This window comes from Tubulanus polymorphus, chromosome 3 (assembly GCF_964204645.1).
Source record: "Tubulanus polymorphus chromosome 3, tnTubPoly1.2, whole genome shotgun sequence".
Taxonomy (NCBI): domain Eukaryota; kingdom Metazoa; phylum Nemertea; class Palaeonemertea; order Tubulaniformes; family Tubulanidae; genus Tubulanus; species Tubulanus polymorphus.
In genome coordinates, this window is record NC_134027.1 from 20807445 (window position 1) to 20879533 (window position 72089).

The window sequence follows — 72089 nt, forward strand, 5'->3', positions numbered from 1 at the left end:
CATTGGAACACTCAAGCGCGTTGTCGGGACAAAATTCGTAAGGTGCTTTCAACAACGCTTTTCCTTCCATTCGAATTACATCTTCTAGTTTCTGTTGCCCTAAATTACAATTAAAGAAAATAATTTTCGGAATTCTTTCAAAGATTGTTTATTAATTACAATAACGACATAACTTAGACGGCAGATAACATCGTTTGATTCTTATACAAAAGACGAATAGATCAAAAATCGATATAACATACGTAGGCCTATACATAATATCAACATGACATATCAACATGCTGACCAGCATGTTGATACGTACCACCAGGCAATCAGAATGTACCAGTAAACAAAATCTGTTTTGTTTGCAAAATGAAAATAAACAAGACGATAACAATGAAATGAAACAAGTTTAGGCCATTCTAGTACGTAAGATATCAATCAAAATAGATAGTAATATCAACATTCGAAATAAAATCTCAGAATGACGGATCGCCGAATGAAAAGAAATGAATTCTTAAAGTTAATCGAATTTGTTTCTTACCTTCATGGGTATAATTTCCAGTTACTAGTTTAAAGCCATCGTCTGCTGAAAGGGTCGAGCCAAAGATTTTGATATGAAAAAATACCACTAAAATCCCAATTAACTCCATAATTCAAAGATGAATCAGTCTCTTATCATAGAACTCAAACGGCGGTTTGAGCGAAAATACTTCTGCTCAAGTATTTACTACAGTTTTTTTCTTATTAAGGAAATCGTATTCGTATATAAATCCGCAAAGCACGGTCATTGCTTTTATAAGGGGTGCCGAAGTTCAAAAGCACGCATTGAAATAGTATTTAACTCTTTAGATCGTATAATTCAGCATCGAAGCGGCAGCAAAATAGAAAGAATATCTCGATTGCTGTGTAAATTTTGTTTTATCGGAAAGCCTCATACTTCAGCGCACCCAACGACATAGCTGTCTGGAGTGACGACTTGTCCCAGAGCGGTTGCGGCAAACAGATTCATTGAATTCGCAGTCGAGTTTTAGTAATAGGTTATTTGTCATCCATCAGAAAACTATCGTTTTATTTGCACACGGCACATCAAAGAATTCATTAAAAAATTGATTACGTATGTAGTCGGGCTACGGTTTGTAAATTTGCGTGTAAATATTGAGATTTGCTTCGGATGGAAGCGCTTTTATCGCTATTTTTAGTAACAAAATCATTATTTCAGTAACAATTATGCCAAATGATACCAAATATTGTTCGCAGTGTTTATCTATATTGACACGAGTTGTGTTATAGATTTTGAAGGGATACGATAATCATCCCATCCCACGGCGTTTGCTAATGCGGTATATTCTAGTCGGCAATATTGCCACGACTGTCGGATTTGATAGAAATTGAAAACATAAACTGTAGAAATTGACCGTAAAGGGAATGTATCTAATGAAACGACAAAAGTGCGATGAATATTCCTAGCGAAAACAATGTTCATGGTTTACTGACTAATATTAGTTAGGAAATTGATATAAACAAGTTAGTATTTGCCATATAGCTTTTCTAGTAAGGATGTACTCTCAAAATGAAACATCAAATCTATTCATCAAAATTTCATATTTTGCCCCAAACTTTCACTTTTTACGCACTCTGCATTTTCTCATGTAGGTAGACGATAGACCCGTGTTCAATGCAGCGTTCCGGCGCAACAATTGACCCTGAACTTTCATTAAAGATGTTGGTTTTTACACGTATGGTGGCTGATTCGGGCCACGTAAAAAAGACCACTCGCTTTCCTTCATTTTTTTACATATTACATTTTTGGTACAGTTTTTCGTTTTAACGCATCGATAAAACCAACTTTTCGTTTTAACGTGGTCTTTTTCGTTTTTTAACACCACGTTAGAACCAACTTGAGATGCGATAAAAAGAAAAGAACCACGTTAAAAAGAGAAACGTAGCGTTAAAACAAAAAGTTGGTTTTAATGTAGCATTAGAACGAAAAACTGGTTTTAGCGTGGCGTTAAAACGAAAAATGTAGAATGAGAAAAAACTTGGTGTAAACCGACTACAATGTTTCATTTTAATTCCTTTTTTCAATGTGGCCCGAATCAGCCACCATAGAAACGGCTACGCGGGTTTTCACGGGTCATTCGCGGAATTCGTATAAAACCACGACTTATGAGCGGAGACGATTTGGCCCGGGCCAAATTTGGCCTGTGCCTAATTAGAGAGTGCGTTCACACGCAAGCCATTCACTCGATACTTAACAATGGTCAAACAAAGCGAAGTGGATCATTTCCGGTGATCATTTTCGTTTGGCACACGTGTGAACAGTTGTTCCGGGCCAAATTTGGCACGGGCCAAAAATGCTCGTGTGATAGCGGCTATAGATAACTCGTAAAAATACGACTTACACGTAACTCATACATCACGTAAGTCGTAGTAAAATCGTCAGTCCCGAGGACTACGACTTATTCGGGGTTGACTGTACATTTATACGTATAGTTTCGATAGTGGCTATACACGACCACTGGCTTTCACCACGGGTTCAGGTGGGATGATTTAGCCACCGACTATGTAAAAATATTTTCACCATATCACACATTTAGATAATTTTATTCCCGCGAAAAAGAAGAAATATTGGTTTCACTCCATGTCACTTCGGGGATCCGTACTACCTTGACCATCTACAGTCGGCTACGCGCCAGTGACCGTAGCCGCGACTAGTGGAGAGAGGGATTTCATCACATCCGCTCGTTGCTAGCAATGAAGCGCAGTTTCTTTTCAGCTTCGTCTGTATCTGGCGGTATCCATCGCGCCGCAGCCTGACAAGCTATTCTTTAAATCCAATTTTCCATCGAGTCCTCGCCAGCTTATCGATAAATGTTGCAAATATTAAACAAAACCTCACATGCAAATTAAAATGCAACATCTCCGTAGTTATCGCAATAGATTCAGGATTTTATTTACACAAATTAACAAAAAAAACAAACAAAACTTCTGGTAGGTATATTAATTTTCAACCATCTTATATGATATATAATCGAAATACACAGTCCGATAAAACATGAATTGATCATAATATATAGAAATCTATACATGTGTTTATAAATAAATATTCTTAATAAACGATTTCTTCTAAATTATCACAATTAGCAGTGAATAATCGAAGCATTGTAGTAACCTTCCACAGAGTTTATGTCAAATTACGGTATGGGACCGATGGCAGTCAAATCTTGGGCCCCGTTGCAAGAAAAGTGTTAACCGCTTAATCGATACAAACCGATTGTGTTAACCGCTCAATCGATTCAAATCCTACGTGGACGAATAATTTTTCTCATGAATCTTAAAGAACATAGGTGTCATTGCGTAGACATTGTGTACGACCCCATGTGCTGGACCTATATATAGGTTTCAGCCCTACAGGATGAGATTGTGTCCAAATTTTAGGCCCAGTTTCAGAAGAGTTTAGACTCCAGAATCAAGTTTCGCTTTTCTTAGATGAAAAATTAGTTTATATTTACATTCGTAATATTGCTGATTTGAGTAAATCCCCCTGTACCCCGAACTGATTTCCACATGTCTATATGGATAAAATTCAATATCGCGAGAGAAGCAATATTGTTTTTAATGAAGAGAAGTCACTCTTACCATAACTGGGTACGTGATTTGTTTAAATAACTACTAGAAATGATATTTCGAAAAATATAACTTTGATGATGGCATGGATTGAGACAAATCGAGGCGATATACACTACTCAAATGGAATCTCGAAATTTTGTCTAGTCAATTTGGGATCAGGGTCGTGTTTCAGTAAGTAGGTTCAGTTCATTCAAATGTCGATGTTATTTAGAAAGGGTTACTAATGTAACAGGTACGTAGCATCATTAGCTAAGATACATGTTTTCTAATGTTTATCAGTGGACAAGACTCGAAAACAAAACCGGGTTTATATTTCAATTGGTTTAGGGATGGGTTTTCGAATGTGTCTCATAGTTGAACCGGCTTCAGCGGGTTTGAACGGCGCATGCGATCCGTAAGGTCGTGGTATTGGAAGCTCGCTTTCATCATCAGGTATATAAGCATTCGGGCGTGGTTCAGCAGTAGTGATGTTTCCACCAGCCAGTCTATACTGTTCTTCTTCCTCATCTGCCTGAAAAATTAATCGTTTTATGATATGTAGTATTCGATCTTGACACCACTTCAACGGGAAAATGATGAGTATGATGTTCCAAAACGAAGTTCAAGAGATCAAGACATCAGAAGTATGAGATATCTCATAGTAGGAATGATGCTGGATTCAGAAGTATGATATATTTCAGTGAAAATGGTAGCACATTCAGAAGTATGAGATATCTCATCAAAGTGGCAATGGTAGCAGATTCAGAAGTATGAAATATCTCATAGTGGCAATGGTAGCAGATTCAGAAGTATGAGATATATCATAGTGGTAATGGTAGCAGATTCAGAAATATGAGATATCTCATAGTGGCAATGGTAGCAGATTCAGAAGTATCAGATAACTCATAGTGGAAATGGTAGCAGATTCAGAAGTATGAGATGTCGCAAAGTGGCAAGAGTAGCAGATATCTCTTGCTTTACTGATAACTTACAATTTGTTGTATTTCTCGTTCTCTTTGTTTCATTTCATCGTTTCGTTGCATCTTCATCCATTCTCGCAATATTTCATCGCTAGGTGGCTCTCCTTTCTCCATGCGAATGTACGATTGTTCAAGTTCGTTTTCGCGTTCTTTCACCTCTTGTTGTAGATGTAATGCCTCAGCTTGTTGCATCGATAATTCCGAAACGCACGCCATCATTTTACGAGTCGCGTCTTTAATCTTAGCTTGCAATTCATTCACCTGAAATCAATGTCATATGAATGTACAAGTTAAAGTAAACTTTGCCAATGAATTCAAGTAGGGGCTAGTTTTATAGATACAGGGACTGATATTAATCACAGGTCTAGAGATAATTTCAATCACAGATGCTGGTTCAAGAAATAAATTTGAATTGAAGAATTTGAGAACCGAAATTCAAACAGTTCTATTGATAAATTTAGTTATTCTTCATCCCCTAACCCAGGTGCACATAAAAATCCATGGTTATTTCAACCACATATAAAATCTACCATTATCTTATTCCCAGAGCACCGGAAAACATAATTCATTTCAAAGGCAGTTTTGCACATAATGTCACAGACAATCATAATTCTAGGAATGGTTTCACAGAGAAAATGAAAACCATTACAATCAAACTCGATTAAATCCTCATAGTTAGAAGCATCATTATGATGGCGACTTATTCAAGCATGAAACTATAAAATTGAATTAGAAAAACACAATTCTGGACTAAAAATCAAGAGAAGACTAAGGTATTGTGACGACTTATCCGATGGCAACTAAAGTTTTGTTGTATCTTGATGGGCAAATTCTTGGTTTTTCATTGTAAGCCTAATTTCTAAGGCAATGTGGTCAGAATCATTTCTGATCTCGGATTGTTGAATACTTTACCTTTTTAGCGAGGTTCAACGTGTCCTTTTTGCCGCTGTTTGTTTTATTTTTCACACGTTCGGCAAGTCGCGTCGTTTGCTCGAATATCAAATCTTTCTCGAGGAGTTGTTCCTCCTTTTCAGCCAAACGAACTTCCAACTGCAAACACCAAACTTCCATACATTAGGGAAAGAAGTGAGAGGAAAACAGGCATGAGGTGATGCAATGGAGGGAGGAGAAAAAGGAGAGGAGGAATGGAGAAAATGGAAGAGGGCAGTGCAGATGGTGAGAATGACGCCATCAAGGAATGTGTGTGCTTCAGCATAGGCACCGTTCATAATAGTATGGAGGTAAGGGAGGTCTGAAAAATTGGCACATATCACACATATCATATGCAAAACCCAATGACCTTGAAACTCACAACAATCATAGAACATGTCATAAACTACAACTTTGCAATTGATCATGGTAACAAAATATGCCTAGGTACCAATCTAATAAGGAAATACTAAGTTATTCTACTATTCAACGCCCCCTGGTGACCATATAGAATAACTAATATCCTTAAAACTCACCTCATAGACAATGTCATGAGCTACAACTTTGCAATTGATTGTGGTAACAAAATATGCTTAGGTATCAATATAATGTGGAAAAACTTTTTCCCACCTACGAATGAGTACTGATGATACCAAGATGGCCGCAAATTGCTTCATAATTGGCCGATTAAAAATATCTCGCTCAGGTATAAAACGCCCCTTTCCAAAGAATACCCTTCACAAATCGCGATGAGAAATGGCAAACCAGTAGGAAGCTACAGGACTCAGAATTTGGGCCAAAATTGACATTTTGGGCACTAAAAAGGTCATAGGACGACCATCTTGAGTCCGATCGACCCAATTTTTCTTATGGTGATGGGCCCTTGGGGGATTCAAATGTGTACGAAAGATCAAGGTAATTGATTTAAGCGTCTTCAAAATTTCCCTCAAAAAGTGGAAAAAGTGCTGATTTTGACGAACAACAATGGCTGCCAGTTGGCCATCTTGATTCTGACAGGGCAAGTTTTTGGGCTGAAGATGTGTCTAGGGTAGATACATGTATAAACCAAATATCAAGACATTTCCTTGAAGCGTCTTCAAAACTTCCCAAAATAACTGGATTCCGTCTACGCACGGACGGACGGACGCTCGCTGGGACTAAAGTCCCAAGTGGGCTAAAAATAAGCTGCACCGAAGAACGCGCAGTACAGACGAACCCGCTTAATCAGGATCAAGTAGTTTGGATTTTTGTTTCACATCCAATGGGGTACCGGCAATGCTATTGTTGTGGCAAGCAAGGATTCTGTGATGATCAACCTGGTTTGCAGGTGGTTACTGAATAACCGCGCTTCAATGTCTTCTTCATTTCAATTGAATTCAAATCAACATTTCTCATTTATAATAAATTTATCAATGAAGCTTTCTTTTTTTACTAAATATCCTCAATCCACTGAGTGGCACGCAGGGCATTATTAGCAGGTTTGGTTAAATTAGCGGTATCAGTGAGACTTATACGATATACAGATTGAGAAAGTGTATCTATCTGATGAATCTTTTTTTAAATTCTCAGTTTTGGAAGGCTTAAAACAAAAATTCATACTTCATTGCATTGATTTTTACAATGAGTAATGCAGTGAATTGTTGCGCCGTCTGGTGAGTACTGGTAACCTGTTATTACGTAAAATATGACGTTAAATCCACATGTCTCAAACTGGATGAACTTTGATGGTCCTAAGCGATCCCAATTCAGCGGGTTCTAATTTAAAAGCACGCATTTACCTGTTCAATTTTTTTCTGTAACTCCGCAGGTGTTAAATCTTTACCCTCGAGGAATCGCACTCGTGACTCGTCGTACGGATTTTCCAATTCACGTTCTAGGTCTAACATTCGGTCCTGACACTGACATAACTGCAAAACAAACAAAACGTTTTTCTCAGGAAATGTTATCTGGGGGTAGAAGTGGCTTCACAGCATGTCATACTTCCCATCAAACGCAAGCGGTCATCTGATTAAGTATTAAGTCATAAGGCAAATTTATCAAATATACTCAATTCTGAGTAACCCTTCCCATCAAACGCAAGTGGTCATCTGATTAAGTATTAAGTCATAAGGCAAATTTATCGAATATACTCAATTCTGAGTAACCCTTCAAGTATAAGAGTAGTACTAAACACATTCATCCAAAGGTATCTCAACTTTTGGTACTCTACTTGCCTTATCACACTCAAGAACACGGTAACCCTGAGTATAGCCAAGAAAAAATGGCTGACACTAATATGAACTTCGGGCATATTTTTGCAATGAAAACCAACAAAACTCGTTAATAAGGATAATCGAAATTGGGTACCCTATACTTGTTAAGTACCAAACCTAGAAATAGGTACCTAGCGGTAAATTCAACAACAATTGACTGACTGCCAAAATTATGCATGTGCACAATAAAACGTGTCACACCTGTGCATAAGTCTATAAGATCATAAAATTTGTGAATTGAAGAAACCTACAACTTGAAAGAAAAAAATTGGTAGTGACATTTTGACTTCATTCTGAGAAAGATTTCGAACTCACATAGTTACTCTATAGAAATGATCATAGATTTGTGTTCACAAAATCTATCCAACCCTCAACCTGCCGAATGCTACTCAATGAATCAATAGTCAGTTTTTTTTTCATTTCGATACCAATTTAACACAACCCACGATATATAAGCCAGATTTTGAAGTTGGTGTTTGGACGAAGAGACTCTCCTGCTACCAGGATTCAAATTCGAGATGGCTTAAAGCCTGTCAAATTACCTGTATCTGCAACGTCGTCAGTTCTTGTTCTAAATTACGTTTATTCGGAAGGTTTTTACGCAATAAATCAATCGATCGTTTCTCTTCGGCTTCTTGTATTTTCAAGAATCGGATTTCTTCCTCACGAGATTGCAACTCGACGTCGCCATTTCGAATCATCTGATCTGTAATTGAAAATAAATCCCTGTGAATATTAAGAGCAGCTTTGGAGACAACGCTAGACCGTGTTCACACCTCTGTCAATTAATCCGCTGTAATTTGGCCCATATCTGCAACAGACCAATTTAGAAGCGGACCAAATCTGCACTGTGCATTCATAAATGCTTTTATATTACATTATCACTGGTCCAGCTAGGCAAAATTTTCTTATCACACACACAGTATCAGCCAGTTCTAAAATCTAGAACGGACCCCGTGTCCAAAAAGAAATATTTTGATTCATTTCTTCAGTTGTGAGTTATTCTCGAGTCACAACTGCAGCACTGAGTACTAGTGCTGGTTTCAGAAAATCCTACCTTGAATATTGACTTTCTCATAGAATATACAAACTTCTTCATTCCTTTCAATCAGTTGAACACCTCTGAAAATAAAAAATATGTTTCAAGTAATTGAATTAACAGTAGGGGTTTGGAAAGATCTTAATTACATATATACATGATTGTTTAAACTTAGAATGAACAAATTTGTGTGGGTGGCCACTTCCCCCATATATGAAATTTCTGAGTATTGCCTTTTATTATGAAATACATGTCAACCATGATGCAAGTTGATACGAGACAAGAGGATCTTGATTGGAAGTCTCATCACCAAAATAAATTTTCTAGACGTATCGGCCCCACTCCGCGCGGTTCCGCCACCGTGCGGGATTTACGCGAAGCAGCAAACACAAACATGGCCACTCTCTCAATTTTCAATGATAGAAATCGTGTGTGCATTTCAATTATTTCGGCTGTTAGGGTTTTAAGGCACAATATAAGTTGATGATGTGATATGGCGATGTTAATTAATGATAATTCCGCAGTGAAGCTAGTCACGAACGGTGCCGATTGAGTGTACAGCTGCCAAAAACACTGAAATGTGCGTAGTTGCGTAACTATATGCAGTGAATTGCAGACGAAACATGAAGCCTTAACGGCCGTTAAAAAAAAAATTATACCAAACGCAATTGTAAAATAAAAATGAGATAGAACCTAAGTTAAAATTCTGGCCATTTCTAAAATGTTATTACTAATTTTTAGTCAGTGCCGAACGTTTAGTTTTCCAACAATAATGAGGGGTGGTAGGTAGTCATGCAATTCAAGTCATCATTTATTACACGTTACTTCCGTGTTGTTGAAAATCTGGCGAGTCCTGGACCAAACCCCATTGAACAATGTGATCTGTGTGCTGGCCACAAATGCACACAGATCACACTACACTACCCATTACAAACTCCAGTACCCACAGCTTTCATATATCCATCCAAATATTTAGAGTGTCTTTCTTCCTGGATTCTTCATTCGATTCATTCAAAACTATCTATTTTTGACGTGATTTTTTCGATGATCGAATCTACTTTCAATTCCAGATTCAAGTGATTTCAATTCTGAGGCAATCTTCAAGGCATTTCAACACAAGGTTTTGTTATGGGGTTTCATTCTTGGCGATTATGCTATGATAATCTAATATAATTCAGAGTAAATTGATCAATTGATTATAATGACAATTATTATCATAGAGCATAACATGGTTTTCAACTTTTCAATACAAACCTGTCGTTTCTATGTTGTACTGCCGATTCGTAACGTTTTCGCAACTGAACCATTTGCTCTTCGGCCTGATTGATCATAGCGTTTAATTTTGATATATCCATTCTCAATTGTTCCCTCTTCTCTTTCATGTCCTCTTCAACTCGTTGCTGTTTCGCCATTTCGTTTCTCAAACTGTCTCTGATCACGATGCTATTCACATGTTTCAATCGATGTTTCTGTAATTGTCTGCAAATGAAAACTGGGTTGTCAGGGGAAAGGCTAAGGCAAAGGTAAACACTTTTTCCACTAATAAGTTAGCAAATTTCAAGCTAATTACGTAGAAAATCAGTGTAATGACAATCTGAATTGCAATAAATAGGATCACCCAAAAATATCAAGACTTTCTGGTTGATGATCCAAGCTACTACTTAACTACCCAAAAGGGCCTGTTTCAATTGAATGAACCTTGAAAAATTCTGAAGACACTTTTTTCAGAAATTTAAAAGCACCTCTTGTGAAAAGTAGTAATTTGTTCACTTTTCGCATGCTTTTCCCAAATTTTTCAAAAGTAAGCACTTTTATGACATGCCGCAAACTTGGATACCTATTTTCAGCATTTCTAAAACTTTTCCTCAGCCGTACTAATTTTCCCCCAATTCTATCTTGAACGGAGTAATTTTACCTAACCTTTACAGACCGGTACCTTTATGAACAACTTGACATTTCACAGTGATGGATGGCAAAATGCTCACCTTTCTTTCGTTGTAACAGCCGTTCTGAGAATTTCGATTTCATTTTGCAAAATCTTTATTTTCTCTCTCATTTCCGCAGCTTTTTGCGTACTAGTCTGTATGAGGTTGACGCATTTATTTCGTTCATTTTTTATCACGTCGTACATCTTTGCAAACTCTTTCAATCTATAAGAATTACCCGAAAACAAATTACGCACTAATAAGAAACTACAGTCATATACCTAACACATAAATGTAGATGAAAAAAAAACAAGCAAAATGAAGTCAACCCAGTGGCGGATCCTATCTCTAGGGCTTTCTTTTTGAAGGGCACTAACGTAATTGTATAGTAATCTGTGTCAGGTGAGGCATAAGGCACAACAGGTGGCCTGCCTTAGAACATTTTTGAAATCCAAGACCAATTTGAGCCATTGTGGTGGGTTTTGGGCAAAAAAGATTCGAAAAACTAGATCATCTTTTGCATTGGATAGTGATTTTTTCTTAAGGTAAATTAGTTACCGCAGTTGCATCTCTTGGAATTTTTTCTGATTATCCTGAATTTGTAGTTTTTTCGTTTTCAGATCTTCCACCGCGCGGTGATACCTCATTTCCGCTCGCATGAAGTCTCTAGCTTTCTGTTCCCTTTCATCAGCCTACATTGATGATAGAAACAAAAACAAACCATTATATTGTTGAAACAGACATACGTTGGAATATTTAGCAAGTAGTGTGTAAACTAGTGGTCCAGGGACACCATGCCTGTCCATTCCGTGAAATGCTTGACAATTTGACAATTTCAATAAAGAAAGCTCCATATAGTGAACAAATACAGAAACGTATGACATTGAAACTCTCCACAATAATAGAACGTGGTATTCGCTACAACTTTGCTTTTGTGGTTACAAAAAAATGCGCATAGGTGTCAACGTAGATAGGAATTTTGGCTGCAGATGAGTCTAGGGTAAGCATGTCAACTGAACATTGAAACAGTACAATAATGCGTATTGAAAACTTCCAAAAATAACTTAATTCCATTATTAACGGACAAAAGTATTCACATCCGCATTAGCCATAGGGACTATGCCCCAAATCAGTGTTCTCTATGTGCTAAGGTTTTAGTGGGAATGCATTCATTCTATTTCTTTAGCGTATAACATTCTGGGTGCTGAAGTAGCGAGACTTTCGATATGGAAAATAAAGCTTAATTTCAGCGCAATCTTCTTTTTTGACCTTATTAGCTCACTTCTTTACTAAGCAATTATCAGTAATATATGTTGATAGAACATTGACATCAACTCATTATGAGGGGCAGCCGATATACAGCATATCAAGGGTGTTTGATTTTTCAGAGGGGTGGATATGAAAATAAAGGTGTGCCCATCCCGCGAAAACCTCCGGTGGAGAAAGAACACTGCAAGTGGGTTAAAAGTCCACAATTTACTAATTTACAAATTCACGGTACGCAGATTCTTATTGAATATGGAAACCAGTGAGTCAAAATAGGATGGGAATAATGGATTTAATAGCTTAGAACTAAAAGTCAAAATTCAATAGAAGTTACTTATGTTCTATATCATTGGAAACCAACATGGCAGAATTCATTGTAATTACAATCTTAAAATGTTCTGATTGGCACCTAATTGAGTTAAAGGATTGCAAGCAAAAATTCAAATACACCACTGAATTTTTATTATGTTTTACATACCTTAATCGCGGCAAGACGAGTCAATTCTACAACTTCTATTCTGAGATCGCTTTGTTCATACAGCAAGCGTTCCTCTTCAGCTATACTCTGTTCCACTTTCACTTGTTCGACAGCTGTGAGAGAGTTCTGTAAAATTTTCGAAAAAACCACAATAGCAGTGCGGTGTACTAGCAAAATCTATCACTGATTTATACACCGCACTGCGGTGTAGACGCACTGAAAGGGTTAAGCTAAAACATTACGACTTTTTCATTTGATGCTATTTTGATGCAATCTTTGTCAAAAACTAACTCGAAAAGAGCATTATCTGTAAAGCTAAATTACAATTCTGTCAAGAATTTTTGAGAAGGGTTTTTGTCCTGCCAGGAGGTAACTGCCAGGATGTCTTTTTCTAACTGATTTGCCCTTAGAAAATTCGTAGGACTCTCTGATCTTGACGCTACAATCATCCTTGTAACCATCATAATTGAAAATACTATAGAACATTGGTTATTCTGCATTACTCCTCGCGACTACAGTGCAGAACAATTAGGTAACCAGTCATAGTGCAGGGCACTTAACCATAGTCAAAAATTTTTGTCCCTACATATGCTATGCCCTAAATTCTTGAAAAAGAACTCCTTGACACATGGCTACGGCCAATACAGTCTTTATGATGAAGTAAACAAATAACAAGTTTTCTTAGAAATCACGAACCTGTTGAGCGAGCGCTCGTTTAGTTTGATCAACTTCTTTCTGTAATTCTTTTCTTTTTTCCAACAGAGTTCCATCATCTTTTGGTTGCGCATCAACCTTTGAAACGAAACAAAAAATTAATGACAGTTCCAATTCAAACAGTGATGATTATACCATAGAAAGTAAAACAAGTTAATCACAAATCTAAAACTCAAGCATCAAATTTAATTTACACTCGTCGAACTTAAGCCCAACGCAGACGGGTGACTATTGCTGGAGAAATTTATAGACCAGAAGAAACCCATGATTGTGATTCCCCATTCGTCAATGAAGACTTTTATTGCTTTAATTACCTGTCCTTTGACTTTATCATATACAGAATTAGTGTGCTGCAATGCTTCTGTAGCGACCTTCAGTTGTAATTCGGCTTTTTTCAGATTGCGTAGATCGCGATCCTTTTCTCGAACTTTACGCGAATAAATTTCGTGTAGATTTTTCTTCTCCAGATAGATATGTCGCAGGCTCAGATCTAACGTCGCCCTAGCATGATACATATTCCAATATAGGCTAATGAACTTTTAAGTGATAAACATGATTCTCTTCATTCAAATTTCGAGGCCATCAGATTTGAATCCCAGCAAGGGAGGAATGTCATTGGGTTCAAATCCAGGTGGAGAAGGAATGTGACCATGCCAATTCTCATGACGTAATCAGCAGGTTCAAATCGATGCGAGGGAGGAATGAAACTGTGAGTATCTCTAACAATGCAATTAGAATATTGCAACGGTCCCAAAAAATTAGGTTCTAATCACTGCTAGGGGGCTGGTTTTAAATGACCTAGGGAAGGTTTGTAGCCTACATAGGGAAAGAGTCGAACCTAGATGGCTGACATACCTATCACCCATTAGAACTGCCTCCCTTTCTTTAGCGTATTCGTAAGTTTTCATCAAATCATCGAACTCAGTTTCTTTATCGTCCAAACGACCTTTCTGTTTATCTTGATCTCCATCGCTAGTGAATTTCTCCTCCTCCAGGTGGCGTCGACGGGATTCGAGATGCTGCATTTGACTGACTAGTTCTTTGTGCTGCGAATCTTGCCCTTTCAACTGACGATCGACATCACTAGAAAGATATAACATTTTTAGTGTTGGTGTTTGTAGTCTATTTGTAAGTTCATTTTCAATTCAAAAGCAGGTGAAGCCTTAAAGAGGGTCATAGGTCCAGGCTGCAGATTTATACCAGTTTCAATCAAGTAAGAAGGCTAGGCAAAATGTGCGTAAGATGAGAGGAAAAATCTTTCCTAAAAGTATATGACGAAGAAATATTGATATATACAGAACAAGGTTTAGCTGCATCAGAACATAGCTACTAACAATTAGCTAACTGTTAGACCGCATCCGACTCACTAAGTGATGTATAATCTACCCATCCACCTGTGTCTACTCCACAGTGTGGTATATCCAAATAACTTTTAATCAGCAAAAATCTCTATTGAAAGATAGCGGGAACTGCAAAACATTGCGAAATCTAATTGACTAAAGCCTAGCGCAGTTTTTTGGGTAGACCATGTTTCTCGCTTAGGAACAATGAACACAGTCCTGAAAACGAAGCAATATAAGCATTTCTATTTCATGTTGTGAATTTATATATTGCTGCGTGCGCTACAGCTTCAATTGATTAACTGGTGGATGCACAGCAGTCACATCTATTGTATACCGTAACGCAGTGGAATTTTCAAAAATATTTGAATTTACTCAAGCAGTACTTGTGGGAAACTGTGAGTACAACGGAAGGGCAACTGGCCAGTACGCATCGATTTACTGAACTTACGTTTTATTTCTGAGCAATTTATCGGTTTCTTTCGAGATCTGATTCGGCAGCGTGTTGACGCTTACTAATTCACCCTTCAATTTCTCCAACTCTTCGATCGTCGTTTCCAGTTCTTTCGAGCTCAGTTGATTCTGTCGTGATTTCTGGTCGAGATCCTCTCGTAGATTCTTCGATTCGATTTGTCTCTGCGCGATTTCTTTGCGCAGTTCGTCGTGCGACGCCTGCAACTCTTTGATTTTCTTTTCCACTTCCTGAAAAAATTATTCCAAGTGAAAAAGCATAATCCTAATATGTTTCCTTTATTCATTATAAAATAGACTGCATTGGCGAGGATTTGGGATTTTTAGGCTCACTGTAGTAACAGATTCCCGATTACATCTGCATCGAGTCTGCACCCACGGACAGATACTATGAAGCCAATTCATGATGAAAAACAACGACATTGAAACTTACCCCTGCTTTAGGCATTCTTGAATACTCTCGTTCCACCATTTTCTTTTCTTCTTTCAAACTGTGAAAGAATCAAATCAAATGGGAGGTCATGGTATGTGGTTGGAAAGGGTACAGGTTACGTCCTCCTACCTCAGCAGGGAATCAAACCTAGCATGGAGACCACCACCGTATGACACCCTGCCTGATAAGCTCGTGTTTGCAGCTACAACATGAGCAGCTTAGATGATGTCATTATCAGCCAACCAGAAATCCTGTTTTATTCTAGCCTGGGTTTTTCCATTTTTGGTTTATCAACGAAATGTGGTCATAGAGCGGTTATAGAACAGGCAAGACTATTGGTGCCGAATGTTTTCGTGTGGCAAACCGGCACATGTACCTGCGCATTTGGGCTAGTGTGTCAGGATTTCGTAGCATGCCCGAGTCTCTCAATGCTATCAGAATCGAGTCCCTGCCGACGGAGGATGAGGTTAGGTTGAGTGCCAGGAATTTGCTGGTTTTTCATGATAACTGAATAGACCTATGGTAAAGTTTAATATATTTTTGATGCTATTAAGTGTAGCCAGTTGAAAGCCAGGTCGCAATCCCTATAGCTGTTGATGGTAAATGTATAAAGGATTATCAAAATGGAGAAGTGGCCAATCTTATTACCCTATCCCATAAATATGTACGTCGGTACATACTTTATGAATAACCCCTATAAAGAATTGGCTCACAAATTGAAATCGAGCTTACCATTCTATTTTATATTCTAATTGATATTCTCTCTCTTCTGATTGGGCCAATTCGTTATAATGTTTCAGGAGCTGTTCGCGTAATTTCGACACTTCTGAGTTTGAACTTTCCGGGAAATTATCGGCTTTTTCAAGCTCGGCTTTCTGCCCTTCTAGCTGGTTCGTGTGACGTTTAGCCTGTTGTAGTAACGATGTTTCATTTTCTCTCGAACTGAAAATTAAAAGATCTACGCGTTATTGGAGGTTCTCAAGAATCATAGAATGCAAAAAGCGCCAGTAAAACCATGGACTCTATTCATTTTAGAGTCCATGGTAAAACAAACGTTCATAGGTGTCAATCAGCAGCCTTGACATAGCCATCATACTTCTAATTTTATTCAATATTATATAAGCGTTTTTCAAAGACTATTTGTTTCGCTAAAACAGAAAACACGTTTTCAGGTTACAGATTAACTTGACACACTACAATGGTGAATGTCTGAGTGGGTGGTTCAAGGCTTCAGATTGATATAATCCAATATGTTCCATCTGGCAACAATGAAACTACCTGGTAATCGAGCATCTGGATCATGTAGAAGTCTGGGTTAAGAAATTTTCACTTACTTTTTCAGTGTTTCGTGCAGTTCGGTGTATTTCGCTTTCAGCATAGCCACACGTGTACCAGTAATTTTACCTTCTTGGAACAACTAGAAACATTTAAAAGTTTGTCATTTGAATATAGGCTTGATACTCCCTTTCTAGAATGGATTGACTAAGCGTTTCTATACTTGAGAGGATTTGTTCCATACTCGACTGTTCCATTTTAGAATGGACCAATTTAGACCAAGCCAGGTCTGTTGTAAATTTTAGAATGGACAATTTCTCCGCAAGTGAATAAAGGTGTTATAGAAACTTTTGTTTAAAATTGCCTGTCAATCACAACTAGGCCTCTAGCTGCATGGCACAACATGCGAGAAAAACTTTTCAGGAGGTTTGGGGTTCCCCCTAGGAAAGTGCTTCTTAAATGCATTTTGAAGGCTCTGTGGCAAGAGCATTTGAGACAATCATTATCAAGCACAAAATTTTGAATTTTTACCTAATAGGCCTTTCGTTTCTTAATAGGCTTAGATGAAAATCATTCAATATTTAAGCACAATTCTGATGAAAATCTTAAACATATTTATTCGAGATTGCCAAATATTCTTGAACGGATAGGCTTGAATCAGCAAAATTATTTGCCCGACCACCCTCACTCTGTCGGCCCAGGGCAGGAATGGTGATAAGAGCAGATTCAAACCATGTGTGAATGCATTAATTTGGTCTATTTGATATTGGTGGCGTAGGCCAAATTAGAAAGACTACGAGCAATAGTGTATGGACACGGCTAATACGTAAGTATATTGCAATGGCCCGTATAGAGCTACATGTCAATTGGTCAAATCAGTGACTCTAAAATGAAACTTACGTCATCTAAACATTGAAATGCAGGACTCGCCGAAACCTCCACTTGGCTTTCTTCTTGCAGAACCACTTTAGGAGGTACCGCTGAAATCGCCGGCTCATAATCATCTTCTTTTAAATTTGTATCTTCTGTGTCACTCATTTTGATTTTTGATAGCTTCACTTTTCTGAAATGGGAAATGTAAGAGACCTTTTAGTATCTAACCCATCAGCACTCCGGAATTTCACTATGTAGTGTCTATTACTCCTCAGAAAATTCATGGGAAAATCCACATTAAGCCTATATCACAAAATAGAATCGCTCATTCCCAGTTAATTTCCATATATCACAAGTTTGTGTTATTGTGCAGGTAGGCCTAATAGTCGAGGCTTTCATATGATAAGATTTGATGACACGATGGGCCACCAAAATCGTGTCCTTTTGGCTCCCAAAATTTTTCATTCTATAAAGTTCATTATCACATTGTTCTATAAAGTTCATTATGCAAAATCCAACATTTCTGATATATCTAGAAAGATTTCAGTTGATTGGGTACGGTATATCAAAATTCTGGACTCAATTCTGGACACGTAGGAAAAATTCCAGAAAGTACCAAAAAAATTTCAGTTCATGGGGCCTCATATTCATGGTCTTCATATTTCTGGGTTAGATTAAGAGTCTGCGGTATTAGTATGTGGGTAAAGATTTAGGGTTTATGAGGGTCAGGGTATATGGTTTACAGGGTTTAGGGCCTAAGAGGACCATGGTGTGCATTACGTATATACCGGGTTTGCGATGCGACATTTCCCTATTTCTTGTCCTGGCAGATGAAATATTTTTCCGGAAAAATCCAGACCAAAAGTATATCGAAAAAAACTTCAAGAAATGTCCGATGTCGCACCTCAGCCAATAGTCCCAGGCATAGGCCTACATTTAAATGAGAAAATTCAATTTTTACAATAAGGGTCAGAAGGAAGTCAGTAACCTGTCTGTTTTCATGATTGGGTATTTCCAAAGCCCATCCGATTATAAAAGCTTACAACCAACTATTAGGTACACTAGGTTAGAAGGTAGATAGTTACCTAATCTTTGGTGGCAAGCTTTTATAATCGGATGGGCTAAGGTGGTTTGTGAAAATATCTGATTATGAAACTAAACCACAGACAGGTCACAGACTGATGTCTATTTCAACTTGACTTGAGAGCACATCAGGTGGCCTAGCTCGGTCAGTTTTGATGGTACATAACTGATAAAAGTCTTATTCGGACCAGAAAACACTGGAAATTGACCTAAAACATTGATTTTCAATCCATTTTAAACTGTATTGAAGGATATTCAAAAAGTCTTGAGAGGGTTTGAAAAGAGAAAATTGACTCCATAATTAAAAAGTTTAACAATATGTTTCCATCCATGCCTACCATTCTAAGTTTGGTATTGGTAGGCCTAGAGTTTCAAATGGATTAAAAAATGATGATTTAGGTCCACTGCCAGTCCTTTCTGGTCCTAATAAGACCTTTATCTACTACCAAAAATGAGCGAGCTATATTCACAGAATTGATTATTAACAAAATTACGGACCAAAACATTGCACGGACTGACATATGATGAGTTAGTCAGTAACCTCACTCAATTACTTCGTTTGTTTGAGCCAGCTCGATACGGTTGAATCGAAGCCGACGTCGGAGGAGAAGCAACCTATAAACCCACTTACAATTAGGACTAAGGCGAAACAATTTACTTACCACCCTTTAGAATAATTTCAACATAACTTCCAATAGACCTAAATTCCTTTTTTCGCTGTTTTTATGATGTAGATGTTCCTTCTAAGTGAGTTCATCGAGACGTAGCCATGACAACTTGTATACAGTCGTACTATTTACCAATATAAAATGATTCAACTGTAATTTAAGTCAACTTCCCGCAATGCGGTGCTCAACTCAGTGTTGCAAGGATTAGGTTCATGATTAGATTAGAAACCTAGAAACATAACCACGAGGAACACCCCGAATGCAGTTGCGCCAAATAATATATTCCTTCGTTTTAAAGCGATTTTCCAATGGAAAATTAGAATTTCATTTGAATTGATTTTGTATGAGCTTGGGTAAAACACGTACGGCGGCTTCGGGTGCAGGATATGATTGATGTCAGACAAGAGGCGACGCTAAAAACTATTGCTGACACTTAAATAGATTAGTATTAGATAATCACAGACGCTTTGATGCTTTAGATGAAAAAATAGATGACGTCAAAAAGACAATCAAAATTGAGGTGGATGCAGCAGTAACCGAAGTAGTGAACAAGGAACTTACAGAATTCAACAAAAGAGACCAGAAGATGAAAGATTTGGACTCGAATGGACAGCAAACTGAAGGATGTTAAAGACAAACTTGAAAATGAGAAAAGAGAATTAAATTTGGTGATACATTAGGTCGAGGAATCATTGAAGGATGAGTTTAAGGATAGATTAGTTGATGATAGTAACGAAGTTAGACATTATGAGAATGCCGGTTTGCTAGCGTATCTATTTAACACCCGTATTGCTCGGGTGACTTTTACTACCAACGGGTGGCGCTGTGTGTAAATTTCACATAAATCAACGACTTTCGGCTATTAGCGGTACATAAGACCACTTGAAAACATCATAGTCAATTACGGTAGTAGTGAAAATAAAAAGTTACAGTTCGGTGTACAGCACCATAGCACCCATATAATACCACATACATTTCATTCAGACTAAGGACTTAGTTAACATTGATCTTCATTTCCATTAATTAATGATCTGTTGAATTAATTAGTAATTCAGTCTTTCGGTGGTTCGAGATAAAATGCCCGCAAAATAAGAACTAACGAACCAGGGCTGACCACAAATTGCCCAACAGATAAATTTTCCGAAACGACACAATAATGTTTAGTATCAAATAACTCGTGGCGTGGACCTTGGTCTATCAACTGACCAATGCATGACCAGTACTGGCTATATAGTAAATTATCTGTTTTGCAAACAATTAAGTTATTTGGTGTCAAATAACTAGATATAATGTGGACATTAAACTAAAAATTGTTTAACTGACCAATGCTTGACCAGTACTGACCAGTTACCACTAACTAGAACCCACCATATGTAATTTATATGTTTAGTAAAGCAATAAAATCGCGTTTGGGCGTCGAGCTACTAGATACGGTGCGGGCTATGATCTAACAACTATTTAACTGACCAATATTTTACCAATACTGACCTTTGTAAAGTAATTTGTTTATTCTAGAAGCAACACAGTCGTGTTTGGTGTCTAATAATTAGAAATGGTGTGGGCTTTCATCTAACAACTATTCAAGTGACCAAATATTGACCAATACTGACCACATAGCTATATTTATCTGTTTCGGACACAACTTAGTCGTGTCTCGTATCAAATAATTTCATTCGGTCTGAACGTAAATATAACAACTATTTTACCTGTACAAGCTACACCAGTACTGTCTAATTACCGGTTAAATGTTTTTAGAAATAACACGGGGTATTGCCTGAATCCTTCGTCAGTACTACTCTTATTAAATGTGTCGTTTTAAAAGTCTTGTCCAATTTTTATTGTAGGAAGCGAGCTAACTTTGAAATTTCCCACTAAATGCAAAAGATTTTCACATCGGGTTTTGAACGAACAACGTTTCGATTTGTAATTGTAACGTGCGCATTTTAGCCTGTAACGTGCACATTTCACTAGTGTAAACGTGCGTATCGGTACCATTATGCGAAACTTGTCAAACTTTTGCGTTCAAGACGTTTAAACTGAACACTAAAGGAGATATTATATCATATCATATCATATCATATATATGAATAATGAATAGATGGAAGATAATGTAGTAGTTTTGAATGTTTCGTAACTGCTGTCCACTGACCGCAGATCATCAAAGTTAATCGCCTCATATGAAATATATATTCGTTATAAGGGATGTAGTAGTTCAGTGAGAATTCAAACTTATGGGTAATTTTAAGTGATCACAACGCTGACCAATAGAGAAAGCTGTATCACAACAAAAGTGCGACTTACGTATCTTATTGAAACATTGTAAAATACCGGAGAGTAAATGGGAGAACCCTGAATTCGAAACAATTCCACACTCGGATCGTTTACTTCGAAAACACAATTTGCAATTTGTGGACATCCATTATTTCTGCACCAAAAGCATGAAGTATATTATCTTTGCTCGTAAAAATTTGAAATTTTGAGGAAGATTTTTGGCCTCGTTAACCTGTGAACACGTCCTTCATATATTTTCTAAGACCGATCTTGATATAATGCTGAGAGTTTAAAGAAAATTATGGTAGGATGTAAACTTAGGCTGCTTCGTATCCGTGGAGGGTTGCTAATTATTGATCTTATACACAATAATCACAAGTACGTAACACGAGACTCCATAGAATATCGTTTTTCAATCATACGTACACAAATTATTGCGATATAAAGATAAATAGTACTTTAATATACTTTTTACTTCTTATACTGAATATTTCTTTAGTAGTATTAATAAAGAGTGGATCAGCAGGCTACCTGAGCCCATTCCACGATTTGAGGTCAGTTGCCAAAAGTTAGTAAGTTTACATACCAGTGGATAGTTATCATTTAAAATGACAATTAAAACTTCATTGCTAAAAATAACTTTGTATTCGTAGAATAGTCACACTCAAATGCGGAGAATTGATAATACCATAATACGATACGAAAATTCACTGTGTACAAATTCAAAAAGATGATCTCTAGTGAACGATCGAACGTTGTGTCGTTATTTTCTAATGATAAAACTTGGCTTGTGATTTGAAATGTGTACATATTGGATCTTTTTCATATTAACAGTGTATTTGGTCATGTATCATATTGTATAATGGTTAATTTAAACTAACTGGTTTTAGAGTTGTATCCTTTAATCCTGTAATAGAGGATGCAATCTTTTTGCGGCAAACAGTACAAATAGCTAGAAAAAGCAACGATAGTGCATTGGTAAACTTAAAGCAAGCGTACATTGGTTGTTTAGGTTTTTCGTTGGGAAAATTAATGTTTAATCATTATTGAAATATCCGAGGCGAGCTTTTCCAGGAATTTACAAAGTTGAGCTTTACACAAGGAATTTTTTTGTAGTCCGATATCAGTGATTACCTCTGGCTTGGAGAGATACAATCTAAAACCAACCGTCGAGTCAAATATTTTACCACAATTTTCTATGATTAGTAAAAAGATTAAGTAATAGACATAGGCATGCAAACAGTAATATCTGAAGTCCACTCCATTTCAAACTCATTCATCTTTACACAAACTCCAACTTGTTGAACAGTTCAAAATCGCGTGGCTTGAATTATTACGATAGCTAAAATCAGGGACCACGATACTTGCTCATCTACACTGGCTTCCAATTTAACAAAGGATTGAATTTGAGTGTTTGATGTTGTAACAATAGGCCTACCATACTGAATTATGGATTCGGTTTCTACTTTTTGATTGAACATTTATATCACATATTGGGTCATTTCATTTTTACCAGTATAGGCCAAATTGGAAGAACCTATCCGTATATCATGTTTAATTTTATATAATCTGACTTTTGAGATGTCATTCAATCAATGCATTCATATGCGGTCGTCGCTTTCAATAGCCACCACGGACTGACTCCTTAGCGATACCTTGGCGGACGATCCCACACGTTTCTTGCTCCAGCCCTAGAATTCTCAATTATAAGGCGCTTTTACGAAATTGAATCTGATTCGGTTTAGCTAAATCCGATTCGATGATGAGTCGAATCAATTTATCAATCTAAAGGTCGCGATTCGAAAGAAAATGGGCGTCAATGGTGACCGAATTATTGATAGATGATGGTCTGCAATAGATGTCTTTAGCCCGCGGTCGAAGAGGACGCCATGTTGGATTTCACTGACTAAATCGCCACTAACTTGCTCGCCGAGCAAGTTAGTCGATTTAATAAATCAATTTACTAAACCGCGTCCATAAACGAGTTGATTTACCAAATCGGATTCACTAAACCGCAAGCCGTAAACGTGAAACTTAAATCGATTTACAAAGATTCAGTTTCGTAAAAGCGCCTATAGTCGTCATGAACACCCGATTTGAATTCAAATTAAAAAAACTCCTAAAAACGCACCTGTTTACTCGATTACTGTAAAGCGCCTTTGAGCATTTATATGCAAGAATCAGTGAAATTGGCGCTTTATCAGTTGTATTCATCATTCAAACCATTATTCTCCTTATCCTATGAATTTGGAGACCCATCCTCGCATGAGAATGAATATAATGTGATTTCAATTAAAGATGACACATGGCCTCATATCATTACGTTATGTTTTTTAACGGGTGGGCGAGATTATATTCTTATGTTTTTGTTTCTCTGAATGTCGCTATTTAAGAGTTCAATAATAATTTCAGTCAACCAAACAAAGGATTTTTCTGTATGTTTCGTGTCCTGTTTTCCATAACCCTAGGACTGCATTTTAGGTATTTTTCGTGGATGACCGAACGCTGCTGTCCCTTTCTAGTAATTTGATGATATCTGTCGAAATCTAAATTTTAAAAAGGAATCAGGCATATCTCCTTGTTTGACTAAGTAAGAACTCAACTTTAAGGGACACTCCCTTAAAGGCGCCGAAGTAAAATCATGTGTCGAGTGGAGATGATATTGTGTCAGAATTTCTTCAAAAGCGGAGAAAATTGAATATTTTGAAAATAATGATTTCGCATGTATGTTTGAATCCGTTATAACTGGAGCAATTTTCATAAAAACATATCTATGGAATCAACGAAATGTAATTAAGAAGAATACTATGTTTAAGATGTTATTAAAGGCATTTGAAAAAAGTTTTCTGATTTCGTCAACTGTGAAACTAGTGTCAACCAGATGTGTTCCCATTAAACGAACCGACTGCGAGCCGAGTCGATGTGAGATGTGACCTACACTGAAAATCTCAAGCGCTACCACTGGTTTTTAGGTGCTTCTGAATGTCGGCCGTTAAAAAACTAAACAATTGCCATTTGGAAAGGGCCTAGTTAGAGAAAATGCTAGATGTGTATATTGTGTGATATTTCATGTGCGTTTGGAATTTAACCTTGTTTATAACGAAACACACATGTTCTTTTCTATTTTAGAAGAGCGCATTATAGTGCAATAAAGAACTGACAATGAAAAAGGGGTAACAGGTGACTGATATCACACCGAATTTCAATTCCTATGAACACTTTTCATATAGTGAATTCTGTACAAGAGTTAAAAAAAACTTGAAATATTAACGAAACAGTTTTTTGACGGACAAATCGTTACCATCGAATTTTCAAAACTTTTTTAATGCCTTGGTGACCACTGGTCTAGTACGCGGTTTTCTGAAACAAAAGTGGCCAAGTTTAAAGAACGACAAATGATCACAAATATTAGGAGCCTAATGCGTTTAATGATTTAATTAATTGGCATCGCGCTGATTGGTTGAAAGACGGTTGTTAGTCATCTTGCCTGTGATTTAATTGTTTTTTTTAAGCATCGATTAACCATAGATTTAATCTTATCATAACTTATTTGCAGGTGCTTCTCGCAAACATTTTCTATTCGTTTTCAAACGCAGTACTGTTCAGATGATTCGCGTCAAGCTTTGAGTCAAGTAGTAAAAAGGTTTATGTATTAGCATTACTATGCAGTCAAAATTACGCGCTGCGGCAAGTGAGGTGCTGTGATCCAGATGTGTAACCTATTTAGGAGTAATATATTTCCATAATGTCAACGCCATTCAGAAACAGTAGCAAAACATGCTGCTGGTCTCTAGAAATAACAATACGACGACAACCACTTTCGAATTCGACGATATTCGAGAAGTTTCACTTGGGCAGTGGTGGTCAGTGATGGTCAATTTATGAATTCTCTAGGGGAATGCTTTCTAGTTTCACACCAAATGCAGTACCGGTATATCTTTCTTACATTCGAGAAGTTTCAATTGGTCAGTGGTGGTCAGTGATGGTCAATTCATGAATTTTCAATGGCGAATCCTTTCTAGTTTGACACCATAACGCGGTATATCGTTCTCATATTCGAGAAGTTTGAATTGGTCAGTGGTGGTCAGTGATGGTCAATTTATGAATTCTCAATATTTATGGCGAATCCTTTCTAGTTTGACACCATAACGCGGTATATCGTTCTCATATTCGAAAAGTTTGAATTGGTCAGTGGTGGTCAGTGATGGTCAATTTATGAATTTGCAATGATGATACCTGGGTAGTTTGAAAACAAACATGACTTGATAAATTTCCGAAATTCGCAGTCAGGTGTTCAGACTCGGGAATATCTCAATTGGTCAGTTTCTGACCATCATGGTGTCACCATGTGGTCTATAGCTCAAATGAAACACGTGGGACCGACGAAAGGGCCCAAAAGCGTAAGTCATTTCCTGAGTGATGTGATCCAAAAATGCCCTAACTGGAAAAGGCAGTCTTTCAATTGGACGAAACCAAATCGGACAGAACAATTAAAATTTGGGAAGGCCACAGGCAGTGGTGTTTCTACGAAGCCCACGCGGTAGGCCTATACTTTGAGCGTATCATTATGAAATCTTTTTTTAAACCACCATGTAGGCCTACCACATTAAGTAATAAGCATCGTTGTAAGCACTTGAAACACCCATTAGCCACTTGAAACTGTCAGATCAAACATCATACCGCATCCCCGCAAAGAGGGGTAGTTCAGCAAACCGGAGCTTTCATTTGCCTATCTAGACTACCCCGCCAGTACGGGTAGCCGAGCAAACCGGAAAACTCATAATGACGTCTGTTCAAGTTACTGGGTTTTAGAATACAGGACAAAAATCCATATCCAGATATAAATGTCGAACCAGTTTACCCAAATACTTTGAAAATTCGACAAATATTCCGATTACGTTCTTCGTCGACACAACAAAAGACAAGACCTATTAAAGTTTTGTTCTGGTCGAAGGAAGATCCAGGAAGAAAGACATTCTAAATATTTGGATGGATATATGAAAGCTGTGGGTACTGGAGTGTGTAATGGGTAGTGTAGTGTGATCTGTGTGCATTTGTTGCCAGCACACAGATCACATTGTTCATTGGGGTTTGGTCCAGGACTCGCCAGATTTTCAACAACACGGAAGTAACGTGTAATAAATGATGACTTGAATTGCATGACTACCTACCACCCCTCATTACTGTTGGAAAACTAAACGTTCGGCACTGACTAAAAATTAGTAATAACATTTTAGAAATGGCCAGAATTTTAACTTAGGTTCTATCTCATTTTTATTTTACAATTGCGATTGGTATATTTTTTTTTAACGGCCGTTAAGGCTTCATGTTTCGTCTGCAATTCACTGCAAATAGTTACGCAACTACGCACATTTCAGTGTTTTTGGCAGCTGTACACTCAATCGGCACCGTTCGTGACTAGCTTCACTGCGGAATTATCATTAATTAACATCGCCATATCACATCATCAACTTATATTGTGCCTTAAAACCCTAACAGCCGAAATAATTGAAATGCACACACGATTTCTATCATTGAAAATTGAGAGAGTGGCCACGTTTGTGTTTGCTGCTTCGCGTAAATCCCGCGCGGTGGCGGAACCGCGCGGAGTGGGGCCGATACGTCCAGTAAAAGTGTTAAGCAAAATTAGCGAAAGGAGAAGTGTAAATGAGACAGATAAAACGATACTGGAACAATTACATATTACAGCTGATAGATCGAAGAAAGACAGAGAACAATATAAGATGCTAAGACAAGAACTGCAACGCAGGGAAGATACTGGCGAAAATGACCTTATTATACGGAACAACAAAATTGTCAAGAGGCAGCCCTTTCGATCTGATGCCCGTAGATAACGGGCCAAAATATTGTAAAATTCTTTATACGAATGCGGACTCATTAAAGAATAAACTGAACGAGTTAAAAGTTGTCACAATACGTCATGCCCCTGATATTATTTGTGTAACCGAGGTGAAACCAAAACACTCAATATATAGCTTACAAGCAGAAAATCTGAAGATAGATGGATATAACATACCTTACAGCAACATTGATTGTGAAGGCAGGGGTATTTGTGTGTATATAAAGGAGGAATTTCCGGTTATTCCTGTCAGTATTGTAGATCAGAATTTTCAGGAGTCCCTATGGTTTGATCTAAGGACAGAAAACGGTGTGCTGCGTTTATGCTGTATATATAGAAGCCCTAATAGTACTGAGCAAAATGATGCGAAACTACTTGAGATTATAAATAGCAATATGAAATCAGGAAAGAAAACGATTATAATGGGTGACTTCAACTTCCCCGGTATAGATTGGTCAAATACATCAACCACTCATAAATACCCACATATTGAAGCAAGGTTCCTCGATGTGATGAGGGATAATCTGCTAGAGCAGATGGTACAGGAACCGACAAGATATAGGTATGGACAAAGAGAGAATCTCATAGACCTAGTTTTGGTAAGTGACGAAAATATTATCGGGGAGATAGACCATTTGCCAGCTATCGGTCTTAGCGACCACAATGTTCTTCTGTTCGAAATAAATGCTCCACTTTCTTCTAACTCATCTAGAGGCGCTAATACTGTGAGGCTTATGTACGATTCTGCAGACTACAGCTCAATAAATAAAAAACTTGTAGAAGCCAAAATGACAGATGAGATACAAAAATTAGATGTTGCCGGGAGTTGGATATTTTTCAAGGATTGCCTTCATGGATGTAGCGAAAAGTATATCCCGAAACGATGGAATCGAAATAATAAGAGTAAACCGAAGTGGCTATCCAGAACTATTATTCACAAGGTAAAGACAAAACATCGTCTGTTTAAGAAATACAAGGCCGATAGGTCGCGAGCAAATTATATGGAGTACAAGGCAACCAGAACAGAGGTTAAGAATGAAATCAGGGTTGCAGTTAGAAACTTCGAAAAAGGATTGGCTACATCAGTTAAGACTAACCCGAAGGATTTTTGGGCTTACGCCAAGTACAAAACAAAAGCTAAGTCATCTATACCTTATCCCAGGCACATCAGTTAAGGTCAGTAATGAAATAGAGAAAGCAGAATTGCTAAATAATCAGTTTGTTAAAGCGTTTACAGAAAACCTGACAATCATCCCTGAACCGCAAAATAGACAGATTCTGGTGCCTTTTCAGCACATTCATATTACAAGCAAGGCAGTGGAAAAAAAACTATCAAGCTTAAACGTGTTCAAGAGTATGGGACCAGATGGCCTGCATCCAAGACTGCTAAAGGAAGTGGCTTCGGCTATAGCGGAACCCTTAACACTCATATTTCGCAAGAGTTTGAGTAATAGTATAGTACCAAACGACTGGAAAGAAGCCAACGTGACCCCATTATACAAAGGAAAGGGAAATAGAGCCGAGGGTGTAAACTACAGACCAGTTAGTCTTACATCGATCTGCTCAAAAATAATGGAAAGCTTCATAAGAGATCATATCATGAAGCATTTAGAAATCAATGGTTTGATCAGTCATCACCAGCATGGTTTTGTCAAAGGAAAAAACTGCGTGACGAACTTGCTGGAAGCACTAAATTACTGGACAACTGCCCTAGACTCTGGAAAAAGTGTAGATGTCATTTATACAGATTTTGCAAAGGCGTTTGACCGAGTCCCACACCAACGACTTTTGAAAAAGATGCATAGTTACGGGCTATCGGACGAGGTATGTCTATGGGTTAATGATTTTCTGTCAGCTAGAGAACAAAAAGTAGTTATTAATGGTCAATCGTCATCATCAGCGGCTGTCACTAGCGGCATACCCCAAGGATCGGTTTTGGGTCCAATACTATTTGTTATTTATATCAATGATTTGCCAGATGTGTTAGATTGTTGCGTGGGTATGTTTGCAGATGACACTAAAGCACATAACATCATCGAAAAAATCAAAGACTGTGAGAATTTACAGGCAAATATTGACAGAATGACAGATTGGTCTGACAAATGGCAACTGGGATTTCAAACGGCTAAATGCAAAGTAATGAGAATAGGTAGAAACCCACCGGATTTTAGGTACCACATGAACGATGCTGAGGGAAACCGCTTACCATTGGAGGAAATCAAGTGTGAGAGAGACTTAGGAGTAGACGTCGACAATAAACTGATATGTAGTGAACGAAGCATACAGAACATTATCAGCTATTTAAAACACATACGTCTATCTAGAAGAGGATACACTGATACCTCTGTATAAGGCCCTAATTCGACCGATATTAGAGTATGCTAATGTAGTATGGGCCTTGCAGTATCAAAAGGATATTGACGCTATTGAGGCAGTCCAAAGGAGAGTGACTAGGATGGTTCCCCGATTACAGAATTTATCCTATGAACAGCGCCTAAAACAACTTAAACTTCCAACCCTGGTCTATAGAAGAATGAGGGGTGATGCAATCAACACGTACAAATATGTACATGGTATATGTCCCTCCCCACCAAACTTTCTACCCAGGGTACCGTCCACTAGAACTCGCGGTCATCCATTTAAATTGTTTCTGTCAAGAGCAAAATTAAACTGTAGAAAATACTTTTTCAGCATTCGAACGATCCAGATCTGGAATTCGCTACCGTTAGAAGTTGTTAGGTGGATTGCTTTAAGGTCAGGCTTGACAGACATTGGAGTACGCACCCGAAGCAGTATTCCTATAAGGATTAAACTCTGAACATATGTTACGTGTGTATATATGAAACTTTTTAGAATTGTGTCATAAAAACGCTAGCGGAAACGGAATAGTACGCGGAATAGTAAGCGGACAGAGCATCGATTTACGAATTTATAAAACTGCGCACCAACCAAAGCTGCAGTAGTGATTTTTATTTACGCTAGGAGAGGTCAAGGTCTAAGAGACCAGAGTACCAAACGGATACGATACGATACGATACGATACGATATATGTCTTAGCGCATGGCTATTTTATTTTTCACATTTCGAGACCGGAACATGCGCAGACGGGCGTATCTTTCGCTAATCCAATAACGGTTACAATAATACGTCAAACTTGGTGAAGCTCACAGCCAGACTTAGAATTTTAATGAATAAATACAGGTATTTATTTAGATTTAAAATTTTAGAGCTCTACCCAGGCAACTCGAATTCTAAATTGTAAAAACAGCTGCCGGCGGCGGGGACACCTGTGTTCGGCGTGGTACGTGGCCAAAGAAAATCACCAAAAATATATAATCACCCAAAATATCGAAGATCTATGGGCGAAGATTCACCATGATCAAATATAGAAAAGGAATTCATTTTTGCGAAAAAAACATGCTTTGCCGAGTGTTGATTACAAATTGAAAGCCTTGTTTGTTTTCAGAGTTTTCCGGTTTGCTTATCTTTCATACGACAATAAATCTTTCTGTATCGTCAGATATGTTCTACATTAAATCCTCACGGCTTTAATAGTTCTATATAGTTTTACACAAGAAATTTGTTCCCAAGTTCTACATTGTAAAAAATGTAGGTCTTGCTGTAGGAAGGCACCCAGTGTCGGCGTGACCAAAGAAAATCACCCAAAATATGATAGATCTTCGAGCGAATTAAGGGACCCGTGATAAAATTTAAAAGAAAAATAATTATTCAGTACACGTTGTAAGCGGGACATTCTGTAACACGCGGACCACGCGCGCGTTATTCTCCGGGGCTCCTGTGAAACCGGCGCGCTTTATTCTAAAAAAAATTCACTCCGTTGCTTAGGGACTGTGTTTTTGTGGGATTCGAATCCAGTCTTCCGATCGGTTACTACGGGGAAATCCGAACTAAAATTTGCATTTTGACATATTTTGTGAATATGGAGAAATATAGAAAATTTGAATTTACCTCGTACTCGCGATTAACTTGAGTTCGCAGCTCGCTGTGCGCTTAATAAACCCACGTGGTCTAGAAGACCGTGCGGGGGGGGGGGTGTGGGAAGAAAAAAGCACACATCACAAAGAAAAAGACGATATGAAACGGCTTAATAGTGTCGAAGTCGGGGACTTGAATTGGTGAAGCGCACAGCCAGAGACTTTTAATGAAAGAATAGAGGCGAGTGGCAGTTCCCAACACATATAGAATTGTACATTGTAAAAAAATAAGTTTTGTTGAGGGCGCCTGTGTTCGGCGTGGCCAGTGGCCAAAGAAAATCGCCCAAAATATCGAAGATCTGACCTTTTTAAGTGGTGGAGAGTCTAGTGGAATAACAAGTGGTACAGATCGTTAATCCCACAACGACAAGTGGAGATTTTCGTACCACAACAGGGCCACCATTTTGCAAGTACAATATACTTATTCATTCCGAGTAACACAGACGACAGAATTATGAAAGAAGTTGCGCACTGTTCAGGTCTCAACTCAAGCGCTGTCATGAATGTATTGCCCCGCGCCACAAAATTGCCCGTGCGCCTAATCTTAAGATTTTTTTAAAGTTAAAAATAAGGGTGCCAAACAACATAAACAAAATACAATCGATCTCAGCTTGCTTTGGATAGTGGGTGGGGCCAATAATTTTTGGGCCGATGAGGCGCAGATGTGAGAGGACGAGAAGGGTCGTCTGAGGAAGTGACTAATAAACCTTGCCCAGTCATCCAACAATCTGAGGCATAATCTACTGCATTTTCAAATGTTGTGGGGCCAAACAAAGGTACATGGATTGGTATCATCTAATTCCAGTTTGAAAATTATAGCCAAAATATAATATATTTAGTTTAATACCAAATAGGCGGTCATTTGAACCCAAAAGGAGGGGATATATCAATACCAAACTATTATATCCCATCAATACCTGCGCACCTTTTGCGTGGATGAAACGTCCCTCAATGACTGCGCCAACGTACCCGGTAGATGGCGTGAGTTGGATTCACACTTCAGAACTAAAGGTTCAGTGCATCAGTCATGCCAAAGTTAAATTGATAATCCTCATACATGTACAATGAATGTGACTAATGAATGTTTATTGTTTATTTCTTTGTGTTGTGCTTTTGCTCAGTCTGGTTTTTTTTTCGTCTCCCAATTGTGAGCAGAGGTTCCTATTCACCTATGATTTTAGTTTCTCTGGTGATGGGGTTTAGGTAAACCCGAAACTGTTAGAAAATAAACTTTTCTACATATCTACAGTGGGTTTTTTTATTTGTATGTTCACTATCGTCTCGTTCCTATTCACAATTGTCATTCCACAAAACCACGTTGGTTTTTTATTATTGCAGTTGTTAACGTCTAGCGAAATATATGTCAGCGCATGCGCCGATCTCTTGCGTTAGAGACGCTCCACCGCCCATTTTGGTTGGTTTGATGTGATGCCCTGGCAGGTGGCTGGTTCAAGGCGAGTATAAAAAATGAGTATTGCAGTAAAATCTGTGACCATCGCTAATGGTGTCAACATGCCCGTCCTCGGGCTCGGTACTTGGCAGGTGAGTAATCCGAATCATGATTCGATAGATTTAGAATTTTGGCCATTCGTTCTTCTTTCTCGCACTCAGGACATCTGCTAATCCGAAGAAGAGTATTGGACTATTCTATAAACGGTCCGAAAACAGTAAATGATATATTTCCGGTTATTCCATTTGTTGTTTACATATGAGCTGTGTCTAGTGTCAACCTCAACATCCAGTCAAAAACTGCAACAATTTCTTATTGCAGTCAGTAGGTGGTGAATGTGAACAAGTGGTAAAGGATGCAATAGACTGTGGATACCGTCACATAGATACAGCAACTTTGTATATGAATGAAAAGGAAGTTGGATGTGCAATATCGGCTAAGATCAAGGATGGCACTGTTAAAAGAGAAGATCTTTTTATTACGACCAAGGTAGTTCTTCAAGTTCAATTCTAAAATAGAATACCTGAATAACATATTTCAATTGCAATTGTCAAAAACAGGTTATCAGATTGAAATGGGATCAGACATTCACTGAACTGTGGCTTCTTGCAATATTAACACAACCAGTACTGCTATATCATGGGTCATTCATTTTTCAATTTTTACGTACACAGTAATGGTAGTGTCAATTCTTCGAAGAGTGACAGATTCGTACGCTACAGTTAGTACATTTTAAAATAAATGTGTGTTGTTTTTAAGTGATTTCAATGAACGCAAGTGAACGACATTTTACAACATAGTCTAGAACTGATAGATTTGTTATTTTCTAAGCGGGTCTCGCTGATATATTCACGTAAAAGCCTATCAAACCAAGGTATTTGCTTGCAAGGTGCTTGCACCAATTTGCTATACAAGTACAGCGAGATCCTGGCTTGGGAGGATGATCACGTATAAAAATGAAACTGGGAGTAACAAAACCTGCGGAAATTAAAGAAGAGGCTCACCTAATTTCATGAATTTAAGCATATTTTACTCAATATTTCCATTTCATATCGTTTCTTATATCTAACTACAAGCCTTCTGTCTTCATAAGCGCTGAAACTAGAGTCGCACACAGTGTCAGGTCTGTGATAGACAAAAGCGGTAGGCCTACGTCTATTTCTATTGTTTTCAATTGAACGCATACGCAGGATAGGAGCAATTGTGATAATTAGTCAATGGTGTGTGGTATGGATCTCAAAAACAGCAAATGTTTGCGTATGTAATAAATGAATGACCCCCATAACATTACTGGTATATTACCGTTACTGACATAATGCATAATGACATATGTTGTCCTAGGAACCAGCCGCAAATTATTGTCTGATTTGACTTCCAATACATTCAAAGATATCCTATCAAAGAAAATGATGATGATGTTCACTAGCCAAAATTGGCATTTTCCTTCAGCTTTAAAAATCTATTCATGCTTTAAGATTTGAATTTTTAAGCTATGGAATACATTTCATCGCAAAGATTTGGTGTTACCCTCTTTAAAAGAATCAATGAACAACTTACAACTTGAATATCTGGATCTATTTTTAATACATTGGCCTATGGCATTCAAAGTAAGTCGTTATTGACTGTGTTTTTAAAGCCAATTCAACAACAACAATGTTCCACTGAGTTCTATACATATCTCTTTTGTAAGGAAGGAAAAGAAATAGTTCTGACAGACAAAGATGGTAATATCATGTTTTCAGATGTACCGTTTATTGATACTTGGAAGGTAATAAAAATGAGCTACAATCTGAGAAGAAAACATGTGATAATATGTGTGTTCAGAAAATGTATTGTTCAGAAAACCAACCATTGCATTTTAAGGAAATGGAAAAAGCTGTTAATATGGGTTTGGTTAAGGCGATTGGAGTGTCGAATTTCAATAGTAAACAGGTGCAAATGATCATTGATGAGGGAACCATAAAACCAGCAAACATCCAGGTAACAGAATTAATATCGAATTTATCGCCATGAAAAAAATAATACATTATCGTTACGATTACTTTGAAAGAAATAGTCTTTTATTTTAGGTGGAATGTCATCCGTACTTCAACAACTCAAAACTGATGAATTTCTGCCGAGAAAGGAATATTTCAGTTACTGCTTACAGTCCTTTTGGTTCTCCACAAAGGGGCTGGTGAGTATAACGTTATCTATTATGAATCGAATTGTACAAAAATTCTCATTAGTCACTAATCAGCTAATTGATTGTCATTTCTAGGCAAAAGGATGACGAACCATTGGTAATTGCTGACGAAAGATTGAAACCAATAGCAGAAAAACATGGGAAAACTCCAGCTCAGGTTTGAAAAAGAAAAAAAAATTCAAAAAGATTTACTGCAAAGATTGAAAATGTAGATTCATACGTACATTTAAATACATTTCAAATTCATTCAGGTTGTTCTACGCTACATTATTCAAAGGGGAGCGATTGCGATTCCTAAAAGTGTGACACGTAGCCGCATTGAACAAAATATCAATGTATTTGACTTTGAGCTGTCCGAAGATGAGATGAAAGTGATTGATTCTTTTGAGCAGAAGAGAAGGATTGCCTTCGATTGGTAAGATTGAATGATCTTGTTTCATTGACATTGTAATAGATTATACTGCATGTGTGAAAACAACTTCTTTACTATTTTTAGGGGAGCAGAAAAGCATAGAGACTATCCATTCCATGAAGAATTTTAAATGATATAACATATATACATGTATGTATGTATGTATGTATGTATGTATGTATGTATGTATGTATGTCATGCAAGCATATGCATACCTTCTTCCTCGACTCCTTCAATGCTTGGTTCTTCAGTTTTCATCATAGCTATGGACAAACAGAAGTTTTAGGATTAACTAGAATTCGTACAATACATGAAAATGTAATTATTGATAAATTGACTTACGCCTGGTCGTACTGTTGTTCACCTCTTTCAACTTAAATTTCAATTTAACCCTGAGCAAAAGCCAATTTGTCTACCACCTCAATCAATGTTGTGTTTATATGTCCATAATGTTCTTGCTAGATTGAAGAAATAAAAAATAATGTTTATTCTATAATATTTTAAGTTTCAGACAGCGGTTTTAGCTGATCCGGATACAATCACAAGGTTAGGGACTTGTCATGATAAATGATGGATCTAGTACCAATGAAATGTAACAGTATCCCTATAAACAATCTTGTGTTTAAGAGATAGAAGATACTGGATCAACCCATACTGCAAATCTATCTATTAGTAAATACATTGTAAAATTATCTAAAGTCCTTCTTCTGCTCCGTAAATTCCGTAAACGTCAACTATAAAATAATTCATAATATTCGATAATTCATTAATATTTGACGAATTTTCATTATAGATAATTTGTTTATTATTAAAATAGAAATAATATAATTGTCTTTTTTCAATTCTTAAGTTAATCAAATCATTGTAATCTTAGGCAAGTATAATATCACTTTTTCTTTCATTGAAAGGAATTTGAAGAATATTTATTATGTTTTCATCTAAAGTTCCTTTAAAATTTAAAACTGTATTGAATACTTTAGGATTTTTAACACCATTATCAAAAGTATCTACTAGTTCAGTAATTAAATATGTTTCATTTGATGATGTTTGATTAATCATAGTAATGTTATCAATTTTATAATATCTTGCGGATACTAAATTTGTTGCTGAAATATAATTTCTAATGTTTAACTGTGAAAATAATCTATTGGTTTCTTTTAGTTCGATTTTGAATTTAGGTTCTTCTTCTTCTGTCTTCATTTTTATAACAAAACTTCCATTAAAACTCATTCAAATATAAATATTCAATGTTAAAATATGAATTATTTCAATCACACTTTACTGACACTTTTAATTTTTGAAAATCTTACTCATACAAATATAAATATTGAAATATGTTTAAAATATAAACTATTTCACTCACACTTTACTCACACTTTTATATCCTTTTAATTATCCATTTATTTTACTTATATTTTTATTCGAAATCTGTTAGAATATGAATTATTACTCACACTTTACTCACACTTTTGTAATTAACATATAAATGATTTTAAAATATATGAAATTCATGTAAATAATGTTCATTTATATGAAATTATTAGGAGTAATAGGGATAATAGGGGTTCAAGTCAAAGGTTGAAGGGGAGAGTGTGCTCGACCCTTCGACCTTTGGCCTGAACCCCTATTATCCCTATTACTCCTAGCGATGGTTGAATCAGCTGTAGATCGCGAAATTATGCCTTCAAATAATAATGATTGCAATGTAAAATACACAGAGAGTGGTAATATTATGAAGACTTTCAGGACATATATTTTTGGCCTTTCATGAATTATATCAACAAGCTTTCAGGGAACATATTATATGGTTTCAGTTATCAGCGGTTAAACGATGTCAACAATTAATGTACGGAAGCTGGAGTTCATGGCCAGTGTTGCAACCTGCGTGGATACGTACGTCATACATAAACATAAATAGAAATAACATAAATAAACGAGTCTGGAAGTGACGTATGTGTCTACGTAGGAAAACCTAATATGGTGCGGACATGAGCTCTGATGAGTGCAAAAATATATTTATAGATAATTGTGACGTGTGCGGATACGTCATCACGCATACACAAGCCATGAATTCCAAGCCATGTGTGGAAGAGGGCCTGCACACGTTACTAAAGAGAAAGTAATATAAAAAGGGAGGTTTTAGTAAGCACGGGAGCTCCGGGGAATAATCTTGTATACTTCTTGTAAGAGAGTATCCCTCGCAACATCACCGAGAGATATCATTACCAACGCTAGTTGGAGAACCCAACCCGGATCCACATCACTGGTAGATAAACAGAACCACAACATAAAACGGAATTCAATTTTGCAATGCAGAAAAAAAACCGTCGTCGCTGCATTGCACCGAATATATTACAGCATTATTTCAGATTTTGTAAATTATCTGACAAAAGATTTGTTAAACGAGAGCCAATTGAAAACGATTGATTATAAATAATTCAGTGTATGCTTTCCTTATCGTCGCGTTGCTTTTAATTGCATAATCGGGTATTGCTACTGATCTGATTTTGTATCTACTACTACCAGAATGTATCATACCGATCAGTTGCAGACACGCGCGCAGCGACAATAATTATGTACATAACTGAGGTAGTGTGTGGCGAAGGCCTCTAACTGTGATACGTCACTTTGATGATTTTAGCGAAATTCGTCAGCGCACTTAAATGCATTTATTTAGGGGCACGACCAGTACAACTGCATATGATGTTGATTGTCATCGAATGAGGGTGTGCCACGTTGAAAATAGCCATTACCATCCAAATATACTATCACTCATTCACCTGATGAGGCTTCTATACATATGTAGCCAAAGCTCGTGCGTCAAATAAACAGTTAACCTATATAACTCGTCTCGTTATTATGGGGGCTGATTCGGGCCACGCCGAGATTTTTCGAGCACGAAAAATCGCAAAACAAACTTTATAGCGAGAAAACAAATATTAACGCGAGAAAACAAATATTAACGCGAGAAAACAAATATCAACGCGAGAAAACAAATATTTAGCGCGAGAAAACAAATTATTTTGTTTTCTCACCCGAAATATTTGTTTTCTCGCGCTAATATTTGTTTTGGCGACCCCGCCAAAACAAACTTTTGTTATTCATGCATCCAAACATAACAATCGTTCATGGGTTCAAGTTAGCTCTATATGCTCGGAAAACGCTTTTGATTTAAAAGAATTTCTTTGGGGAAGCCCGAACCCCTGCAGGATTGACTCACGCCTTCGGCGCACAAAACTACTGGCGGCTTATAGCTGGTTCGTGTGAATAACTCAAGAAAAAATAACATGGATTTTATAGATCTGCGTTCTCATCCCTGTAATTTTAGGTATCCGAAAATTCTGAAGTAAATGTTTCCTTATTTCATTACTCGCGCACGCGCTATTGTTGTGATTGTGGTTAGTGTTGCAGAGTCATGGGGTGAGTAACAACTGGCAACATCATATGCGATTAGAGAGGATTTCATGAATAGAATGAATTATCACTTATCATTTGTTGTAACAAGGTTCTACTGTAGACACATTGTATATGATTCCAAGTTTTCTCCTCTGGTGGCAACGAACAAACAATTGAGTCATCCCAAATGTGAGAAGATTCATCCTATGACAGCGCGATTAATTATCAAATATCGAGGCTATAAGTGAAAACCGGTCGATAATTTCCGTCCAAATAAAATCTAAAACGTCGAAGGAATAATTAAGTTTTTAGAGAAGTCGAAATAAAACATTTAAAACGGAACTGGCAATGACAATTGATATTACTCCTCCTGGAACGGACAGCACGTATTATTGATCAATGAAATGCTTCACCCACGAATCAGTAAACAATCCCATCATGATTTATTTATTCGCAGTTTTATTGAATTCAACTAAAACAGGTCATTTGACGGCTGGCTTAACAATCGCCAACGGTTAGCTACATGCTCCGTCTCTACACATTCCGCCGCAACATTGAAAATCAGCAACACACATTGTCATCTTTGATCTACAGCCTATATTTCCAAAAAAAGCAATTCAGTAAGGAATCTCTTAAATGCAATTCGTCAAAATGATTCGTTCATCCGATAAATGACTACAAAGATTAAACTGATAATTCGTCTTTAATCTATATCATTGAGATCCTTTGAAATTGTGACATATTTTCCCAGTTGTTACTTACGCAATGACTCTGTAAATGACGCAGCACTGATCACAATCACAACAATAACAAATATCCAATTCATTACATAAACAAGCATTTCCAACGCCTAGCAGTTGAATTTAAGAATACATGTATATTAGTAATTTTGCATTTTGGGAAATCCCTGATTGTGATAATTCAACAGTCTATAGTTGAAAAGATCTTTTGTAAGATAATGTTGGCCCACCAAGTTGAATATCATGTTGGTTAAAAATAACAACATAGATATAACCCAGTAAATAAGCCCGTAAAGTGCCGCCAACTTCCCTTTGCGATTACCATAATGTGGCTTGAACCACCCCTCCCAATCCGAAATAAACGTGGATTATAGTAAAATGATAACTTTAATAGTATTTAGGTCAGCAACGAATTTCCTTTTTTTTATACAAACAATTCTTTTATTTTAACCATCAAAATTTTACCAAACATACGGTTACCACGCCACGCGCTGTAATCAGCATTATGGGCGTGATTTAGAAAAGAAGTTATAAATAGATTATATGACGGTTAGATGTAGCAATAACTTGGTAAATACAGAGTAGAAAGCGAGAAAGAAAAAGAAAAAAGTACCTGGTACAGTCATAACCTTCTAATTTTCGTTACAACGATCATAATTTTCAGCAATAAATTTAGCTACTTTTGAAATAATTTGGTGGCTGTATAAGATCTCGAGCAGAGAAAATATGTTTGATGGGAGGTATAGATATCAGGGTTACCATATAATAGGAAATTACATTTTCTGCGTTTTGGGAGTGAGCGAAAGTGGGGTCCTACCTGCAGGTGGTCTAGTTCATTAAGGAGATTAGTCAAAGAAGCCCGATGGTCAGGCTGGTTGCAGAAAATAAAGAAATTCGCGATGTTTGGTCGCTTGTTACAAAAATTACAAACGAATTTCAAATAAGTTATGTTATTGACTTAACGGGTACACAGGTTACCACTTTACCCTTATTATCGTTCAGACCCATTCCTAACCAATCTAGATAGAGACTAGGGACATTGACACAATTTAGACTCTCAATTTAGACCTCCGGAATTTCACTAATGATGAAACTGTTTGATTCTGAATAATGCACATTTAAATACCTTATCACTGCGCTTACCTTACAGTCGCTTCTTCCTGCGTATCAACCTTTTGGAATTATAGTATCACGTTTGCCCGAGCCAGAACAGTTGGCGAATGACTAAACATATAGTTCGCATTGATTTTTTCATTTTCATGCAGTTTATATGATACTGACTCGTGAATATTCACACTGATCAGTCCCGTTTAAATTGACTATGTAGTAGACTATTATTTGACAATACCCCTAGCTATTTCCATCTAACGATTAGAACGCTTCATATTTGGCCACCTGATGCAAATAAGATGAGGGTTACTTAAATTTCCGGACGAAAAATCATCATCAAGTATAGAACGACAATACTTAACAAATGCTTTAAACAATATAACATCATTTAAGGCAGAAGGCTTACATTACCCCTAGAAATATAATCTATCGAATATAGAACGCTTCATGTTTAACCACCTGCTGCAGTTAAGATTCGAGTTACCGAAAGTTGTGAGTGAAAAATCATCATCGCGAATAGAAAAGCAAATAAGGTAAAGTATATAATAACGATCCATGCTATTAATATTCCAATCCTTACGCTACGCTACAACGAACAGCTGATTAACTCTCTTCCTTAGGAAAAACGTGATCATAGAAGAGAAAGTGTCATGTTTAATAATTAATTTGAGGAAGAAGAAAACCGAAGAACAAACGGAAAGAACGGTCACAGTTATTAGTTGATTGCTAACTGTTGTTGCCCTTCTGGCTTTGACCAAAAACCTCTGACAACTTCTAAAAGTATCAAAGCATCTCTAAGTTTAATTATCCTTCTTTATTTACGCACAATGTTGCAACTACGACGATGAGAGTTTCTACATTTATCAGAAACGTAGATGCCCCGAGTTCTAACAAACTATATTCGCTTAATATAGCTCCACGAAATATAGAAAAAATGCAAATGCCTAATTTTGAACCAAGATAAACTTACTAATTAAATTTACTAATTAACGTTAACTATGTAATTTCACTGCAAATTGATGATATGCGTAACATTAAACTATTCGGAATATTAAATAAATCATGACCACTCTAATTTAACAAGGAATTACATAATAAATATGAATTCAAGCGATGAGAACGCCTAATGACTACAAGTAATAACAACCACGAATAATGCATAAAAATGCATGGACTGGAAGCAGCAAACAGTTGTGTAACGTTAGGTGTAAGGCATGGATTCGAAATTTGAAGAACAGACAAAATTGTAAAGATGTTGATGGATTTTTTGGGCTCAAGGGGAAAAGTAAGAGTAGTATTGCGTGCACCTTATCCTCGGAGATTATTAAATCATCATCGTCATTCACAGTCATCACACACAGGTTCTAAAGATTCGTGTAATGTAAATGAATTGGTAAAGCGGCGCTCCCAATGCGACACTATTTATTATATTATCTGTTTCTTCAAAACCAATGAATGTATAGGCCTATCAGAATCAAGGGACACTTTGTGATAAACAAATTTGGTACGTTGTGAGGCAAATTTAAAACAGCATAAATAATCATCGTAGTCAATTGATCAGTCAATAATTGGTTTATCCTTTGTCAGCGATATTGAAGTTGGCATTGAGACAATTATTCAAAATCGCGCTACGTTTTTTTATGTGAGCATTTTTTTCATTGATTCTCGGCCTCAACGACGTTTAATCGATACGATCGAAGACATGGCGAACCTCCGTCGATGATATGGCCAACTTTGTTAAAATTCTACGAAATGTTGTTTTTGGCGGGAAAATTCTTAGCTCATGCTCATAGGAATGATCTCGATTGGGAGGCGTTATCTCTACGAGACACACACACACGCACGCACGCACGCACGCACACACACACACACACACACACGCATCGTTTGAATATTTTGTCACGCTATACGCAAATTCATAATACAAAGAAAAAATCTTCTATTGGAAAAATGAAAATTGTATGAAATTTTGCACGTTATTAATTCCTTCACGTACGCACAAGTTCTCATACCAAAAACGGCAATTATGAAAAAAGTCTATTAATTCCTGACACAGAACCAAAAACACTGTTTATTGAAAATGTTAGTTTTTATCTTTGTCAATTGGCGAAAGGCATAAGTATAGGCCTTCTCTAACTAGTTTTATTTTCTTATTGATAATCATATTGGGCGTTGTTGATTAATTTTCGAATTAGTCATTGCATTATGCAGTGAATCTAAATCTATTCATTGTTGACAATAAAATGGACAAAAGGAAAATATTGACAATTATAAGGCATGCTGTAAAAACTATTTCGGAGTACTATCGTTATGTGTTAATCGCTGTTATCTGTCTTAAAATAATGATGACCCACGTGAATAATTGACATTTTGCTGCTATGATAGGACTCGAGAAGAATCACCCGGTATTATAGAAAATGTCGAATAGCCATTGTATGTAGTCAGATTTGTTTAATTTCATTTATGTATTGATTTATGTATACGGGTTATTTGTAAATCAATCGTTGGATGATGACGTCACCATCGTGATCAAGATGGAAGTGACCACCAGATGCTCGATGTACCGGTAAGTCTCTTGACATATCCAGAGTAAAATCTTTGAAATATTTTCTAATTCTATTCTATTGATTATTGTCTTTCAAATCAAATTAAACTAAGCAAATTAGTCTTAAACTCTAGATCACTTAAATCCCTATCCAGATATGGATTCTTGAACGTAAGTTCTAAAACGCTTTTATTTGATTTGAACGTGGAAAGAAAATTGAACGGATAGATATTTGCCACGACTTCCAATGCTAACTTCATGCAAAATCGAAGGATACCACATATCAAATATAATTGGAACCGATTAGTTACGGTGTGGGGATTGAGGAATGGAACTTGGTCCGTTCACAAGTTGGTCCTTCAACTAATGAATATTAACATCATAAGTTCTTTCCGGAATGACTTGAGACTGCAAACGTATATGAAAAAATTAATGGCATTATTCGTCGTGAGCAGAACATCAGCGGTCAAACTTAACAAGTGATATACATGTGGCCGAAACTGTGGTAATGCGTTTGACAAACGAAGTAAACTGATTAGTGTATTAGGTGTATTCAATATGAAAAATGCAATGATGATACAAATTAAATTGCGTATGCATTTTGTGTCTTGTTTTGAAGTACTAATACAAATGGAATTTTTAGATTGATCAGTGAATGTTTTGGCACGTTTGGCGAGTTGAGTGCTGATTACAACTATACTGGTTATTAGACCGATCCACGGTATTATGATGGCACACAGATAACGATACCAAACTCTTAACGTACGGACGATTTTCAACGTATATATTGCTCGGCATTGCTTATGACCGGTTCGCGCATCTTCCAATACCTCGTATAAAACCGAACAAGCGCCTTCTAACGCGAGAAAAAACGATACCATTACGACGATGACAATACGGCGTCGGGTTCGGGTCATTAAAGTTGAAATTCGCATCGGCATCAAAACGGCAATACTTCGTTCGATAGCGAAACACAACAAGACCCAAACCGAGAGAATACTCAGACTGGCGTTCCTCGGCTAATTTGCATACAACAGCAGACGTCGAATAGAACGAATAAATGGCCTCATTTTTATATGAACCGGCAGCTAATTTTTTACATTTTCTAACGTCCTCAACGAATACATTATGACAAAAATTGCGTCTGAACAAGCCATAGGCATGAGGTATTGTACCGTACATTCGGTATTCGGTTAGCTCTTAGTTAGCCAGAAGTTTTACTATACAGACTGAGACTAGATGATTGAATTAAATATTTGAATCAAAATATTGTCACTAGAGTAAATATATATTCCTTATTACACTTTTAGCAGTGATCATATTTTACATATAATTGAAAGTATTACTGTCATCTAATGTTAATAAGGTATATTAGAATCGCGAAATCTAAGTTGTTCAAAACCAACATGAAAATGAGACGAGAAAATACACAATACATATCCGTAAATGATGAATAACGAGAGAAATCCCAGAATTAATTCAGCTGAAAATCAAAAGTTCTATATTGAAATGATTATATTACGACGTTTCGGCAACGCTTCGGCTGATGCTATTAGCCATCATCAGGCCCCCGTCAACATGAAAATATTGATACGTAAATCGAATCCATATCATGAGCATACTAATTATTGTACGAAGAAAATACGACAAATAAGCAGTTCATTAATACTAAAATAATGCTTTAAGTTATCGCACAGTTCATATCGCTCGCAAGCAGCTCGCAAGTTAAAAAGAGTTCATCGCACAATTAAAATATATTACAAGCTCGAGTTTAAGATATTCCAAATCAAAAGTTCATTATTTCTAATATTTTATCGCATAGCACAGTGAAATATATTACAAGTTAAAAAGAGTTATTTAGTTCGAATTAAAAGATAGTATGAATAAAAAGTTCATTAATTTCGTTTATGATATGAATCTATTTAAAGATTTATTTCAACAATAGAGTTCAATGCACAGTTCAAATATATCGCAGTTGTATTGCGGATGAATATATTAGGATAAATATCTTGCTTTCAAATGTTCTTGGAAAATCGCCAAGTGAGGATTTTACCAAGGGATTTTTACCTACAACCATCTAAAATGGGTGAACGGATAAAATGGCCAAGGAAAAAATTTTATCAGATCCAGACACTACACCAGTTTGCTATAAATTACCACACAATTTCAATGCATTTATCTTTGATGATACAAGTCTGTGCCCTAATAGCTTACAAACAAATTACGTACATCGAATCGATGTACGTTTCTTTGCCTAGGCTTGGCATATGATTCATTAACCAACATGTCACATGTGAATTCAAAAATGAAACAGTATCGCTGGCCTGTTTCGCAACTGTGCTGCTCCGAAACAAGAAACACGGTTTACAGGAAAAGCTGTTTCGAAAATTAAGATGTTCATTTCGCAACGAAGTATTATTGTTGTGTGCGATGTAAAGCCCAGATCACACGGTGCTGGGTCCTCTGTACACTAGATCTATTATTAGACCTTGGTCCGAACATGAACCCTAAAACGATTCATTTAAAAGCCCTTTGATCGCTACTGAATCTAACTGAATCGCTACTAATCTAGTTATGTGTATACTTCTTATGTTGACGTTTATTTCTCGTTCTGATTGATTTCATGTCGATAGACAATATCGTGTAAAGAAGGGGGTTGAGAGACGAGTTGATGGGTAGGAAAAGCACCGCCAGCCAGGCCGCCACCTGATTCGGTATTTGAACCCGAAGTACAACGCAAAACTGAACGATTATTATCGGTAGCCAGCAACATAAATTACAAAGATTTATCACCAAACTCCGTCGAGCAAGAACGAGTTCGGTGGGATCAGCCCTACCGGAACCAAACCTGCTTCCAGATACAACTATGTACATCTGCGCATATGTCACCATTATCGTTATCAGTAAAATGGAATTGAGCAAAGCAAAAATGGCAAATGAATATTGCCAGGCATTGATATCAATTGAAAGTAAATTCATAGGGAGACAAATACCGGTTGTACCATAGTAATTGTTTCCAAAATAAGGAAACTGTGATAGTGGTAAGACAGCAACGGAGCATAAGATAATCGAACATACGCAGCAAATGCCGGATACATGATGTGGAGATACAAGTGGGCTTCCAGAAAATGGTTGAACAATATTTGAATATCTTAGGCGTGTAAGGATCAAGAGAAATGACAGAGAGCCCTCGCATGATAGAGTGGCCAAAATCCCAGCGAGACGACACAACGAACTACGAGTCCAGGTTTGCGAATTTAGAAAATAAATTCCTTTATAAACGTAATCCGCCCCCGCAATCAAAAACAAATACACTGCCATCAGGAGGTCGCACACTGCAATATGAATTATCAGGATATCGGATGATTTTCTATGAGATTCAGTCGACAAGAAGCGAATTAGTCGCATTGCAACGACCAGAGCATTGGCGATGAAGCTGAAGGTAGCGTTAACCCAGATAATTGCCCTCAAAACAGTGTTAGCCATTAAATCAAAACATGATGAAAATTGATCTGCTTTCGGGAAGCACTTTTCAACGTTTGGTACCATACAGCAAAATTTGTATGCGTCTGCTGCAAGGAAGTTCAATGCAGTAAGATTTTTCAAAACCGCCTTTCCTACATAAATTATGTCGGAGTTGTTGGTCAAGTCCAGAACGTTAAGAGAGAATAATTCAGAAAAGGCGTATTTTGAAATATAGCTAATTTTGTTGCTGCTGATATTCAACGATTGTAATGCCGGTAAACCTTCAAAAATATTATCACCAAGCAATGTAAGAGAAAGTTGGTGAAGATCAAGAACATTAATAGAATTTAGACCATTGAAGCAACCGGCTTCCAAATATCTCAGCGGATTTCCAATAAAAATCAATTCCTTCAAACTTAACAAACCAGTAAAAACCTGCGCAGGTAATGACGCGATGCGGTTAAAGGACAGATCTAATGTGTGAAGATTATGGAGATGATCAAACGCGTTAGAGATGATACCAGAAAAATTATTACGGGAAATATCAAGGATGCGAAGATAGAAAAAATATGAAAACGTCGACACGTTAAGTAAAATCCGATTGTTGGTTAAAAGTAAGACTCGTGTGGTCGCCGCAAGAATTCCAGTAATATCAAGTAGATAACCATTTTCACAATCTATGGAATGACCTTGGCACTTGCAACGGTTTGGGCACGTGTTGTTACAAAAAGATTCATCATCCGAGTTAAACTGGCAGTTTACGACACCGTTGCATACCTCTGACTGAGGTATACATCGTTTTTCATCACCGCATCTAAACATCCCTGGACATGAAAGCTCTTCACATCTTAATTCATCTTCTGAATGGGGGCAATCAGGCTGTCCATCACAGACCTGTCTTACCGGTATACAATACGACGATGGGCATTTAACAGTACTGACCGGACATTCGAATTCTTCACAACCCAATACATGTTCAAGGTTTCTACATACCGGATGCCCATCATGTATCTTTTCTAGAATACACCTGTGACGTCTAGAATAACAGCGAGGAGAATCAGAAGAGCATCTTTGTTCGTCAACTTCCTTGCAATGGTCAGCGAAATCTGTCGCGCAGTCGGATTCATTGCACCGAATCAAAGGATTCACCGAAACGTTAGCTGTTACTAATTCGTCTTCTTCTATGACTCCACTGCAATCCACAACACCATCCTGATATAATAACGTACTGATACAGTCACCGTTTGCACACAAAAAACCGTTACATTCCTTTGAAGAGCAATCGATCTCATCTGACTTATCTTTACAATCTACCAGCCCATCACATCGTATATATTCACCGATACATTGTCCATTGTAGCACCGAAATTGTCCCGAAGAGCATGAAGGGTGATAGCAAAATGTCACATCGGATCCGTCTTCGCAATCTTCCACAAAATCACAGAAATTACTGACTGATATATTTCGTCCATCTGCACACTGGAACTGGCTCTGAAAATTTGAACTTGAACAACTGAGTTCATCCTCCCCGTTTTGGCAGTCTTTCTTTCCATCACAAACACGATGATCACTGATACATCGTTCATCGTTGCATTCGAATTGCCAGGGCAAATAACATCCACTTGCTCGTGACAAATCACTATTTCTAACGTTATATGAGCATAAAACGGAATGCACAATATCAGTATCATTATTGAAGGGAGTCATCGTCCATTTCACAGATTTGATATATGATATGTCATCCCTTATTATTATTGGTTTTATTGCCAAATCCATACCACGAGCACCTTTAACCAGTATAGCACCATATTCGTGCCGATAGTCCAAGTTTTGAATCATTGTATGAACATCAACATCAGAGGCTATCATTACACCGATTTCGCCACCGATATCAATGCACATTTTCTTGGCATTCTGCAAATCTAAACGGAACTTAGATTTCCAAGCTGTTAATAACTGATAGCATTGCCCTGTTATATCAATCCACCCTTTCGTACACGACGCTGTTGAACGTGAAATATTGTTCAAAATATGAGCTGAATTTTCGATAGTTATGTTCGCCAGATTTGAAGGATCATGGTCTACTATTGAGCTGTTGAAACTCTTCGTTCTTCTTTCCGCTTCACAGATGAAACTTGCATATGTTTGAATTATTTGACAAGGGAAACGAACCCAGTTGGCTGAACCACGTGGATTACTCAATACCATTGCTACGCACGGTATATCAACATCATTTATCGGTTGTTTTCTAAGCGGAGATACTAGGCCCTGAATAACTTCCGATATCGTTTCGTTAATTCCAGGTTTATACCATTCCGTATAGCTTAATGGTTTCCCATCCGTCCATTTGTAATAACCTCCATTTACCTTAAATACGAGGAATATGAACCATATCATTTCTAACATTCATTGGTAATTACCTAAAACGAACGAATGTCCAATTTAATTCGAACTTACCTGCCATTTTAATCCAATCATCAAAATAAGTGCCTCTTGCGAATATGCCTTCAAAAGTAGCTTTGTAGAGAAGAGCTTTTTCACAGCCAACATTTCATGTTGTGAGCTAATGCTGAGCAGATGCCCTCCATATTTCCTTGCACAGTATAATTCAGCTTTCTCCCAATTCAGGGGTTTATTCTTGATGTATTTCACGCATGAAATTCTTAAATCCTGGAACTCTGTTGGGCAGCCATGGGGATCAGGTAGTTGGTTCATTGATGGCGGGTTCTGCAAAATGTATTGTATCTTAAACATCGGGGGATTAGTTGTTATTTCGAAATGCAATCTAATGTCGGACAAACTATAAAATATCATCCCATTTTCGCAAATTTCCTTTAAATGTATGACCTGGCTACCGCCGACAATCACTCCATTTCGATGAAATTCATTCATGTATTCCACATACATGAGTGGTTGCTTTTCCCAGAACGCTCCTCTTTTGCACGGAATCACCTCAATATATTTCACCAAGAAACGATAATAATTCATTTTTTCCCTCGGTATCGGGTCACCAAAGATGTACCGAGAGTGCTTGCCTAAATGACCGACCAATCCAGGAAAATTCGGTGACTGCACAATTCCGCAATTGTGTTTATAGCCCATGAGAAAGTCGATTTTTTTCAACGTAAAACATGTACGTCGAAGTATAACAATCAATTCTATCAAAAAGAAGAGATGAATATTAGTTAATAAAACTGTGTGTGATACAAAGCCATTTTCCAGGAATTTTTTTATTAAACGAACAAATCTCTCACATCTCACAGCCGCTATATAATTAGGAGCACACGATTCAAGTTCATATTCGTGTGTTGACAATATGTGTATGTTTTTTATCGTCAAGTATCGATTTTGCGGTACAATCTCGAGACAATATGACGTCATATTTATCCAAACTTCCCCTTTCTGTAGAACATAGCTGTCGCACTCGGTGTAATGATATTTGAGTTTCCCAGAAAATACATTGCGATATTGGTTATAAGAGTAAGCCAATATGATAAATGGCCCACCAGACGTAATCAAGCTGAGGACAGTTCGCCCGAAGTGTCGACGTCCATTTGAGTTGGTGCCGGGGCAATACGGGCCATAGCGTCTAGCCGTAAAATTGCGTCCATCATATATATAAAATGCAGCTCGCTCACAATTCTCTGATAAAACTTTCATACTTAGTTGTTCGTCGCTGATGGAAACTTTCTTGAGCCTTAATATTTGAACACTCACGTGGAATATGTCCGACTTTTTTGACTTCCGGATGAAGGGGTTAGACTTCATACCACCTAACTATAAAAAAACAGTTATGAAAAAATAACATTGAATCGGAATTTATGGAAGCGTCCTGGTGACATCATTTTGTGAAAAAAGATAATTTCTAGGTTTATCACAAGTCGAAATAAAGTAGTTTTTCAATTAAGATTTGATTTCGAGGTTTAATCCGAGAACCGGCGAACTCGGGATAAACTTGGAAAATTCCCTCAAGACGCTCCCGTAGAAATTGATATTTCAATTCAATAATACATTACATAATATTACATTTAGATAGATTGCTCACCGATCGTTCGTGGACGGCTACGTCTGATTTAGAAAGCGTTTTCAATTCATGATATATTTTCATATTCCTTTCGATAGCGTCTTTCTTCGTTGAAATACAAAGTATGACGAGAAATCCTTCTGATTTTACACTTAGCGATTCTAAGTAGTTGGGACTGAGTAATATATCTGTTCCCACAATATTTATGCCTTCGAGTTTGTACACGCCAATGGCGTCACCGGACTTGATGAGATCGCGTGTCCAGTTGAAAACAACGAACTGTAGTATGTCAGCTTTGATAGCCCAGCAATATAATTGTTTTGACTGAGTTATGACGTGTGGTCTATCACCGGGAATGAGCACTCCTGATGTACTGTTATGGATCGTATTCAAAGGATTAGAAATGTTCCAATCTGAAATTTTGTACATCTGAATTGACAATATTGAACTTATCTTTCGTATATAAGTCCGTCTTGTAACTCTTATGACAGCTTTGTTTGTTTTAGAGTAGAACGATGAAGGCGGATGTCCGGTTTGTTCTCGTATGATGCCAATGTTGTCATCGGAGTCGAAAGATCCATCGTAAATTTCAATGTTTGTCGGTGGATCGGAGTAACGAGTATTGATATCTGTTTCACTGAAAGTCAAGTTCATGGCAAAACCAGCAGGCATTCCAATCCATTCGATGAGAAACTGGCACTTACTTAAAATGAGATTTATCATAAATTTATATCCCATCGTTGTCTGTAACTTTTTTATTCTTTTACATCCGTGAAATATTGTCTTTAGGTGATTTCCTTTTAAATGGTATAACATATAAACACGACTCCCTCGTATGCCGATAGCTTCGCTATTCATTAGCAAGGAAAACGAATGTTCACGGTGGAATTCGTGCATGCCTCCGCCACAAAGTCTATGTTTAACTTCGTTTCTGTGAATGTAGTGATCTCTACAGAATAAAGAAAGCTCGATGTCGTAGTATACTTGCACGTGAAAGGTGCCGGGTATAGAGCTGTTGACGAACCAACGACATTGAACACGTCGATTTAACGAAGGATAGTCCGGTGAAATGATGTAGCCAGACGTGGAATCGACGGGGTACCACGTGTTGTTACACGACGAGCTGACCGCAACAGACGATTCATCGTCGATCTGATTGGCTTGCGAGATACAGCTATGACGGACGATTAGTAGCGCTATATACAGCGATCTCAGTCTATCCATGCCCGCCGAACGGTACTGAAACATTAACGTATGACCAAACTCTTGGAAATGTCATTAACTTCAGTTTCGTCTGTCTAAATTGCGCTTCGCGAATACAGGAAATTAATTACTATATTTAGATACATAAAACCAAAACTTTTTTAAATCATTGATTTTGTTTGGCAAATAGAAAAGAATATATCTACTTCTTTTTGTTATGTTGATTCTGATTAAAACGTCAATTTTCGTAGGGGAAGTTTTTTAACCAATATTGACTATGTCGTAACTTGAATGTACATTATTATTCATTATACGTATACTGTTGATAGAAATTCAACGGTTTATTAACTGATTCTAAGCAAATAGAGACTAATGCACCGATTTGAATCATACTTTGAAGTTGAAGAAATTTGGTCAAACCACTACATACAAAATTTAAAAGATTAAAAACCAATTTTATTTTTCAAGAATTAAAATCAAAATACATGACGTTTCGAACTCTCACTAGTGTTCATCGTCAGGTGGGACGTTGACCTTCGGCAATGTTCATCTCGATGAGTCTTTGCGCTGTAATGGCTCAACTCCAGAACAGGTAAAAAGTAGATCTGTGGGTCCAACATTTTCACTGAGATAAGTGTTAATATACTCGCCGCAGATCAATAGAAGGAGGCACGTGAAGTAATTTTCCGAAGTCGACAATCGGCAATGGGCAATCAGAAACCTAGTAGTCGACCATTTCTAGATTCGACAATCGGCAATAAGATGATATAGATACTGTGATTGTGAGGGTGAAATAGATACTGTGATTGTTAGGGTGAAATAGATGCTGTGATTGTGAGGGTGAAATAGATGCTGTAATTGTGAGGGTGATATAGGTGCTGTGATTGTGAGGGTTATATAGATGCTGTGGTTGTGAGGGTTATATAGATGCTGTGGTTGTGAGGGTGATATCGATGCTGTAATTGTGAGGGTGATATAGATGCTGTGATTGTGAGGGTGAAATAGGTGCTTTGATTGTGATTGTGGGAACGACAATTTGGTTTCTGATTGCCGATTGCTGATTGCCGATTGTCGACGTGAAAACTGGTCGACTATCAGGTTTTTGACGGCAATTTGAAACCGAACCACTCACCTCATTTAAGAAAACGAGGTGAAAGAAATGCTCCACGATGGAACTATATTGACCTATTCTGGAGTTGAACCGAACTGATGAATGCGCGTATTTATGTATTCTTGGTTGTCAATTTAATAATTAGAGATGAGAGTTTTTACGAGTCACAATTGTTGTAATATCGGTTTACATTACGTGTGAATCGTCGATTACATTGCCTACATTGATTACATTGCGAAAACATTACAACACCAGACATTACGATTAAGTTCCATTTTACGATTAAGTTCCATTTTCCAGGTTTCAGCTTTTCAGAATTATCACTTATATACCGAAAATGGCCATTGCTTTGACGGACGTCGATTCCTTAGAGTATGGCACATTTCCTCGCAGTGAACAACTGGAAGCAAATGTATTTCAAACGACTTTCGAGGAGATGAGCTGAATAGGTCATAGCACCCAGAAGTAATTTCACATTTTCATATGTTTTTGTATGGTAGCTGATTCGGGCCATACTAAAAAATTTTTCTGTACGGCTAGAGCAACGATAAAAAAATTTTTTCACAGTGACCCTTTTTTGGTTTTCTCGCGCGACAATTCAAAACCAAACGTTTTGAATTGTCGCGCGAGAAAACCTAAAGTTTTGAATTCACGCGCGAGAAAACCAAAAAAGGGCTGTGAAAATTTTTTTTATCGTACAGAAAAGTTTTTTAGTATGGCCCGAATCAGCCACCATATTTTTGAGCTCATCGATTTTGGGGTAAATTATACGCCATTTTACACGCGCTAGATCAGAAATAAATTGAGAATACGCACAGTGATGTTTGTCTATCCAAAGGGAACCATGGCGGTAAAAATGCGTCCTGGGACAATAGATTGTTTTTTTCTTACAGAAAATTCATTTCCCATTAGTAATTTATTTCGCCGACTTTTCGGTGCCTTTTTTCAATAGAAATTAATAAAAGAGGGCTTTTTACGAAAAATCGGATAACTTTCCATGTATTTTTTTTTTCTTGCAGGAAATATTTTCTTGTAAGTAATATATCAGAACGTATGAACTATAAAAAAAAAACCTTTTGACAAACACAAAATATTTTTTCGTAACTCATCAATTTGTCAGACACAACTGATCTTAGAAATGTCTCCCATCAATTCGTTAAACAGATATGGACTTATTCTGTAGAAATAAAAGCTGATTATAGCCTGCGAAGAAGTCTATTCAATTAACATGCCGTAAATACCTCTAATAAACAGTATTTTACAGAGTAAGATATTTTGAAACATTCTTATTTAGCGTGCACGTACTAAAATTCACTAACAGATACTTAATCTTCGCACCGCTGAATTGATTAACTATATTCAGATGTATGCATAAAAACAAAACTTTTTGAATCATTGATCTATGTTTAATAAATAACTATGATAGAATATAGCTTCTTTTTTAGATATTGATTAGATTGAAACGGTCAATTTTCGTAGGGCAAGTTTATTTTAACCAATATACCTCGTCGTGGCTTTGATTTATTATATATCTAAATTACATGTGTGCAGTTTATAGAAATCATCAGTTAATAAACTGGTTCTAATTGAAAATAAAATGCAAATTTGATCATATATATATTTCAGGTTTCTGATCATATATTATATCGCAACGATAGTATGTAAGAAATCAAAGCCGGGTGATAAAGACCCGATTATTCTCAAAGAACATATTCGAGCACGAATATTGAAACAAAAGCTACATGAAAACAAAATATGCGACAATTTTGCTGTGGCTGGTATTATATTCAATAGTATTGAAAATGTAATGTTTGAGGTTGGAATATTCATCCCAAAATTCCAAATCAAATTTAATTCGCGAGAAATGTCGTCAAGAAAACAGTCGAACATCTTTGCAAATCAGGATTTCTATATTCGGGAGTTCATGCATCAAATACATAACAGATGAACGTCTGAATCGGGAGAATGCTGAAATACACTGTCGAGAGAAGTACGCGGGACATCTGCTCAGCATCAACTCAAACGATGAAATGATTGGTATAAAAATATTATTCGCTACAGCATTTCTGAAAGAAGCTTATTCACAGAAGGAGTTACTAATGATGATAGGACTGAAATTTAAGGTATATAACCTATGTTCTTTTTTGAATACGTGTACTGTTCAAAGAATGAGCCATTGGATGCAATACAGCCGTCAAATACTGATATATATCATTCTATTTTGTTTTTAGTTGAACACTGCTAATTATACGTGGACTGATGGAAAACCATTGAGCTACACAGAGTGGTATAAACCTACTATTAACGAAACGATACCAGAAGTAATTCAACTAAATAATCCACGAGGATCAGCAAACTGGGTTCGATTCCCGTGTCAAATCGTTGAGACGCACACAAGTTTTATTTGTGAAAGGGATATCATGCATGGCAATAATTCAATTGCAAATGGCTTTGACAACGATTCAACCAATGATGATATTCCTTCATTGATAGACAATGCCATCTACTCACCTCGTACGTTTCGTTGGATAAGCATAGTTAGACAATGTTGTTGATATACACATTTCATACATACTAGGGGCCAAATAAAAAATGTTGAACGTTATCCCTCATTAAACGATTGGAAAGGGCAAATTTACCTTCGGATGGAGGTCGTTTATGTAACGTCATAGTTTGTTTACCAACTTGCGACACATAAAAACAAATGATTGTGATCTATAAACTTCGAGGGTCAGTCATGTAAATCATCTTATTGTGTTTACCACCTAGTAGGGCGTAGTCAAGATGAAACACAACATGCCAAATCAACGAATTGATAATCACTTTTTCATACATTATACAGAGGCCCGTTCCACATTCATTGTTCAAACTTTGAAGACCAGTCTTAGGCCATCATCGTTCAAAAGCTTATCTTACTACTTAAAACTAGTCATAAGATCTAAGACGTTTTTTGTAATTAAGTCAAAACTGTATAACTGGATCCGGGAGGTAAACTGCCCAAACATGTTTCTATGTTTGGGATTTCATTTATTTTCAAAATAACATGTAAAAGGTATGGTGACTGATTCGGACCATACCAAAAACTTTTTCTGTGCGGCTAGAGGAACGAATAAAAAAGTTTTTCATATTGGCCCATTTTTGGTTTTCTTTCACGAAAATGCAAAACTTATGGTTTTTTCGCGCGAGAATTCAAAAAGTTTGGTTTTCTCGGACGAGAATTCAAAAATTTAGTCGAATCTCAGTACGATTCGGATGTATTGTTGATCATAGTGATAGCAATAATAGTTATGATAATAATAAGTTGCAAATATATATTACGAACATGTACAATCAAAATATATCTATGACCATAAACATATAAGGCGAAATACGTACTCATACATCTATGCCTTGTTTTTAAAGATACAATTACCACACTATTCTACCTAGATAGTATTAATTAACATACATAATCTGTGCGTGTAGCAGCGCACTCGGGGTAGTGTGGCTGGGTTTCGAACCGGGGTCAGTCTCCGAATTCCTTCCGGGGAGGGTGATTTTGAAAAGGTGAAGCTTACTATGTTAACACTAACGATTCCCCTCCACACAGAAAGCTCCGTGTATTACAATATATATGATGATCCGAATGCGGTAAATGAAAAACTACAGAAATGGGCTACGGTTTATACCGTCGTTTAGACGCAATAGAACATCTCTAAATGTATCTCAAAATACATTTAAATTAAACTGCAAACTGCTCTGCATGAAATTACAAGTTATAATCACGCCTCACCTTGAATTAGCCGCAGGCAGACATGAGATATTTGGGGAATTATTTCATACTCTTTAATATAAAATAGAAATGTTTGCAAAGTACTGCACACAGAAACTACTCACGCATTTTATTTCGAGAATTCAATTATATTGTATCAACGACGGATTTGAAAGGTTTATTAATTTTGTCCATTCGTCTCCACGGTATCATCGTTCAGTTCTCTCGGTCGTGCTCGATATGGAGCAGCGAATGAGAGCGCTGTTTATAGCGTTACTGATCGTCTGGCAAGTTCACGTCGCTCGCGCTGATCGGACATACTCGGTTGGAGATTCGCCTATAGCAGCAAGTGTATCTTGTAACAACACGTGGTACCCACTCGATTGTACGTCTGGTTACATCGTTACACCGAATTATCCTGAGTTATTGCGCGGCGTTGAATGTTATTGGTTCCTTAACAGCTCCATTCCAGGTACATTTCACATTCAAGCATACCACTCAATCGAACCGTCAATATTCTGCAAGGATGACTACCTTTTCATCGATCAGTCGGATTCGATAATTTGCGGTGATGGGGAATATGAAACCCGCCAAAAAGATTTTATCTCATTTATGTTCAAGAGTGACGTCAATGGTGCACAAGGTAGTCGGGTTTTTATGATATATCGCTTTGAAAGAGGCCAAATGAAAATGAAGCACACCTGTCGAAAATCTAAGAAAACATTGAATGAAATGCAGACACAGACAGGTCACAGATTTCAAGTGTACTCTCACTTCAAAAAGTGTCAACTGTTTGTGGAATGGGATGTGATTCCAAATGGTTTTGCTATGAGCATAACTTTTATCAAGTTAAGCCTAAAGCATGCTCCTCCAGACACGACTCTGGAAATTCGCGATGGACCAAACACCAAAACTAAACCAATTGCACTCATACGACAACAAACCGGACATCCCCCTCTATCAGTCTACACTCAAACAAACCAAGCCCTCATATCAATACCACGTGCAATGTTACAGTCAGATATTCTAGTTCAGGTGTACAAGATATCGGACTGGGACGTATATAATCCATTGCTTCGGATCTATTATAACGAATCGGGAGTGCTCATTCCTAAGGACAAAAGTTTATATGTAACAACTCAATCAAAATATTTACACTGCTGGTCTATCACGGTGGAGGTGTTGCAGTACGTCGTCTTCAACTGGACGCGTGATCTCGTTTCATACGGTGACGTCATTGGCGTGTATAAACTAGAAGGGTTACAAGTTGTGGGAACAGATATCTTATTTGGCTACAACTACCTGAAATCGCTGAGTATGAAATCCGACAGCTTTATCGTAGTACTATGTGTTTTGATGAAATTAGATCGCAGAGATTCAAATGTAGAAATACATTTTCAAAAGGAAACTCTTTCGATGGCAGATTTACACGTAAAAGTAGAACCGGTAGGTATTAACGCTAATAATGAGAGCGTATGTGAAGGAAACGTGAACGATACTTGTAAATAAATTGTGTTGATAATTTCAGATACGTGCTATACAATTAACGCGGATCGGGCCGTTCACTTATATGCCAGCATGGAAGAAAGAAATGCCGTTCGCTTATCACATCGTCAACTATCAGTTTAGGTGGAAAGTCGATATATACGAAGGAAATGATTTTGAACTAGCGGTGTCATCAGTGACGTGTGAGCGAGCTGGATTTTACATATGGCGGTAATTTCACAGCCAGACGCTATGGACCGTATTGTCCTAATTCGCGTCAATACGAGCGTTACGTCGTTAGCCAGGTCACTTCAGGTGGGCCGGTTATTGTAGTTGCATACACATACTCAACCGGAGATCCTTATGTAGGAAAAAGTTCACGTCTATTGTGTAGCCCGACTAATTGTGATGGTTACGTGTTACGGCACAGTGAACATCAAATCAACATAACGTCTCGCTGTCTCGTGATAACACCAGCCAACCGGCGACTTCCATTGAAGACAATACATATTTTATCGAAACGTCAGTATGAAATTGGACGATGTTTTCGTAAACGTTTCCAAACATGTGATATATATCTGAGAGTGCAGAATCAGTTTCTCAATAACGGTTTGGTATTGAACACTGTGGAAATGCGACAGGATACATCATTCAGATTACAACCATTAATTGCTGAACTACGAAATAAATGCGAAAGATTAAAGGAACCGGACACTGGGTCACATACAGACTTATTGTTCTTAGACAAATGTGGAATTTTCCAATCACCATCCTTCCCAGGACATCCCATATCGATGTATCAAGCGAGAACGGCAAAGACCTACAGTTTTTATAACCCTTTCGACGGTAGAAATTCGGCCATATATTTCAAGTTTCTGATCAAATATATTGCAAAGGTAGCGTGTGAGAAATCATATCCGGAAGATACAGATCCGATTATTGTGAAAGAACATATCAATGATGAACGGTTATCAAAACAGAAATTACACGAAAACAAGATATGCGGCAATTTTGCAGTGGCTGGTGTTACATTCAATAGTATCCAACTACCTTGCGTTCGAGGTAGGAAAATACATCCATAAATTTCAAATTCAATTCAATTCGCATACAGTTTTGCGGATGAAACGGTCGATTGACGTTTGCAAATCAGGATTTCTATACTCGGGATTTTCATGCATCAAATATATATAACAGATGAACGTCAGAATTGGGAGAATGCTGAAATACACTGTCGAGAGGAGTACGCGGGACATCTGCTCAGCATCAACTCAAACGATGAAATGAATGCTATAAAAAGATTATTCGCTACAGCATTTCTAAGAGAAGCTTATTCACAAGAGTTGATAATGATGATAGGACTGAAACTTCAGGTATATAAGGATAAGTTTTCTATTGCTTTTCAAAGAATGAGCCATTGGACACAATATGACCGTCAACAAGTAATATTTTTTGTTCCCTTTTGTTTGTTAGTTGAACGCCGGTTACTATACGTGGACTGATGGAAAACCATTAAGCTACACGGAGTGGTATAAACCTACTAATAACGAAACGATACCAGAAGTAATTCGAGGTCTGCTATCTCCTTCGAGAAAGCAACCGATGAATGACGTCGGTATGCCGTGTACAGCGATGATACTGAATAACCCACGTGGATCAGCAAACTGGGTTCGATTCCCCTGTCAAATCGTGGAAACACACACGAGTTTCATTTGTGAAACAGGTATTTTGCGTGGCGATAATTCGACTGCAAATGACGTTCGAACAAATTCAACCGATGATGATTTCCCTTCAACGATAGGCAATTCCATCGACTCACCCTGTTTATTTGGTTGGATATGCATGGCTAGACAATGTTACCAAATAATGGATATCAGCCGAGCAAGCAAAATGTGTAATATGATTCGGAGTAAAATCGGTTCAGTAACATCGTTTAGTGAATTTGAAATTAAGATTTTAATAGATACATTTCAATATCGGTACGAATATGGGACAATACTCACAATTGATTCGACGAAAAACATATCCAAGATTATACAAGCAACTCTTACTGGAGATGAAGTCACTTATATTCAATCTTTGGAATGGTCTGTTAAAACGGTCAGTAATGCGACCGATATAGACACCATACATTCGGTGTTATGTTCCTACAATATAACTGATGTAGAGTTAGCGTTTATAAGCGGTTGTAAATCGTGGCAGTTTCAATGTAACGACCAACGATGTATCAGCGATCATCGCGTATGTGATTCTAGAAATGACTGTCAACACGGAGAAGATGAATTCAATTGTACGGATATTAGTTCACAAATCCTGTTCCAATGCGACGATGGTCATGTGTCATCAATTAGTGGTATTTGTGATTTCATACTCGATTGTCCAGATGGCACGGATGAAAAGTGCATTCATCCTCCGTGTCAAGCCGATGAGTTCCGTTGCACCAGTGGTCAGTGTGTCGCTAGGTCTAACCGATGTGACGGATTAGCAAACTGTAAGGACGGCTCCGATGAGATCGGATGCAATCCTGAAATGTGTCAGGGTTTTCTCTGTAACAGTGGACAATGTATCAGTTTACAGTTGCATCAGGATGGTGTCGTTGATTGCAGTGGAAGCCTTGAAGAGGACGAGTTGGTGACAACTAATGTGACTCTCAATCCTGTGGTACATTGCAATAAAGAGAACTACTGTACGACTAACTTCTCAAATCTCTGCACAGAATACGACGAACAAAGATGTTCTTTTAATTCGCCCCATTGTTATTCTAGACGTCACCGATGTATTCTTGACAGGATGTCATATATTTACCCAGTTTGCAGAAACCTTGAGCATATATTGGAATGCGAAAAATTTCAATGTCCAGCTGGTACTGTAAAATGTCCAGAATCATATTGTATACCAATCCGACAAATTTGCGATGGCCAATCGGATTGTCCCAATTCAGAAGATGAGCAAAACTGCTGGAATATATCATGCCCGGGAATGTTTAAATGTGGCAAGGAAAATCGGTGTATACCGCAATCAGAAGTTTGCGACGGTGTTGTAAATTGTAAGCATACTATTGACGACGAGGCCTTCTGTGTGACGTGCCACGATTCTTGCCATTGTCAAGGTCATTTCATTGATTGTAACAATGCTCACCTAACCGATTTTACCCTTCTTTTCTCAGCGTCAGCACGGATTTTGATATTATCGAATAACCTCATCAGATTGGATGCATCCACGTTTTTGTCATTCTTTTATCTTCGTTTACTAGATATTTCACGAAATGAATTGTCATATATAATTCCAAACGTGTTTTCGGACCTCCATAATCTTTATACATTAGACTTATCCCATAACAATATAATTTCATTACCTGCAAATGCATTTGCAGGTTTAGATAATTTGAAAGCATTAATTCTTTTCCAAAATCCGCTGGAAAATCTCGTCGATGGTAGTTTTCAAGGTTTAGTGTCTATTCGATTACTCGACCTTAGTGGGCTTTTCATATCAGCACTTGATGCAAATGCGTTCGTAGGTTTATCTGCGTTACATTCGCTCAATATCAGCGGCAACAGAATCAATTCTATTTATAGATATTCATTTGCGGGGTTGGCTGCACTTCAAATCCTCGATATCACTAACAACTCTCAATTCATTTCTACCGATAAAAACATTTTCGACAATTTGACCTCTCTATTTTTCTTAAAATCGGATGCTTACAAATTTTGCTGCACGGGCCAGCAAGTCGACCATTGCATTCCCGAAGCTGATCAATTTTCTTCCTGTACCGATCTCATGGGTAACCCAGTCCTGATAGCTATCATCTGGGTCATTGCTGCTTTCAGTTTTTTGCAAACAGTATTGTCATTCTATTTCGTATTCGATCAATTCGACTTTCATCATCTGTAACCTATTACACATCGGACGTGCTTGTTATCAATATTGCAGCCAGTGATTTTCTTATGTCCATATATTTGTTCTTCATCGCAGGAGCTGATTTTGTTTATAAAGGCATCTATTTCCTGAATTCAGAAACGTGGATGAATAGCTCAATCTGCCGTCTTTCTGGTGTTATAGTTACTATTTCTTGTGAAGGGTCATTAACATTTCTACTCATTTTGACCATTAATCGATATTCAAATATCAATAATCCATTTTCAAGAAGCCCGATTGCATCTCCTATATACGTGCCCATCATTTGTTGCATTAGTTGGATATTCATATCTTCAATTTCTTTGTTACCACTCTCAAGATTATCATATTTTGGGAACAATTTCTATGGAACAACCGGTGTTTGTTTACCGATGAATTTGATTTCCATTGATGTCGATGCATGGCACTATTCTTTCGCTATTTTTGCCGTTACGAACTCTATCTTACTCGCTGCCGTGATGACGACATATTTGCAAATGTACAGGCTCGCATCTGTGAGTAGATCTGGTTCGGGTAGGGTCGATCCCACCGAACTCGTTCTAGCTCGACGAAGTTTGGTGATCAATCTTTGTAATTTATGTTGTTGGCTGCCAATAAGCCTTTTTACAGTTTCCAGGCGCCATTTTTTTTGGGTACCCGCCGGGTCCGCATTGTTGAATTTTTTGTCCCTATTTTTTCCCCGTTTAATATTTTTATTTCGTTCATATCTCTGGATTGGATAAAGATAGAAACAAAGTGAAAATATTGATTGACTCAGCTGATAATCGTTCAGTTTTGTGTATTGCTTCGGGTTGAAATACCGCTTCAAGTGGCGGCTTGGCTGGCGGTACTATTTTTGCCGATCAACTCGTTTCTCAATCCCCTTCTTTACACCATACTGACTATTGATATGAAATTCATCAGGGCAAGAAGAACACGCGTAGGACATTAGATCGAGATAATCCTTCGATAAATCGAAGTTCAATCGACACCTGTACACCGCGGATATATTCAGATTATTTGCCTCCAAAAATAGGTTGACAAGGACATGCAGCAACGCGCATTTTTCAACCATTTACGTTATTGTTGACTACATTTATGTGTATATACTCTACATTTAGACAGGTAATGGATTTTAGCTCAATACTTTACTGCGAAACACATTTATATTTAACATTTCTTTAAAGGATTTGTACGGGCAAATTCTCCTTCTGTTCTAGAGGTCCTGCACGTGACGTTATAGTGAGTTTACCAACCAGTCCTAGAGACTTGCGATAGATAACATGATAAAAGGTAATGATCTGCGCACTTTGATCAATCATGTAAATACATGGAGTCTAATTGTGTTTGCCAACCAGTATGTTGTAGGTCAAGATGAAAAAGCACATGGCTGTTTGCCCTCGAAGCCAACAATAACAAATACATGAATTAATATTCCCATTTCATATATTGCATACGGTACAGAGGCCAGTGTAAGACCATCTTAGACGACCTTCGTTCAATAGCTTATCTCTTAGCTGATCAGTTAAATATGATATCGCGGCAAGAAGACTTTTTAGTCTCCTTTTAGTCCGCACGCGATATTCGTGACCAAATCACAGTCCGGAAATTGGTGCCACTTAAGTTTCCTCGAAAGGTGTACAAATGATATGGAAGAAGTTAAAAACAGGAATGTTGATACATATAACAATGGCCAGTATGAAAAAAAAAATTCCCAACAATTAGCCTGTCCTTGGAAAACAAACGAATTACCATAAATGCATGAAAAACCTAATTGCGTCAGGAATAGAGAAAATGTTAGCTGAAAATTTGTTTTCACGCCTATGTATTGTGAGTCCCAATTCATTTGCGTGTAGCCATCAAATAGGATGTTTCTTTCACTTGTGGTAGAAAATTGAGGACATCGTAAAAGAATGTGAAATTCGTCCCCTATACTACAAGGAAACGGTGGTGCCATTTCGAGGATATAAAAAAATCTAATACAAAATTATAAAGCAACAAAGTTATCTAGACAAAATAATAGGAGCCCTCTTAATCCGCCCCTGTCTTTATTTTACTGGGTGGCCTTTTGTTTGTTATACATTCCCTCATGTATGATGTTGACATACGTGCGTGTCATGAACAAATACTAACATTATCTATATATTACACTAATAATAAGTTCTCAAGTTTGTGCCGTTTTTAGTGTATGGATAATATCGATTCATTGTCATTTTCCCTCCGGCCATTTTCCCTCCACACAAAATCCCTCAATCATTATCCCTCCAGTTACTTTCCCTCCAAAAAATACATTTTCCCTCCGAATGTTCAATTCAATATTATTAATGAAATAAGTGGAAATAAATGATTTGATTATGAAAATTCATTTTTGATAGATGGACATTAACAGAATTTCTAGTATAATATAATGTTGCCTAAGCATGTGAGCTAAATTCAAGTTCCACCTGACTCATTCTGACAATAGCAAGGCAATTTGCTTTATTTAATAAAACCTTTAATCTAATTAATCCTCATTGTCTCTTAGATCACAGGATTTAATTATTCAATGTATTAACGCTTTGTTGACCGCAGTTATTCTTTTTAAAACTAAAATGAGTATTTCTCTATGAATCCATAAGTTGCCTTATACATACTGATATAGGAGATTCTTTCTTCTATCAATTTTAGAAAAGTGAACATACAAAAGTCCCTTCTTTTTATAACATTATATTCTTTGGAGGGAAAACGATCGTTTGAGGAGAGAAAACGATCAGAGGGATAATGACTAAGGGAAATTAACTGGGAAAATAACCGGAGGGAAAATGAACGAATACCATAATATCAGACTTCGATTGAGCCGGATCCGATCTATTCAGAAAACCGTTTAAAATCGTAAAATATTCTTATGACAGTTTATTTTATGTGAAATGTATAACACCTTACTCGGATATCATAAGGCGGATACCTTATTCCTTTGTATTTAAACGAGTTTTGATCCCAAGAATCTTAGATTTTTTGTGTACCGCTTGTCACATAATCTATATTTCGTAGTTTGTTCGCGCAGTTGATTACTGCAAAGAAATATTCACGAATTTCCCGTCCCAGGAAAAGATATATGTAAAAGTTTATAACGCAATTGCACAATTGAAAATTGCTGAACACATCAAACAGGAAATCTTTTAGTTTGGCAGGAATTGGCAAACATACGGCAACAGAGGTTGGAAGTGTGAAAGTTGCTAATGCTAAAGTGAAACTGCTACAAGCATTTTCGTTGTACGTTTTGTCTTTAAAGCTTTATTGGATGAAACCAATTCTTGACCTTTAAATAGTAGGTCTAGATAGAATTTTACGTAACTATCAAAATCAAAGGCAAAGAATACGCGTAGATGCCACCATGATATAAAAAATCGATTGTACTGACAACTAATAGTAACATCCAAGATCGTTTAGAAAATGCATATCTATGAAAGGGGAAACGAAGATAACGGCGGTCGTTGCAAAAACGAAGACGATAACACAGCGAATCTAGGCGTATATATCAAACGAGACGTGAACGGGATGAGAACAACTGCCGCACGTTCTAGAGATATTGCTACTATAAGCCACGAACTAACTGTTGCTGCTCACGAATCCTATCAGAAATTCGTATATTTGACAACTGATCAGTGAATTCACCAATAAATGGGATCAGCCTTCGTTGCGAGCAAGACGACGCATCGTATCAGGGGCATCACGGTAAGGCTAAAACAGAACATGAAATCGCACGATGATGAAACGATAAGGTAGTTAGCGTACGATAAACCGCGCAATCTGCTACTTATCATTATCAGGGATGTAGCCGTATTTCCAAATATCCCCAGCAAAAACAACAATAGGACCTTTAAGCGTTATGAGATTTCTCGTCGATTGTATTCAGACAATTCAGATAATTAGTTCGCAAACAATAGAGGATGAGGTATATCTGACACGTATTGACGAAAGAATTTGTCCGAATTGAATTTCCTAATCTTCTTTTTTTTATCGCACGATCCATTGTCATCGCCTAATCGAATAAATTGAATCAGGGCCAATTAAATAATCTTTAGAAATTTTCTATTATTGAGAATATCATGATAGAACAAGAAAATTAAGAATTTATTGATATTGTCGACAATGAATAACTCAACGACAAAATTAAATCGTTAAATTTTTCCAGTTCAATGAGAAACAACTGCGTCCCCGGAACGATGTACTATTGTTTATACTCATGTAATATTGTTATATCAAAAATCTCTGTATTCAAGTAATAATTCAGGAAGTCAACAAAGTTAACCCCGATCAGTCGCTTGCAGGTTCAGGCTGGTTGGAAGATTATATTTGCACGATATGAACTTTCGAATATTGAGGAACGTACATTGACTTCATTAACTTTCTATCAATATTTTGTGTACGTTTGATAGTTGAAATGAGATTTGGCACGAATTGAGGGTCAATCTTGATCATATTAGAGGACTGTAACTTCACTTGTGTTGCCATGTAAATTTCCGAGAGCCTTGAAGCAGCTTAACAGCAGCATTGATTGAGACCGGTTCTCGAATCACGTGCCACAGAATGCCCGACTTTTATATTTGCGAAAATGTCTCATTAGGAGCCTGTATAGGCTTTTCGACGATATTCCGCTAGTTACCCTACAGTTTCCCTGCAGGCGCGGATCCGGGATTTTTTCCAGAAGGGGTTCATAAAAAATGTTAATGTTAAACTGCCGACTAAAATCTCTAATGATAGTGGGCCTGTACGGCACATTGTTTGGCCAAACCTAAGATAATATGTTACCGATTATGTGGTACTGTCTGCCGGCTTTGTCTTGAGTAGGATCATGACTTCCCCCTCTGGATCAGCGTCTCTCCTGCATCCCTGTAGATTAGGGTTGATTCCAATAACGTGTTTCAATTACTTTGGTGTGATTGTCAAAATTGACCCATGAATCTGCCTCTGGCTGCACGCCGTGTCACGGTACTCCAGCTGATTTCCACATGTAAGCGCCCTGCTCCTCCAGATTCAACGCTGGCGGTATAACGATGTTTTTCTTAAAACACGGATTATAAATCGAAGTTTTATACCCAAGATATTTTTTTTTTCATATCCGTTTAGAATTAAAACATACATCATCAACTTCGTCATAAAACGTGCCATATAACGTTGACGGATCTCAGTAATTTCTTGAGGCAGGCGTAGGTAGGCGTTGTGACTGTTTGGTATTGACCAATGCATCGCGTCTGCCAGCGACGCGAGTCGCACATGTACTGCGACGCGACGCGACCGTCTATCCGACCCAAGCGCAACACACTGACCTCCGCGCTTTTACAGACACACCGCCGCCGACGATCGGATTCAAGTCGACTAAAGCCTGGCGCAGACGAGCGAGTTTTTCGTGGGATTTTAGTTCGATAGAAAAATCGCTTGGAAATCGCAGCGACTCGTCACTCGTCTGTGCCGGGTTCATGCGCTGTTGGAGTAATCATTTGATTACTCCAAGATGTGATTGCGCCTGATTTCAGTTTTCGTTGCAAGCGGTCGCGTTGCTTCGCAAGCGGTCGCGAGTCGACCTACGCCCGCCATGATTTATGTGTACCTACGTTAACATTTCTATTTCCTAGTATTTGGCGCACACTGGACCCTATATTGAAACAGTTGAATATCCTTAAGCTCAAAGATATTAATAAACTTCAGCTAGGTACATTTTTATCAACAAATCCGTCTACTCTGAATTACCGAAATCATTCGAAAATTATTGGAGCGAAAATTTTCAAATCCAAAGTCGTAATATTCGGCGACGTCAAGATTTACAAACCCTTTCTTACAATAGCCAAAGAAGAAAATTGTCAGTAAAAATATCCGGCCCCTTACTTTGCAATTACATCAGTCACAATTTAACAAATATGGAAAATTCAAGCTGTTTCCGAAAAATTAAAGAAAACAACTTTGCTCTGAATGATTACATTATATAGGTATCGTCTAATTCAAACTGAAATAATAGTTATATTAAAAGTATGCATTAGATCATAATCGAAGTATTACAGAAAACAACTGGCTTAAATGATCAGATACGATAGGTATATCTTAAAACTGTTTTCATGGTTTATTATGTGTGCATTCTTGTGTGTTGAGGGTTGACTGTGAACGTGTTTTTTGTTATTACATTTTCTTCTTCACTTTTCTCTTTTGAGGGATCCGTTTTTAAGAGGGATCCGTTTTATAAACTATTTCTTAGTTTCTACAGAGTCTATCCTCCAAGTCTAATTTACTGTATTTTGTATTATGCTTTTTGTGCACTATGCTGAAAATCATACTTGAAAATAAAGCGTTCATTCATTCATTCATTCATTCAACAATGACTAATTTCATGAAATAAAGCCAACAATTTTTATTTCATCAGTTCTCACAAAATATAAACACAACAGTAGTAGACAACGGTGAAGCAAGTCAACATTATTTGTGCTTGTCTCGGTAGCAACGATGGCAGTATGTACCTTGTATTCAGCTAACTTGGTGGTAATTCAACGGACCCAAGATAATCGTTTAGCATTTCAATAAACAAGTCACGGGTACCGTTAAAAAAAATATATATACATATATAGATCGAAACGGGCACATGTTTACTTGTCAACCGTACATAGCTAAGTTCTTGGTAACCATAATAGGTACGAATCTCAAATAGCAATAACAAAATATATTCCTTTTCGTTAGAATAAAAATATACAGTATCAATTTGCAATTAGTGTACACAGTTCATAGTTCAGTCTGCATCGTCCGAGGCGTATAATGAAAAGTGCCTCATTTCTTATTTCAGGACTGTCACCTCTTCGTCAAGGGCGAATATAATAGAATGGAGAGTTTACCCGTGACGTTTGAAACCCATAAAGCTATACGCGTAGCGTCAGCGTTTTCATAATAAAAACGATATAAAGTTACTACTGTTTGCAACTAAAAATTAGCAATGCAATGAGAAAAAACGTGTGGTTTTCCAAGGACATATGTGAACAATGACCTTTCAAAACGGCTTTCCGCGGACGCAAGAACGAGTAAAGCAAGCACCGAAATAATAGCGACCAAATACGCTAGAATAGGTTTCAAACGTCACGCATTGTGGAGAAAATGTGGTTCATAGGTCTACGTGAACTTTGGTTAAGTAACAATATCAGTGGTAGAAATAATTATGCAATATAGACCTTATTCACGTGACGTCACAGCATGTCATACTGCCCATCTAGCCCCTACGTAGTATCAAAGAGTCGAGTGCAATTTAAACGAACAATAATGACGCGGGCGAACATTACATCAATGAATACGGTTTATACACGACCTTGCAGTAAGTAACAATCTTGGGTCGAGGCTTTCTTAGAGAAAATATGTATTGCATTAGTTATATTTGCATCAATGTAATGTTCAAACACAGCCCAACGTTGTGGCTCTGGAAATAAGAACGTGTTCCCAGTACAAAAACTACAATCACGTTTACCTGGCGATTACGCCGCCTTACGACAAGTTAAGCATGATAATTAATCAAAACGACATGACAATCAGTAATAATAAATCGAATTAACAAAGTTACAGCCAACGAAGTTGAACGATTTTTAAACCATTCAACGGGCAAAAATCAACTATAACGAGAATGATTTATAACAATTCGCGATAATTGGTTTAAATTCACATCTCATTGACACATATAACAATTAATCATAATATAATTACAATGTAACGGTTGCGCATATTTTTAAATATTTTCGTTAGTTTCAATCGCGCATATCGTAAATGCTTTTTTTACATTCATTTTTATATTAGATGCTTTTTTACACTTGACGCATTTATTGACGTTACAACAATAGTATTGAGAAATCACTATGGTGAAAGACGTTACAATTACAAAATATATTGTTCTGTGCTCTGAGCAAACGCGTGTAGAGCAATCAACTATGCTTGAATTGATGTATATTACTGAGCATTGTCTCCCGATGCTAGGACACGTGCGGGCGCACACCAAAGCCACCCGACGTAAATGCGTTACACCGCGACATATTACGGAGTATCTACGGCAGCTGATTGGATACTGGTCGGCGAATCGTCATTAGACTTCAACGTGGCAGGCGGTGGTGGCGATGTGGAATTGGCATTTTCAATTTTCACGGACGACTGAATGTTTAAATTACGCACGCCGATAAACGATCCGCTAAAATTAACGGGAATACTAATCGGATGATACATCGATACAGACGACTGACCGCCTCCGCATTGACCTAATTTAGATACATGAACTGCGATTGGGACGTAATGAGTACCGGACGGGTGTAACGCGAAAGCGGGCACCAAAACGTCACTGCCCTCGCTGTTTTTATTGTTCTGGTCATGAGCTTTCGACACGCTGACGTTCAAGTCAGGATTGGTTCCACTGTCGGCACTATTACCGGATAGTTCGGACACAGGGTAAGCGGTACTTTCCGAACTCGGGCTCAGAGGACGTTTTAAACAATGAGTGGGACGGTACGGCCGCGATCCGTCACGCGAACACGACGATGACGAACTATCGCTCTGTCTGGCTGGTTCCTTACGCCGTGACGTAAAACGAAGTTTAATGTCGTTTTTAAACTTATATATCTCCTTGGAATTCTTCTCAGTGTTGATTTGGTAGTTTTCTTCATGTTTAGCCGACGATAATCCGGATGTTGCGGACTCGCAGCCTCCCCGTATCTCGTTAGACGCGTCAAAACTGGCGCTTAGATCTCTTACAATATATCGATCCGCATCGATTATTTGTTTATTGTTGTCGGAATTCGTTTGTTGCTCCTCGCAACGGCTTTCCAACAACTCAGCAGATGGCGCTGACTTATTCGTTTCGGCCTCAGCCGCCCATAGTGATCGGTCGCACTGCCCTTCTAATTTCATGTCGATTGATCCTAATTAAAAATCAGTTAGAAAATTAAATTCTACTTTTTCTTTAATTCAGCAATGTTCTTTCATTCATCTAGATGGCAGTTTATCCGCCAGAAGCTATCATTTGGGTAAGTACATGTGTATCAAACTTAAATCTGAACGAACATTCCTTGTATGCTACGTATGTACGTGGGAAACAATGTATCGTTGTTATCTTTGTTATCATCTTATCTTTTTTATCTTAGTATATTTTTGTCGTTATTCATTTGAACGCCGATAGTTCGTTTTTACGCAGCGTTTTCGTGTCACATTAATTAAAAAATTGGTGGAGATCTTGAATTTCGAATCTTTCGCTCAAATCAGTCACCATATATTGTATAGGGCCTATGGTGGATGCTTAATTTCATATAATCCACATGTACTTACTTTTCGCAAATTTCTGACTTTGCGCTTCCAAATAGTTCCTCAGTTTGACACAAGCTGAATCGGCGGCGTTGTAGCCTTCGACTTCGACCAGGAATCGCATCAGTTCGGCGGCGCATTCCTTGAAACCCATCAGGAAATTCTCGTGACAAATGATTTTGTCATGATTGTCACGACTATCCCCTAAAATATACGTAAATATATCAATGAAAAAGGTACCACATCAAAGTAATGATTTTCGTATGGTTCTTTTTAAGTTTACTCGTAATAATTCGTGCAGGAAAACAAGTATCGTGAAATGATAAATAGAATATTTTTCGTAATATACTTTTTCTTTGTGAATATAAACCATTTTCACTTATATTTGTAAGCGGTTAGTACTCGTATACAGAATATTTTCACAATTTAAGTACGGATAATATTTCTTCAATGTGCACATCACGAAAGCTGATATAAGCTTATACTACCTCTATCTGGCCCGAGATTCCGTCTACAGACCTACAGTTTAGAATGGGTCAAGAATTTTTAGTAGATTATGATGGCTTATACTACGGGTATCCTTGTA

At 37.4% G+C, this 72089-nt stretch overlaps 3 protein-coding genes across 5 annotated transcripts in view; 1 reads left to right on the plus strand and 2 right to left on the minus strand.

Annotated features, from left to right (window-relative positions):
* Positions 1 to 2948: 2948 nt before the first annotated feature.
* LOC141902557 (coiled-coil domain-containing protein 146-like) lies at positions 2949 to 19591 on the minus strand. Its single transcript, XM_074790340.1, has 19 exons — positions 19316 to 19591; positions 17598 to 17760; positions 16757 to 16839; positions 16155 to 16364; positions 15423 to 15480; positions 14970 to 15220; positions 14034 to 14261; positions 13493 to 13679; positions 13161 to 13256; positions 12465 to 12590; positions 11279 to 11412; positions 10781 to 10945; positions 10050 to 10274; positions 8814 to 8878; positions 8299 to 8462; positions 7283 to 7411; positions 5487 to 5624; positions 4587 to 4835; positions 2949 to 4126 (listed from the first exon to the last, which is right to left on the minus strand). Exons 2-19 carry the CDS (start codon positions 17733 to 17735, stop codon positions 3923 to 3925), a joined length of 2850 nt encoding a protein of 949 aa, XP_074646441.1. The 5' UTR covers positions 17736 to 17760; positions 19316 to 19591; the 3' UTR covers positions 2949 to 3922.
* Positions 19592 to 32853: 13262 nt separating this feature from the next.
* On the plus strand, positions 32854 to 36287 carry LOC141901808 (aldo-keto reductase 1B-like). Of its 3 annotated transcripts, none has more exons than XM_074789291.1 (10): positions 32854 to 32989; positions 33219 to 33386; positions 34388 to 34504; positions 34588 to 34665; positions 34761 to 34877; positions 34967 to 35073; positions 35158 to 35239; positions 35334 to 35497; positions 35579 to 35644; positions 36006 to 36287. In XM_074789291.1, the coding sequence occupies exons 1-9, from the start codon at positions 32915 to 32917 to the stop codon at positions 35622 to 35624; spliced, it is 954 nt and encodes a 317-aa protein (XP_074645392.1). In that variant the 5' UTR covers positions 32854 to 32914; the 3' UTR covers positions 35625 to 35644; positions 36006 to 36287. The 3 variants fall into 3 exon arrangements, with proteins under 3 accessions (XP_074645392.1, XP_074645391.1, XP_074645394.1); XM_074789290.1 differs by having other exon boundaries at positions 36000 to 36285; XM_074789293.1 differs by lacking the exon at positions 34388 to 34504 and having other exon boundaries at positions 36000 to 36287.
* Positions 36288 to 68589: 32302 nt separating this feature from the next.
* LOC141901905 (uncharacterized) overlaps positions 68590 to 72089 on the minus strand; it is a 9479-nt gene continuing 5979 nt past the window's right edge. Inside the window, exons 5-6 of the mRNA XM_074789473.1 lie at positions 71528 to 71707; positions 68590 to 71124 (exon numbers count right to left, since the gene is read on the minus strand). Coding sequence (XP_074645574.1) covers positions 70250 to 71124; positions 71528 to 71707 — 1055 coding nt within the window. The 3' untranslated portion in view covers positions 68590 to 70249. The remainder of the gene's footprint in view (positions 71125 to 71527; positions 71708 to 72089) is intronic.

Bases quoted from the DNA above. Each gene is read 5' to 3' on its own strand.
- LOC141902557 (XM_074790340.1), bottom strand. From the start codon at position 17,735: ATGAGTGACACAGAAGATACAAATTTAAAAGAAGATGATTATGAGCCG. The intron at 14,262-14,969 runs GTAAGTTCAGTA...ATATCTTTCTAG, and splicing joins AAATTGCTCAGAAATAAAAC to TGATGTCGATCGTCAGTTGA. The intron at 8,463-8,813 runs GTAGGATTTTCT...TTTCAATTACAG, and splicing joins TGAGAAAGTCAATATTCAAG to ATCAGATGATTCGAAATGGC.
- LOC141901808 (XM_074789291.1), top strand. From the start codon at position 32,915: ATGAGTATTGCAGTAAAATCTGTGACCATCGCTAATGGTGTCAACATG. The intron at 35,074-35,157 runs GTGAGTATAACG...TGTCATTTCTAG, and splicing joins GGTTCTCCACAAAGGGGCTG to GCAAAAGGATGACGAACCAT. The intron at 35,240-35,333 runs GTTTGAAAAAGA...AAATTCATTCAG, and splicing joins ATGGGAAAACTCCAGCTCAG to GTTGTTCTACGCTACATTAT.